The 72,089-nt window shown below is 34.9% G+C and overlaps 4 protein-coding genes and 1 long non-coding RNA gene across 11 annotated transcripts; 3 read left to right on the forward strand and 2 right to left on the reverse strand.

Moving 5' to 3' along the window:
- Positions 1-7,443: 7,443 nt before the first annotated feature.
- On the forward strand, positions 7,444-19,586 carry LOC128245376 (uncharacterized). 4 transcript variants are annotated; one of them, XM_052963518.1, is made up of 7 exons: positions 7,444-7,605; positions 8,083-8,165; positions 9,101-9,198; positions 10,346-10,453; positions 10,720-13,004; positions 14,167-15,168; positions 17,367-19,586. In XM_052963518.1, the coding sequence occupies exons 4-5, from the start codon at positions 10,429-10,431 to the stop codon at positions 12,117-12,119; spliced, it is 1,425 nt and encodes a 474-aa protein (XP_052819478.1). In that variant the 5' UTR covers positions 7,444-7,605; positions 8,083-8,165; positions 9,101-9,198; positions 10,346-10,428; the 3' UTR covers positions 12,120-13,004; positions 14,167-15,168; positions 17,367-19,586. The 4 variants fall into 4 exon arrangements, with proteins under 4 accessions (XP_052819478.1, XP_052819479.1, XP_052819477.1 ...); XM_052963519.1 differs by lacking the exon at positions 9,101-9,198; XM_052963517.1 differs by lacking the exon at positions 8,083-8,165.
- A 2,453-nt stretch (positions 19,587-22,039) lies between these two features.
- LOC128245378 (heat shock 70 kDa protein 12B-like) lies at positions 22,040-33,473 on the reverse strand. Of its 3 annotated transcripts, none has more exons than XM_052963523.1 (7): positions 33,257-33,473; positions 27,797-27,892; positions 27,457-27,549; positions 27,112-27,231; positions 26,449-26,608; positions 25,246-25,308; positions 22,040-24,258 (listed from the first exon to the last, which is right to left on the reverse strand). In XM_052963523.1, exons 1-7 carry the CDS (start codon positions 33,365-33,367, stop codon positions 23,855-23,857), a joined length of 1,047 nt encoding a protein of 348 aa, XP_052819483.1. In that variant the 5' UTR covers positions 33,368-33,473; the 3' UTR covers positions 22,040-23,854. The 3 variants fall into 3 exon arrangements, with proteins under 3 accessions (XP_052819483.1, XP_052819481.1, XP_052819482.1); XM_052963521.1 differs by having other exon boundaries at positions 27,016-27,231; XM_052963522.1 differs by lacking the exon at positions 27,457-27,549 and having other exon boundaries at positions 27,016-27,231.
- Positions 33,474-45,293: 11,820 nt separating this feature from the next.
- Positions 45,294-51,750, forward strand: LOC128245380 (heat shock 70 kDa protein 12B-like). Its single transcript, XM_052963525.1, has 4 exons — positions 45,294-45,459; positions 50,765-50,860; positions 51,108-51,197; positions 51,423-51,750. Exons 1-4 carry the CDS (start codon positions 45,349-45,351, stop codon positions 51,708-51,710), a joined length of 585 nt encoding a protein of 194 aa, XP_052819485.1. The 5' UTR covers positions 45,294-45,348; the 3' UTR covers positions 51,711-51,750.
- Positions 51,751-52,606: 856 nt separating this feature from the next.
- On the reverse strand, positions 52,607-58,026 carry LOC128245379 (heat shock 70 kDa protein 12B-like). 2 transcript variants are annotated; one of them, XR_008263131.1, is made up of 7 exons: positions 57,855-58,026; positions 56,520-56,615; positions 56,267-56,360; positions 55,819-56,009; positions 55,312-55,471; positions 53,064-53,676; positions 52,607-52,658 (listed from the first exon to the last, which is right to left on the reverse strand). XR_008263131.1 is itself a non-coding variant. In XM_052963524.1 (6 exons), the coding sequence occupies exons 4-6, from the start codon at positions 55,987-55,989 to the stop codon at positions 53,240-53,242; spliced, it is 768 nt and encodes a 255-aa protein (XP_052819484.1). In that variant the 5' UTR covers positions 55,990-56,009; positions 56,267-56,360; positions 56,520-56,615; positions 57,855-58,026; the 3' UTR covers positions 53,039-53,239. The 2 variants fall into 2 exon arrangements, 1 of the variants encoding a protein (XP_052819484.1); XM_052963524.1 differs by lacking the exon at positions 52,607-52,658 and having other exon boundaries at positions 53,039-53,676.
- Positions 58,027-66,402: 8,376 nt separating this feature from the next.
- LOC128245382 (uncharacterized) lies at positions 66,403-68,452 on the forward strand. The gene is made up of 3 exons (XR_008263132.1): positions 66,403-66,485; positions 67,310-67,535; positions 67,925-68,452. It is a non-coding gene; the product is annotated as an uncharacterized LOC128245382 (long non-coding RNA).
- Positions 68,453-72,089: the final 3,637 nt, after the last annotated feature.

Here is a 72,089-nt window from a genome sequence, read left to right on the forward strand (position 1 = left end):
ATAAGTATACGTACAAGGCGTGTAGTTACAGGTATAAGTTTACGTACAAGGAGTGTAGCTACAGGTATAAGTTCACGTACAAGGCGTGTAGCTACAGGTATAAGTTCACGTACACGGTGTGTAGCTACAGGTATAAGTTCACGTACACGACGTGTGACTAACGGTATAAGTTCACTTACACGGCGAGTAGCTACAGGTATAAGTTCACGTACATCGCGTGTAAATACAGGTATAAGTTCATGTACATGGCGTGTAGCTACAGGTATAAGTTCACGTACACGGCGTGTAGCTACAGGTATAAGTTCACGTACATGGCGTGTAGCTACAGGTATAAGTTCACGTACACGGCGTGTAGCTAAAGGTATAAGTTCACGTACACGGCGTGTGGCTACAGGTATAAGTTCACGTACTTGGCGTGTAGATACAGGTATAAGTTCACGTACACGGCGTATGACTACAGGTATAAGTTCACGTACACGGCGTGTGACTACCGGTATTAGTTCATGTGCCCGGCGTGTTGCTACAAATATAAGTTCACGTACACGGCGTGTAGCTATAGGTAATAGTTCACGTACACGGCGTGTAGCTACAGGTATAAATAAGTTCACGTACACGTCGTGTAGCTATAGGTATTAGTTCACGTACACGGCGTGTAGCTACAAGTATAAGTTAACGTACACGTCGTGTAGCTATAGGTATTAGTTCACGTACACGGCGTGTAGCTACTGGTATAAGTTCACGTACACGGTGTGTAGCTACAAGTATAAGTTAACTTACACGTCGTGTAGCTATAGGAATTAGTTAACGTACAAGGGATGTAGCTACAGGTATAAGTATACGTACACGGCGTGTAGCTACAGGTATAAGTTCACGTATACGGCGTGTAGCTACAGGTATGAGTTCAAGTACACGGCGTGTAGCTACAGGTATAAGTTCACGTATACGTCGTGTAGCTACAGGTTTCAGTTCACGTACACGGCATGTAACTACAGGTATAAGTTCACGTACACGGCGTGTAGCTACAGGTATAAGTTCACGTACACGGCGTGTAGCTACAGGTATAAGTTCACGTACTTGGCGTGTAGATACAGGTATAAGTTCACGTACACGGCGTGTGACTACAGGTATATGTTCACGTACACGGCGTGTGACTACCGGTATTAGTTCATGTACGCGGCGTGTTGCTACAAATATAAGTTCACGTACACGGCGTGTAGCTATAGGTAATAGTTCACGTACACGGCGTGTAGCTACAGGTATAAATAAGTTCACGTACACGTCGTGTAGCTATAGGTATTAGTTCACGTACACGGCGTGTAGCTACAAGTATAAGTTAACGTACACGTCGTGTAGCTATAGGCATTAGTTCACGTACACGGCGTGTAGCTACTGGTATAAGTTCACGTACACGGTGTGTAGCTACAAGTATAAGTTAACGTACACGTCGTGTAGCTATAGGAATTAGTTAACGTACAAGGGATGTAGCTACAGGTATAAGTATACGTACACGGCGTGTAGCTACAGGTATAAGTTCACGTACACGTCGTGTAGCTACAGGTATAAGTACGCGTACACGGCGTGTAGCTACAGGTATAAATACACGTACACGGCGTGTAGCTACAGGTATAAGTTCACGTACACGGCGTATAGCTACAGGTATAAGTTTACGTACACGGCGTGTAGCTGCAGGTATAAGTTCACGCATACGGCGTGTAGATACAGGTATAAGTTCACGTACGCGGCGTGTTGCTACAAGTTTAGAGTTCTCGTACATGGCGTGTAGCTACAGGTACAAATAAGTTCAAGTACACGGCGTGAAGCTACAGGTATTAGTTCACGTACACGACGTGGAGCTCCTGTTATTAGTTCACGCATACGGCGTGTAGATACAGGTATAAGTTCACGTACGAGGCGTGTTGCTACAAGTTTAGAGTTCTCGTACATGGCGTGTAGCTACAGGTACAAATAAGTTCAAGTACACGGCGTGAAGCTACAAGTATAAGTTCACGTACGCATCGTGTTGCTACAGGTATATGTTCACGTACACGTCGTGTAGCTACAGGTATAAGTTCACGGACAAGGCATGTAGCTACCGGAATAAGTTCACGTACATGGCATGCAGCTATAGGTACAATTTCATGTCAACGCCATGTAGCTACAAGTATAATTTCACGTACACTGCGTGTAGTTACAGGTACAATTTCACGTACACGGCGTGAAGCTACTGTTATTAGTTCACGTACACGGCGTGTAGCTACAAGTATAAGTTCACATACGCGGCGTGTTGCTACAGGTATATTTTCACGTACACGTCGTGTAGATACAGGTATAAGTTCATGTACACGGCTTGTAGCTACAGGTATAAGTTCACGTACACGTCGTGTGACTACCGGTATAAGTTCACGTACACGGCGTGTTACTACCGGTATAAGTTCACGTACGCGGCCGGTGACTACCGGTATAAGTTCATGTACGCGGCATGTAGCTACAGGTATAAGTACGCCTACACGGCGTGTAGCTACAGGTATAAGTACACGTACACGGCGTGTAGCTACATGTATATGTTCATGTACACGGCTTGTAGTTTCAGGTATAAGTTCACGTACATGGCGTGTAGCTACAGGTATAACATCACGTACACGGTGTGTAGCTAAAGGTATAAGTTCACGTACGCGGCGTGTTGCTACAGGTTTAGAGTTCTCGTACATGGCGTGTAGCTACAGGTATAAATAAGTTCACGTACACGGCGTGAAGCTACAGTTATTAGTTCACGTACACGGCGTGGAGATACTGTTATAAGTTCAGGTACACGGCGTGTAGCTACAAGTATAAGTTCACGTACGCGGCGTGTTGCTACATGTATAAGTTCACGCATACGGCGTGTAGATACATGTATAAGTTCACGTACATTGCGTTTAGATACAGGTATAAGTTCACGTACATGGCGTGTAGCTACAGGTATAAGTTCATGTACACGGCGTGTAGCTACGGATATAAGTTTACGTACACGGCGTGTAGCTACAGGTATAAGTTCACGTACACGACGTGTAGCTAAAGGTATATGTTCACGTACACGTCGTGTAGCTACAGGTATAGGTTCACGGACACGGCGTGTAGCTACAGGAATAAGTTCACGTACACGGCGTGTAGCTACAGGTATATGTTCACGTACACGGCGTGTAGCTTTAGGTATAAGTTCACGTACGCGGCGTGTTGCTACAGGTATATGTTCACGTACACAGCTTGTAGCTTCAGGTATAACTTCACGTACATGGCGTGTAGCTACAGGTATAACATCACGTACACGGTGTGTAGCTAAAGGTATAAGTTCACGTACGCGGCGTGTTGCTACAGGTTTAGAGTTCTCGTACATGGCGTGTAGCTACAGGTATAAATAAGTTCACGTACACGGCGTGAAGCTACAGTTATTAGTTCACGTACACGGCGTGGAGTTACTGTTATTAGTTCAGGTACACGGCGTGTAGCTACAAGTATAAGTTCACGTACGCGGCGTGTTGCTACATGTATAAGTTCACGCATACGGCGTGTAGATACTTGTATAAGTTCACGTACATGGCGTGTAGATACAGGTATAAGTTCACGTACATGGCATGTAGCTACAGGTATAAGTTCATGTACACGGCGTGTAGCTACGGATATAAGTTTACGTACACGGTGTGTAGCTACAGGTATAAGTTCACGTACACGAGGTGTAGCTAAAGGTATATGTTCACGTACACGTCGTGTAGCTACAGGTATAGGTTCACGGACACGGCGTGTAGCTACAGGAATAAGTTCACGTACACGGCGTGTAGCTACAGGTATAAGTTTACGTACACATCGTGCAGCTACAGGTATAAGTACGCGTACACCGGCGTGTAGCTACAGGTATAAATATACGTACATGGCGTGTAGCTACAGGTATAATTTACGTACACGGCGTGTAGCTACAGGTATAAGTTTCACGTACACGGCGTGTAGCTACAGGTATAGAGTTCACGTACACTCGTGCTACTACAGTTATAAGTACGCGTACACGGCGTGTAGCTACAGGAATAATACATGTACACGGCGTGTAGCTACAGGTATAAGTTTACGTACACGGCGTGTAGCTACAGGTATAAGTTCAAGCATACGCGTGTAGATACATGTATAAGTTCACGTACATGGCGTGTAGATACAGTATAAGTTCACGTACACGGCGTGTAGCTACATGTATAAGTTCACGTACATGTCGTGTAGATACAGGTATAATTTCACGTTCATGGGCGTGTAGCTACAGGTATAAGTTCACGTACATGCATGCAGCTACTGGTATAAAGTTCACGTACCGGCGTGTAGCTACAGGTATAGGTTCACGTACACGGCATGCAGTTCTCTAAATGCCTTTCGTGAATTGCGAATATTTTCCGATGAACGCAACATCCTTGGATATGCTTTGATCGCAAATCATCGTATAACAATTTTCATGAACATGGAAAATTGTTTATCTTGGTATTGTTTGTATCTTGTCAGCTTGCCCCGAAAAAAATGTATCAATATTTAAAAAGTGATATGTTAAATGCATTTCCATTCTCTAAATGCCTTTCGTGAATTGCGAATATTTTCCGATGAACGCAACATCCTTGGATATGCTTTGATCGCAAATCATCGTATAACAATTTTCATGAACATGGAAAATTGTTTATCTTGGTATTGTTTGTATCTTGTCAGCTTGCCCCGAAAAAAAATGTATCAATATTTAAAAAGTGATATGTTAAATGCATTTTTGTCTAACGTTTTTCATTTTACGTTTAAAAGAGATTTCAAGAGCTTGACCTTTTCCCGCGTTTTTGTGACGTAGTTTGATAAACTGTTTACGGATACGGTCGGGTCGTTCTTTTTACAGAATGGGCGCGAAATAATTAATTTAAGGTTTTCTTAAATGAAATTTGATTTTTTTAACTTTTTTTTCATGAGATGATGTATTATCGGTGTAAATATAAGTAATGAATTGCGGGATTGATGTCATTATCGGGGTCATTAACTGTTGGACTGGTTAAAGTACGTAAGGTGTTCTTCTGACTTGTATTAACAGTTATACTATAAACTTGAGACCGTTTAGTGAAACACTAAATAGGTTTTTAAGCCAATACAACGCCCTGTTAATCCACATTCTGCTAAAATAAAGTTTACCAAGTGTCAAACGTACCACAGGAGGGTTTCTCTACTTCTAGTTCCAAATAAAACCGAATGTAGCTATAACTAAGTCCATCTTGTGTAAAGCAAACACCAAAAGAGCACTTTATTCAAAACCACAGAAGGCTTCCAGGGTCTGACAATCAGAGTCAAACAAACGCATGTAAAACACTAATTAAATATATTTAGTGCAACATGTACCACGTTTTGGCAAACATGAAGCTCATTTACAATAAAACAAAGTATATGTATAATAAAGTTTTTTTCACTGGCAAAGGAAACACGCGTTGGTATAAGCCATAGTAGGAGCAAAAACACCATGGAGTGCATTTATTAATCCTTATCAGTGTAACATATACTACATTTTGGTAACTTTAAACAGCATTCAGCGCCATGTGCTTACCTAATTAGGCATTAAGAAGTGCCAAACACACTTTGGCAACCATCAACCCATTTCGAGCCAAACGAATTCATGTGAAGCATATAGTGACATTGAAATGAAGATTTGCAGCTGTGTCACTTGATGCTGAACTCACTTGTGACTGTTCGTTACCATGACCCTTGAGTTTTTCTATATCATATTCATATATATATATTATATTATTCAAGTGTACCAAGTTTCAAGAGATTTAACACAACGTGCACATTTTTATCAACATTTAACATATTTTTGACACAACTTTCAACCAATTATTCCCGCTGATGGACTGTGACCTAAAACCGACTTTTTGAAGCCAAATGCTATACCACCGATAAAACGTATGACAACTCGACCGACCGACCTTCCAACATTTTCAAAATACCAAAAAAGGGAATAAATAAAATAAAATAAACCTATGATGTCTATCAATACCATGGAATATAAGCACTACTTTGGAATAATTAAGACGCCTTAAACAACCCACTGGTAGAATTAAACCCTAGATAGTTTAGTATAACTTGAGCTTTCTAGTTATAATGGAGGTTAATATTAATCTATGGACCCGTATTAAATCAGGAAAAACTCGCACAGTGATATCCTACAAGAACAACTTTTACGTAAATAAAGATAGTCAATATACCTAAACAAAATATTGTCTCAAAAGCAAAGATATGGGATTTCTGTCAAGTTTGAATATTATTGAAAGACGGTGATCAATCAATAACTAATGCAAACCGAGGTGTCAAATTGCTCCAGTTGAACGAATACAAAGATGAGTACATTTATATTCAAGTGCATTGTATTGTTTTCATTGTGCTCAAAAGCATGACTTGTCCAAAAGACAAAACAGAAAAAGAAAGCATGAGACATTCCATCTGAAAAGCAAATAAGGTGAAACAAGTACTATTTTAAACAATTGACAATTCACAGCGACCACAGAAAAATAAATTCGTATAATTTGTAGTACAGAACTATTACCGACTTGCAGTGTATCGCTATTAGTCAGGTAAGGATGGTGTCACAGACCAATAAATGAATCGGTTCTGCCATAATTACGTACCTGGTAGTTGATAAACTAACTTAACGATATGCAAATGAGCGCTCTGTTATTTCCGATAACTAGGAATGCACTATAAAATCTGGTAAACAAGACACAAGTGATTACAACGTAGCATACTTTAAATCATTAATGAAGAAAAAACAATTACAGCCATTTTATACGCATCCGCGTGCATATGTCAATGACTAGAGCCACACTAAGAGAAAGTTCTTAGACTTAAGCAGATCAACAAATCCCGGTTTCCGCCAAAGGAATGGAGCTTAGAGCGAAGCGTTTCTTAAAATAGATGTCAGCACACTTCAGCTGAACTGTATCGTTATGAACTTAAAATATAAATTCGAATCGATGTAACTTTAGTGTGCTCAGTATCAAACAAACACAAACCGCCGCTTAAAAGGAGTTATACACCTTAACGAGAGGAATAGTGTAATGTATAACATGTTTTATAGTTTTGTTGCAAATGCGTTATAAGTTTGCATAATGTACTCTAAAATGCTTTCCCTAGCAAAGAAACATGTACAAAGCTTAACATGAAATAATAAACTTGATTATAATTAGACCGAAATACAAAAGAAATTGTAAATGTTTTGACCGTATGTTTTATCGATACGAGCTCTAAATCCGTAAGACTTACAATTATGATGTATGCACATAGCCTGTCAAGAGTAGTATAAAAAATCTACTTTTGAGAGATGAGAGGTATTGATATGTATTATTAACATATTGATCTGTAGATTGAAGGCTTGTTTTGCAGAAGTCTACGTGGTAGTTTTCATATTTACGGAAAGCATGACTATGTTTGGATCATAAGAGAAACTTGGAGTGCTTTTTTATCGAATGTTTTTCTGCCCATTTTGTATTCGTTGTGTTGCTATAATTCACACTTTGGGACCGTTAGTAGATACTGAGGTTAATGTTGTTCGTAAACAAAGAAGAAAACCTCTAGGTAAGTGTATAAACGATTCGTATAGAGAAAAAAGTTCCGTTTAGATTCTAGGTGCAACATCTTGAATGTTTTAATGATGTGTTGCGTTAAGGAGTTAAAGGGACTGGTTCACGTAAAATAGGATCAGAAGTACAATGTTTTATTGCGTCTGAAATGGCAAATTTAATTACCAGTAACAATTACAAAATGTTATAAAAAGTTCAATGAATATATTTTTTTTAAATCATTTTAAAATGGAACAGAAAATTATCCTGTTGAAATTTGAATGGAATTCAATTCTGTTTAAATAAGTGTCAACCAGTAGGTGATTTGTGCTTGTTCATAAAAGTAAGTAAAATAACTAAATTTTGACAAAGTTTTAATATATTGTTGCCAATTTGAATTGGTACAGCCGCCTACATATTACTTGATAAATACATATTCATTACCGTAGTCTAGCTTTATATTGACATTTTACTTCCGCCCACAACGATCCAGATAATGCAGAAGGAATCACGTGCAATATTGGAAGTATTGCAATATTAAAAGAAAGTGGTATCGACCTAGCCGCTCGCGGCAGAGTAAGTTGCATTTTAAGCTAAAATTGTTACAAATAGTGCAGACACATTATATATATTGAAAATTCAATAAATATAACGATAAAAAGGGCATTAAACGTTAGTTCTGAGGGATATGAGGACGAAAGGTTTATTTTGTACCCGAATGATATTTTTGCAGAAGGCTGTTTACGTGCAACTTTCAGTTTAGCCAAGCGATTATGTATTCAAATCGATTCAATCATGCATCCGATTAAAACCGTCGATCTACCAGAACAATGTCGTAATGACAAGTTTTTGCCGAGTGATTGAAATGAATGTACGATGAATGTAACAAATTCATACGTACATCTGTCACTGTGTAAAAGATGCATCTTCGAAATTAAACACAGTTTGGATTTCTTTTATCTACGAGATATTTTCATCTTTTTTACTAATTAAATGGAGCCATGTATTTACATTAATTAGCCTATTTTTCAGTAATTTATAATCAAAAGGTTTGGCTGAAATACACTGAATTTCAACTACAATTGCCTTAATTTTCCGGTGATATGTGCAATGTTAAACTATTTGCATTCAACAAAAACTTTAATATCATCAGACCGTTGAATTTCTAATGTATTTTGAACTGGAATAGCTGTGATAACCTTATGATTTATTCAATCTGTCTAAACAATAATGTCCGCCCAAATCTTCATGAGTTGAGAAAGTTTAAAAGGCCAAAGAATAAAAAAACAAATACAGCTAATAAAAATCTGTTTACATGTTCAATTTTGTCCCGTCACGTATACTTTAAAAGTTTGTAGAGCATGTATGGATTATTGCTGTATTGCATTGTAATAAACATGCTCTACCATTCACTCAGTTAATGGCTTTATGCAACTGAGTAGAGATATACCTGACATGGAATATTTTCAAGAGTTATAATAGTGTCCACAAGTTAAATCATTCCTTTGCAGAGATTTTCCTAGACAACTGTCGTTTTTCATTGTGAAAAAGATGCAAACTGATGACCTGTGCTTTTCATCTATTTCTGGATTTGGAATATTCCTATCGTGTATGTAAAAAACATGTATGTTTGCCCTTCAATGTGCCGGTAAACTTTTGCAATAGCCCTAATACTTTAGGGAATGAAACCAAAATGTATAATATATAAAATAAAAAATACTTTAAATAAAAAGTAATCTGTATTTATTTATATATAAAGAATACTGAAGCATAGAATTAAGAAGAACAATTGTTATTGAAATTATTAATTTCATTCAGCATATTGTTGTATTCCTCGGTTAATACTAGTTCATGAATCTTCTACACAGGTATGACATGAACACACCGGCAAAATCTAAAACGAGATATATAGCAGTGACATATAGTATAATATTAACTTGGAACTTGGAGTTTATGAGTGCTAAACATGAATTTTAACAGCTCGAAATAAGTTTGATCGGCAGTAAATTTCCACCATGTAGCCTTTTGTTTTTCCATAAACTATAATTGCACAGTACCCGCATTCAGAATTATTAATAACCAGATTAAATTTAAATAAAGTCTTTATTACCTCATGTTAAATGGAGTAAAATCAAACCAGTCGTATACATAGTATAAGACATTCTCTGAATTGAAATGCCACAAAAGGATATATTTGCTATTGATTAAAGTGCAAAATATTGTTTGACTTTTATGTTCATCGAATACAAATATCCTTATTTGGCAATCAATAATGAGCTTTTTATATTTTGAACAAATAATCTTTCAAACTTCATATAAGACACCATTGCACGCAAAGAGCACAATATTAAAAGCAATTTGAGATATAATAGACGATCTCTTTTCAATTGATAAGCAAAGTAAATACTTTAGATCATATATCGTTTTTGTTCTCTCTCTCATACCAGATGTCAATCGTCTGTGTCTTTACATTGTTAGGTGCATGATTTATTTCGTAAGATTAATTGCCGGAGTAGCTAAATGCCAATATACCAATATTTTAGTGCTTAAACACCAGGCTAAGATATCACAAAATACTTGATAGTGAGATTGAGAATTGATTTGAGTATTTTCGTGATATTAAGTTCCGGTTTTGGAAAGTTAAAAGGAAATGAAAATTCTATTCGTTTCTCCCTGCAAATATTTATCCAATCTGCTGTAAATGAATTTGTCATGGCCTACTAAGGTCTTACCTATTACTTATGTGTTTGTTACAGAACGATAAATCAAAACTTGCAATAACCTAGGTCAACAAAACACGTTTATTTAGCATTTGGGCAGCTCACACACTATTCATACAATGGATTATAAAGAAGAAAAAAATGGTATGTTAAACTTGATTACAACTAATGAATATTTTAATATATGATCGTTGAATATTTATATATATTTATATTATTAACTTCGTTATTTAACAACCAACCCAATATTTATGATACTACTCATTTAACTATAATGCCTGATAAATATAATAAACTTGATTCATATTTCAATTGGACACAATATGCATACCACCTGCTTTGTTATGCATTAATACTTGTCTATTCATTGTTTAACGTTTGGCTATATTTATATAATGATCTCATTTCAGATTTGCGTGTTCGTTTAGCCAATTCGTATATGGAATCTGAGGATTTTTCAATGGAAGACAATCCAACACACTTTGACGAGCTCTATATGTCTCCACGAATTGTTGAACATCATATTTTAAACCGCGGAAATACAAACGTACATGAAAACATCGATGAAGAAATCAATTCAGTAAAAAGCTATAAGGCAATCTTCTATAAAGGAGACAGTTTGGCTAGCACTGTTTACTTGGTCGGAAGTTCAGGAACAGGGAAGACAATTTTTTCCAGAAAATGCGTTTTGGAATGGAGTTACCATCATTTAAAGATCCATGACGATGTTCAATCAACACCAAAAATGAATGATTTGTTTACGGATAGAGATTTTTTTGGTGGAATTGACTTCTTATTCCATATACGGCTACGGGACGGAAATAATGTTTGTTCGCTCACAGATATGATCAAGGACCAATTGATTAGCAGAATATATGATAAAGAGGATATTGAAAAAGAATATAAGCTTATTTTAAAAGTTTTGGATGAGAATGCATGTCTGATTGTTGCAGAAAATCTACATGAATGGGCACATACGCCAGAGGCATCATGTGCCTGTACACACTTGGAAAAGGCTGATACTCCGTCTTTTACATATGCAAAGAAAGCATGCATTATGTTGACCACTCGGCATTGGCGCTTCCATTCTATCAGATCAGCCGAATTAAGAGCAAATACGTATTTTGAAATTGAAGGAATACTTGATCGAAAAGGTTTTGTAAAGAAAGCGATTTTGGCGAAAAACGGACACGAAACATACGTGGACACATTTTTTACACATTTTGCTGATAGGAAGTTCGCAAAAATGTTGTCCGTCCCATTTTTTTCGATGCAGCTGGTAGACCTATATTTAGAACTAGACACACCAAAAACCGCTCTTTGCGACATATGTTCAAGCATTGTCAAAATGCGTCTTAAGAAAATACCGACATATCACCAAAAGGCACCTCAAACAGACCCGGTACACAAAAGGAGAAAACTGAGTGTAAAACACGATGAGGTTGTTGAAGCTTTATCAGAACTGGCAATTCGAACGATTGTTTCGCGTGAATCGAGTTTGAACAGGGAGTTTAGTCAGGACCTTGTAGATGAAATGTTGACAGTGTCAGAAAAGACTATAGCTCTCAAATCTGGAATCTTACAGCAGCAACATTTGAATGCCAAACAGTCGGTCATGAAAGTTTCCTTTTGTCACAAGTCGATTCAAGACTTTTTAGCCGCAAAGTTTCTGGTAAATCATGATGACGCATTTGAAACACTCATCAAATCTTGCAAGGAACAAAACAATTATCTTACATGTATAAGAATAAAGCAAGTTCTTATTTTTACATTTGGTTTGAAACCGAGGCTTGGCGAAGAGAGTGGATAGACGATGTTTTCTCTCAGCACAATAACTATTTATTACCAAATGAAAGGTTCAAGTTTAAAGACAAAGCGTTATCTCTTCAATGTTTAATGATTGACGCTTATCGAGAAGCGCAAGCAAAGAAGCACATCGGTATTAAAGTTACCATTTCCAACTTCATCATTTTGGACGACGAGCAAAACAAAGACGATCTTGTTGATTTAATACGCATGAATAAAACAAGGGTCAAGTCAATTTTCATCAATAAAAGTAATGCCATTTTCAATTACACCGACCTTCAAGGGATTTTTAACGACTCTTCACAAACTCTCATGGCTGTGGAGCTAGATGAAAGAGATGGTTGTTTTGACTTAACCAAATGCAATAACATACGTTACATGTGGCTTCAAGGAACAGATTGTACCTCCGTTTTGCTTGACCCAACACATATTGTTGCACTGGAATTACGAAACACATCACATGCCATTGAACAACAAATCTTAGATGGCATTTCTACGAATTCCCCAAACCTACTCCACCTTTCATTATCTAAAATGAAAGAAGCTCAACTGTTACATCAAACCATTCCAGAGCTAACATGCCTGCAGACAGTCTATATTGGAGATACTGACTTTGGCGAACGCTGCATTTATTTTCCTCCTTCAGTGAAGGGAGTAACATTGTGTAATGTGACTATGTCTGCAAACTCGATGATTGGAATGCTTAAGAAAATAGGCACATCAAACATGTCTGCACACATCTTTCTACACAATTGCATTGTCACAGATAAGTCAAGGTTACAGAACATTAGGGCTTCGTTGGAAACATCAGAGGGTCTTTCAGTCAAATCGTTTCAGGAAAAGGTCAACCATTTGTATGCACATATCACTACCTTGCACGTACAAAGCGGTGAGAAAAGTCATTTATAAGATGTTCTTACCAATCATTCACTTAATTTCATGAAGAAAGCTGAAAATATGTAAGCTGATAAAATCATGCTTGAGTCAAACTTTTGATAGAAACACGTATTTGTGTCTATTGAATTTAAGAAACCATAAGAACATTCCCTTGCTGGGAGTCCGACCGACCACCTCTTGTTTACTCTCTCTCTTGTGGTATTCAACATCTGCCAATAGGTATGCAACATAGTTAAAATATAAGCCACCCTTCAGTGGCCACGCGAAACACGAGAGAGTAGCAGTATTTACGGTTATCGAGAGGTAGGTTTTCTTCCTATCACGGAAAATATCTGGGTTAATATTTACTCAGAAATGCATAATATTAATTGTGTTTGTAAAAATGCTTTAACTGGAGTAAAGATTGTAAGAATAGCTGTATCTGTTACAAACAATCAGTTCTGCAATCAGGCACAATCTTTTGTCAAAATTAGTTAAATTATTAATATTTTGAAACATTAACGATTTCTGAGCCTAAGTCTCAAACTTAGACTCAAGGCGATAGGGAATATGGGCGCTTTCCAACTTAAGATGAAAAGTCATACATCACAATGTCCCGTGTTGTATCAGCGAGCGTTGAAATTTGGAAAGATATATCGGACCGGTAAACGACCGCTGCAACATATGTTAACATATTTGTTTTATTTACAATCTGATTTACTTTATATCCACAAAAGAATGAGCTTATTTAAGCATAATGTAATAGTGTTATTAGTACTGCGTTTAGATTCTTGAGGCTGTTTTAGACTCGAGTGTTTTGTTGCCGATTAAAATTTCATAAGGCGTTAGTCGAGTGAGTTTAAAATAATCAAAATTTACCAGAGTAGAATACGACCCTGTAACAAAACGCAGTAGTATTAACTATTTTAGTATATACACTACTGGTTTAAATCACTTTAAAGACAACCGACTGCATGATAAATTCATTGTATTTAAGCAGTTTTTTGCTTTATGACGTCATAAAAACATTGCGTAATGATATTTGTCATGAAGTGACGTAAACACGGATGTAGTGCAAAGGAAGAACATAGATTACCGTTTTATGAGATATGTTTTGAGTATATTAGTATAATGGGTTTATAATAACATAAATGAATGTCCATTTTGAATCATAGTGGATGAAGAACCAGAAACAAGTATTATACCAGACAGGGCGAAACTGAATGTCATTTGCGCAGAAAAGGGGAGAAGATCAGACGAAGTACTTGCATTTACCGATACGATTTGCGACACAATCAGAGAAAAACTGGATTCGCATTTCACGGCACGAAACCTGAAAACAAAGGTCGTGGATATATATGCTTCGTACCCAAAAGAGGATGAAATAAGTATAATTTTTGTTATCACAAATACACATAAGGTTCAGGATGAGGTCGTTATGCAAGTTGTAGATTATGGATTTGTATTGAAATCTTTAGATTCAGCGACAACTGAAAGTAAATTGAATGAGGCAGAATTTGAAGACTTCTTGCCTCAGGCGGATATATGCAAACTAAACCAATATATCTCCATTAATTCAAAGCAACTTTTCCAATGCCATTCAAATTTAAGAATAGTTACTGGTAGTAGAGTTGATGTTAGCCGCTTTTCAGAAAGGAAAAGAGTTTGCATTCAGTTGTTTGTCCACGCTAAAGGCTTCATCCCTCTTCGAGAGGAGCCTTTTCCAAAACAATACGAAGGCTTTACAGTGATCGTTTCTGAAGGTATTTGCGTTCTTTATACAAACTTGGCTGCGACAGAAAGACACGATGAGCTTAAGATTGGATGTCAAATAATGAGGGCTGAACTATTTGATGCCAATCATTTGCCATTGAATGGAACGCTTGGTGGTTTTTTCGAACATCCTGAATATGGACTTTGCGGCATGAGTTGCGCTCATGTACTCTTGAGTAAAACAGAGCTGACACGTTGTAAAGAAAACAATGGAAAAGTGCATTACCCCGACGTGAATGCTTCCGTTTACCAACCAAGTTATGCAGAATCAAACAAAATAGGTCACTTGGTCCAGGCGATATATGATGAAGGAAATGAGCAAGAGGCCGGAGTAGAATTAGCAGTATTTAATATATCCGACAGAGAGCCATTATCTGGAGCCTTCCCAGCAATAAAATTAGACGGTAATATTTTGATTTGATATTTAATTTGATATAAATATATTTGTAAGATTGAAATGTATTCCTCAACTAATGGCGCAGTAGAATGGAACTGCTACGTTCTGCGACCACGAGTGGAAAACATTTAGATCTAACGTCAAAATTTAACATATATTTTGTTTTAGCTTCTGATAAAATGAAATATTTTGTACATGATTCGCATGCACATTTATTGTTTTCAAAACGAAACCGTTTACCTTTGCATAATCCGTCAAAGATTTTCCTTAAGAGATATAGCTTTGCGGATTTTGTTTCAATATTGGCCCAAAAAAGGCAAGCGTTATTGTATTATTGCTTTGAATCTAATGCAAGAAAACTGCATTTGGTCCGTCCAGAGACATATATTTGTACTTGATTGACAAAAAGTATATACAAAGCAGTGATTTCCCATTGCATAAATGAACAACGTTTAAATTTGTCCGTCCGGAGTAATTGATGTTCAACTAATAGCCACAAAAAATCTTAAACGCGGTGTTATTGAGTATACTAGAATATCGCAAATTACACTAGCAAAACGAGTGACTGTCAAAAAGATATATATGCATACGTGATATCTGAAATCGTGGGCAAACTAAAGAATAATGCTTTCCAAACCTGACAAAGATATGTATGTTTTAACACTTGGATACATAAAACCCGGCGCACGAAACCGTAAAATTACAATGACAACACGGCAAATGTCAGTTTCTTTGAAACTGCTTCTTGTGATAGTATCGTGCTTTTGCAACTAATAATTACCATTTACCACACATATCAAACAAACATAACAATTAATGAATACCTCACTGAAGTAATGGAGTAATGCTCTCTTTTTAAAAACTTCGGATTCCGTCCATAGTAACATTTGTTTGACAGCATATTTTCCTGCGTTTAAGCTGTTTTAATGCTGTAGGGCACGCGAGAAAACTTCATGAACAGGCTAGCGCTTTTTGGTCATTTGCTCGTTTGCCCTTCTGCGTCATCCAATAGTCCGACGTCATAAATTTTGACGTTTTCAATTTTAGCTGCGTTAAGTTCTGGGCTGGAGCATACTTAAATAACATCTGGATTCAATTACACAAGAGATTTTGCCCTTTAAATAGTGTATAAAGCTACCGGTTATCCGTCCGGAACCATAACTATGTTAGTCATCATCCGACATTTATGAAATTTGTGTGAATTATGTACAACCATAGTGCGGTAGTGCACGCGAAATATTGTTTCTATATATGGTCAGTAACAGCCCTTTAAATATTGAAGATTTGTTTTATGTTTGCCCAGAGCCATTTCTTTGTAACTGATTAACAAAGGCAATGCAACAAATATAGTGAAAGTATAACTGTAGTGCACTGGTTAACGCGCAAGATTCATCTAGATTGGGTCAGTAACACAAGTATTTTCACCCTTTATTCGTCCGTCAGCTGCTACTTTTTTCAGTGAAGACAGTAATTCATGGAACTTACATTAAATGTCTATATATTTCGTGTGAAGAAGCGTGGTCATGATTCGTATCAATAAGGTCAGTAAGAACAGAGTTTGTCATTTGAATCAATGGAAAACAGAGCTATACATCTTTATTTATTTATTTTTGCCGGATATTACAGAAATTTGCATAATGTACGTGCATCCATTGTGCTGTGTAGCATGTGCATGTTTTATCTAGAAAAAAATCAGTATCATCAGAGCAATAACCCTTCGATAACTGAACTATATTTTTTTTCTTTTGAAGAGATAACTATTGTTTTGCCTGAATACATTTTTATAAAGCAAACATCAACAGATACTTAAGGCAATTGCGAGCTCCCATCATCAAAACTAATGACGAAGCTTTTTACCAAATAACCATACATTTTAGCCTGTATAGAATGAGCAACACCATAATTATTGCAATTTGTCCTTTTTAATCGATAACAAATAGTTATTTTAACTATCATAAACATTAACCAATCGTGAGTGCACAATGGTAACTCAACAACCTCGATTAAAAGCCAGAATACTTTACCCATAAAATTTTGTTTTCTTGAACTGTTTAATTCTTCCGAAAGTGAACTCATTTTGCCGGAGATATCAATTCTTAAATTTGATTGTTGTTCCTGTTTCGGAAACGCATAGCCAATGACATAATATTCATGAAGAACAATATTTTTTCTGTTTTACATAAGATACATTTTTTATAATTTCAGATCACGCGGTGTCGCATTTTAAATCTTATAACAGCGGTACAACGCTCGGTAAAGCACTTTTGACAGGAAAACAAGTTTGGAAATTTGGAATGGCTACCCAGCTTACTGACGGTTACGTTGGGACTATTGTCTGCTCTATTAAGGTTCCTCCGCTAAAGTACGATTTACTTGGACACTCACTCGAATTATATAATCAACTTCAAGTATATTCACGAAACAAAAGCGAAACATTTGCTGACAAAGGTGATTCTGGAGCTCTTGTGTTTTATGACAGGCCAAATGGCGAATCAGTTTGCGTCGGAATGGTAGTAGGAGGTTGGATTGGGGAAGAAAACGTAGCTGCTGTCATGCCAATAGATACAATCATTCGTCAGTTAGGTGTACAACAGCTAAAACCCTTTTTTAAAAGCATTGTTAGTGAAGATATTGTTAACTTGCGATCTGAACTTAACAAAACTAATGAAAATGTCGAGCGTTTGCGCGGGGAAACGAGACAAAGTGTAGACCAGATAAACAGTAAACTTGATGAATTATTAAGGATAATTCCAAGCAATCAATAATCTAACATCTGAGACTAAAGATCCTAAAATGACGTTTAGAATATCCAAAACCGTGTTACAAAGTTTGTAAACAATTTTCATTTGGTTGACTTATTTAACTTGTATGTAAATATCATTTCTTAGCCTTAAAGGCCTAGTTTTAGCCTTCTATAAGTGACCCCCTTCCACCAACCCTGTATTGTACGTTGTGAATTGATCTAAATCTAATTGCCTAATTGTCTTCTCAGATCTCAGATCTGAATATCCTGCTGTGCAGTTTCGGAGGTTTTATTATAGAAATGGAACCTAAATGGCCCCGAGCCAATAAACAAAAATCAGGAAATTGGCCCTTACTGTGACATAAGTGCAATTAGCAGGAGAAGCACAGCAGGGATTTGTCATGCCAAACATTCCTTAAACTAGGCCTTTAACGAATAGCAATTTATGTTATATTAACTAAACATTTGTAAATATGATTGTACCATGTCTGCATGCCGCACTATAATGGGTTGAAGAACGTGGTTTGGAAGTTATTGTTTTGATATACCATAGCAATGTTGAGGCTATGCCATTAATACCGCCTGTTTGTCTAAGTCATTTGGCTAGAAAATGATAAAACTAACGTTACACCTTTAACGATTAAATACTTTTATTTTCATCAAGAGATATTCTCACATGAATCAATGTTTTCTGTTGACTGTACTTCCAACTGGTGTACATGGCATTTAAATGTGTGGCAGGTTATGCTTGATTTATAACACAAAACGTTAATAAAATTAATGATTTAATATTATATAAATATATAAAGATGTGTTTAAGAGGTTACTTGTTTGTACCTGGTTTCATTCAAATAAGTCAATAAAATTGTTTTAGAATGAAAAATGTAAAATGTGTTAATAATGAGGTAGAATTTATCGCTATTTTTCAATGTGATAAACCATTTTTTATTATATTAAATAAATAATTTAAAACGACATTGAAGATAAATGGTTTGTGATGATTTCCTTATACAGATTGAAATTAAATTATTCGTGTTAAGTAGGTGTATGTTTTCATTGTGGAATGAGGTAAAAATAATCAGTCATCACGTTAGCACAGAACGAAGCGTACAATGCCCATGATGCGACATGAGTTACCGAACACATCAGATTCAAATTCACATAACGGTGTGATGTTGCAGTATGTAACTTGTAATTATTAAAGATAAAGAGACGGTAGGAAAACAAGTTTAAACTTCTTTTGGTAAAATACAGATGCAAGAAAGTTGTTAAGAAATACTAAATTACTTAGTATGAACATGATCATAGGATTTGAATTTTGTCAATTCAACAATATCTTTTCTCAATAAAAACCAACAAAAAATCAAAATCGGACCGGCTTTTTTCAATGAACCAATACCTACTGATCATTTCAATGAAGCAATACTTACTTAGACAGGAAAAGAACTTCTTAATGTATGAATGCCTCATTTCAATCATATTGTTTGATGTATTTTATCAGACAGTAATTTTCCCATGATGTCATTTTGGTCTGATAACATTCTTTGTTAACATATCTTTATTCTGCTGCTTTTATATTTTGTGAATATTACATTGTTTGAAATATAAAAACATGCAGTGCGCATATGTTGACGTTTTAAAATATATTCTTACAAATATGTTGTGCTTTTTTACGTGTTCAAATATTTCTAGTCAACCAATATGAATAAGAATAATATCCATTCTATGTTTTATTAAATAAAACAAACGTATATGAGTTCAAATATTTGACCAATTAGCGCAGTTGTAAGCCAATTCGTTTCTCGACAAAGTGCAAGAGTTTGATCCTCGGCCTGGGCAGACGTGAGATAGATAGGTTGGTGGTCACCAAGCCGGACAAGTGGAGTTCCTCCTGGCACTCCTGTCAGACCAAAATCACGCGCAATATTGTCTAACACGAGTGACTTAGCATAAATACATGTAATATTCTCCACAATCGTTGTAAAATAAATAAAATTTAATCTAAAAGACTGTAAATAACAGACATGTACGTGAGGCATTTGTGTTTTGTGACAGGTCATCAAATGAAATAAGCTCATATAGGTTATACGTTGTACCAATAGAGGCATGTCTGTATTTTGGAGCAATTTATGAAAGTCACATGACCTTGTGTCATGTACACAATCTACATTATGTAGGTTAATTAGAACGTGGACAAGGCCTTTTGATTGGTCACTTTGGTTTTATGAGGGGATGGAACTGTCGCTCTTTGGTATAAGTACTTAAAAGGTTGCTTAAAAAATTCAAATATAACAGTTATTTTTAAATAGAAAGTATTTCAATGCTAATGCACTTCCGATTTCATTAAGAAAGTACAAGTGTTTGTGTTGTGGTATACTGTACGTTAACAATGAAAACAAAAACGCTATGAAATTTAATCAAAGAATATTTGTACACCACACGTTCTGTCGCAACATGACCACCGATTTATAACTATTTCGCCTTTATATGTGGTAGTATTAAAAAAGGTACAGGGAGGGTGTAACTAGAACTATACTATAGGGACAAGTATTACCTATTCCACGTGCCCTCCTTAAAAATTGCTCTTTCCATCATCTCTTGTTCTCGACTGGTCCTAAATGGACACTTGGGACCAGGCTTATAAATTACTTTTATTTCGCATACATTCATAGTCTTTCATACTCTGTATATCTAGGACTGAAAATGCACGAGTGATGTCATTTTTCTCCGTCAAAGAATGCGTTTAAAATGAATGGCTTCGAATGAAACTTTTGCCTCTGTCTACGATCTAAATCTTGTCGCGGGTGAGGTGTCTATTCCGTTTTCAAGGTCTTTCATTTGCTATTCCCTTTCAAAAAAGCATTGTTCTTCTGTACATTTCACGTGTGATTGTCAAAAAAGGCAACTTTTGTTTTTGTAGTATTTAGAAAACCTTTACTTATCGAGACGTTAGAAAGTTTAAATATTTCGAAATACAAACAAAAGCAAGGATAGGTAAAGTCATGACCCGGTGTCTCCACTTTCGCATAATACTTGATAAATATTTAATAAAAACATCACCATGTCTGCCTATGGTATCACAAAAAGGAGAAGGCTAGACTCATTTTATTTATTAAATGATTAATGAAACGATTATCCAGCATTGCATCAATGTAAACAAAAAACATCATACAAACCACTGTAACGAGGTAAACTATCAAACTCCAAGTCCAAGATTAATACTTTGAATAAAGTTAATTCTTAATACATGTGCTCAACAATGCATTTCAACATCTCTCTCCTTTTTTCTTCTGCTTCGGAACACTCAGTTGATATACACATAATTATTAAGTCAGCCAACATCTCAGCTGGGACGAAAGCTGTTTCAGCTTCTATCTTTGTACAAAATGACAATCAAGTTCCTTTTAATAAATCATAGTTTAGAAATCTTAAATTTAATTTACAGTTAGTAGTTACAGTTACAGTTAAGTATAATGTACTCTGCGAGTGACGAGTATTATCAATAAGTACCCAAAGTTCCAAATGAACTTATCAATTCTTCTAACTAAACACGTGGTGTTTACTTACGAAGTCACTTTGTACAATTGCATCAGAAACTTAGCATTTTAGACTTTTAGAATAAGAAGAAGAATAAGAATAAGAGCCAAATGTAAACAGTCATGTATTTGAAAAATATTATTGTCTTTTATACTTCATAAAAACCAAGCCGAGACGCTTGAGAACCATAGCATATATTAATAATCAAATAAATAAAGCTTGCATCATTAATTTAAAAAAAAATCAATTAATTAGTTAAAGAAATATAAGCCAACAAAGGCCACTATGTTACAACGTGCTTTCAATACTAAAAGACGTGTCGTTTTAGAAGAAAAATTAGATGTGTGTTTGAATCAAAAATCATTCCACTGCTTTTAGTTCAATACATATATTAAGATAATTCCAGATATTTGGCGTTTCTAGTTTGGACGAATTGAAATGTAAGGCTTTTTAAATGGACACGATTTTAAAAACACATACATTTGGAACTTTTTCGGTATCGATAGTCGAGTGGTCAAAGGAAATAATATCCGATTCAGACTGTCCGTTGTTAGCAATTCTAACATTTGATATAAAATATTAAAAGACGTGTCTTGGCATACATATTAAAAATCATACGACTTGCATAGTTGTTGACATATCATTCAAACAAGTTCAAAACGTTGATGTGTAATTTACAAGCGTCTCTTACACTGAATGGTCAAACTGTGTTCTCGACGTTAAGTGTTTAAGTCTTGTATCTCGGTACAATAGTTATGCGAAAAACTACAGAAACAAGCTCAGTAGCAAACGTTTAAATATAAACCCGGTTTATTGAAACTGGTCAAACGCCAAAGACATAAAACATAAAAACCAAAAGATCACAAACAAGAATCATGGAAGAACAGCACAAAACTACACAAACAGCACATTGCATACATACTTTATATAAAAAAAAACTAGGTATGTTTATCAAGGATTGTTTGGTACCGCCTTGGAACGGTCAGTAAAATGTAAATGTACTGGGGAGTTAAACCAGTATAAGTGCACAAACCTTACCCTTATCCCAATTATCCTAAATAAAGAAAAAAAAACGCTAAAGGTAAATCTTATCAAAGTATGAATTAACTTGAGGAAACTTAACAATAAAACAAATAATAATAAACTAACAGGTAAACCCTTAGTGCTTTTATGAGTAGAGATCCAAACTCTATTTGCAGACGGAGGAATACAATTCAAAGCACCTAATACAAAAACTTTTCAAAGATACCATGCAGTCATTGTTTGAAACTATAAGCATCACACACAGTCTGCCTTATAAAATAAAAGGTTTAAAACTGTGTGATCATAGAGTTTCGTAATAAAAAGCATCATTGAACTAAAACTGGGAACAAATAAAGAAAACATTATTAAAAATTAAAGCGACATATATTAGCTTATTTTTTCTTCCAAATGATCACCTATGTAAAATATTTGAAGAAAATGACTTCACATGCCAAAACACTCCGAGTCAACCAAAAACGGTTTTAAAGATAACATGAATTAGCAAACTTTTCATAAAATCAAGGAACTGAAAGCTTAGTTATGTAAGGATGCTATATTCAACACTATAATTTGTTTTAGGAATTCATCTTCAAAAACTAGAAGGCAAGTACTCTTCAAAATGTTGCCTTTATATCCAGGGTTTAAATAAAATCCAAGTAATTCATTGAGTCTACCTCAATAACAAGTTTGTTTCAGTAGAGAATTTAGCAATATGCTAAACAATGTAAATTATACAATGTATGTAACAATCTTATGCCCAAAACCCCAAATCAAAACAGTAAAAATATATAATGTATACATCAAGGAGAAAATGTATATTATAAATATCATTATATATGTGTCTTCTAACACAATCACAAGATGTTTAAGTGTTGAAAAAGTAGAGTAGTTACATCTGTATGATGATTGGTATTAATTGTATAATTGTTGTTTTTTGTTTGCAGTAGATGATATTTGGAGTACGGCGTTAAGAGTCCGAAAACGACCAGGATTCCTTCCTGTTTTAGCCGGCCGTACACAAGGTGGATAGTGTCGCAGGCCTCTTACCAAAATACCAGTTTGCAATGATTGCTGCGCGAGAACTTTCAACTGACAGTTTAAACTATTCAAATGTTTTCCTTCAATTTAAAAAGTACAATCCTGTAGTAAATCTATTAGGCATACTGTTTATAAACTTGATGCCAATTATCTTTTTTTATAGTTGAACAAGAGCATACCATCAGTTGAGCACTGGAACTTTTTGTAGTTTTCACACAATGTTTGGTAACACAGAATCTTCGTATCCAAGCTTCATACAACGATTTGAATCATATACAATGACTACAATATTACAATCAAATTATCACACTAATTATACTACGCTATCTTATCCACTGAAAGGAAATGTGTATTATAGCCAATCAAAAAAGGCTTCCACTGATTTACTTCCATTCGGCCCATTTACGACTGCGGAAACGGTCATCTGTGTACCTCCAAACTTCATGTCTACTCTGACAGTCGTTACATCAAAGTCACTATCGGGAACAGTAAAACACACAAGCCCGACTTTCTGACATTCTGTAACAAACTTTGGTGGTTCGTCTTCCTCTGACTTATAAACTTCAATAGTTTGATTCTCTCTAGTAAGCGGAGAGGGGTTGAACTCGTGAGTAGCCGTTGTTTGTCCAGGGATCACTTCCTCACCTTTCTTAACAAAGACCTTGAATATGTCTTCACATTGGTTGGACCCATCTCTTTGCACCCTATGTGACAACGGATGAAGTTCTTCAACAAACGGAGCCGATGTACTAATTCCTGAAATAAAACAAAAAGTATTTTATTTACTGTATATAGTTACTGCCAAGAATGATACCTGTTTAAAGCGGAAAATATTGTGATATGTTATCTTATAAACAAATTATGATATGCGTTTGCTATTTGTACTCCATTATCTCGAAGTATGCTCTTCTTTCTCTTTTTATTTTAAAAATAACTTAAAATCTTAAGTTCTCATCAAATAATTAACATCATTTGAATTCCTTCACATGTTTTTAATACAGTAAAACTGCCGACGTTCGAGAACCTGCGTTCCCTCGAGGTTGGAGCTTGCTCTCTAATATTTTTCCTTCTATTTTCATATAAAATATACCAACGCTGCATCGAAACCGAATTATGTCGAAGAGTCGTGCAATATGCTCGGTCCCAAGTACACAACTCAAGCACAAAACCTTATGGCTACCTCGAGGTCATAATTTCACACTTTTCCCGAACACAAACAATTGTTAACGCATGACCGATATTAGTTGACATGGGCATTTTAGAAGATAATTATGAGAGGTAAATGACGAGAAGTCAATTGTGAGAAATGTAAAGGAGTAATAAAAATATGAATAAACCTTTCCATATCGATCCAGCATCGGAATCTCTAAAAAGAATGTCTTTTTGTCACTTTGCTTTTCATAATGACCATTTTGTAAAAATAAAATCGATTAATTGATATAATTATATTTCTTTTACATTTCTATACTTAGTCTACATATAGTATACGACAGCCTTTGAACACATGGGCGTTTTCCACAATGCAACACATAATCGGTGTCTTAGTTTACAGACTACTTCTTACTTCATACTTGAAATACACATAAATATATTTCATTACAGACTGGAGAAAATTGAAATCGGGTCGTTCGAAACATCGGTTCCCTCGAGGAGTAGGCTCGGTTCCCGGCAACCTCGAGCGATCGCAATTTTACTGTAATTAACACAAGGATTTTTCAATATGACGTGATAACCTAAACCTACCATAAGAGTATTTTGATTTCCGGGTTGATATGACTGATGGGTTGAATCCATATAAGACAGCTCCTGAAAGAACACAACCAAAGATATGGAGCTATTGATACGCAACAAAAAAGCAACATCGCATTAATTAATAAATTGATAGTTTGATGTATATTTTGAAGTAACAGTTGTTCGGGCATGATGGGGATTTAATACAGTGATTGATTCATGGGAAGCGGAGTAATATCAGGAAAGGCGAAAGCCGAGACCAGAACAAAAACGCATGCTTGAGCACATGGCATCGGATCTGCTATGTCATTATATTGCATAATTACCGTGAACAATAGCTGAAGCGCTGTTCTCTGGTATTATCAAGTCTACATTCGGGTAATTCTCTAGAACGTCTTTGATTGCTTCCTGAACTACTTTCGAGTCTGAAAATCCACCTACCATAACAACAGCATCCAATCGTTCCAACTCGGTCTTTCCCAGCAGAAAGTTAAGATGTTCTACGATTTTCGAAACTGAATTTTCGAAGGCCGATAACAAAATTGAATTGTCAATCTGGAGTTTACCTTGTATGAGTTCATATATTCCGCTTTCTAAAGCACTTTCAAACTGAGCAGACTTTGTTCCTTCAAGCAATGCGAATGGTAATTTAATCGAAATAACGTTATTAGCCTTGGCATTACTTTTACCAACAATTGTTCTCTTCTTCATTTCAATTTCGGCATCAAGCTCGCGTTTAGATTCGGCTTGTTCAATGTCGCTTTTTAGGCCAGTCATGAAATCAGCTCCAAAGAGACCTTCAAATATTTCTAAAAAACCGTCATCGACAAGAGTCCCTCCCCATTTTCCACCTGAAGGCTCTCTAAGTGCTTTTAGAGAGCCGTCGTCTTGCACTTGATGTGCGGAAATGTCGACAGTTCCCCCTAACAAGACAGAAAACTGAAACATCAAACCCCTATTGATGTTTAAACTTAAGTAATAAAATGATAATAAATTACAAGCAGCGCATACGATTTTGCCTTTTCGAGTATGTGTATGTCTTGCCTAAGATATCCCAACACTGACGACAAGGGCAACATATGTCAAAATATAGTGCCAATCATTATTTAAATACAAATAGCCAAAATACATGACTGATAAGTATGTGTGACATTCTTAAATTCGGTCATAAAATACACTGCAATGTCAAATTAAATGTATTCAAGCTAGACTCACCTCCAAGATCAAGAACAAGAAACTTTAGTCCCGTAGGAAACGCTTGAATTGTTGCATCTTTTCCTGGCTCTCTAAGCTTTGCAAGTCTCATATGTTTGCAGTAGATAGCCGCAGCTTCTGGTTCGTATGCAAGTGATAATTTATCTTCTTTTATTCCAGCCTTAGAAAAGCAAATATTTGTATTTGTATCTGACACTTCAATGTTTTTCAATACTTATATTCAAACATTATGTCACACAGACCCAACTTAATGATACTGAAGGAGGCCCATATTTTCTATCAAAACCATATTTTCATAATCAAATGCATTAACGATAGTATTATGATACAGTCCAAATGAAAACAAATGCCGTGTTGTCACAGCAGGATGTCAAATTTTCGGTGTGACGTTCATGTTCTTAATGCCAAAATAAGGCTGAAATTAAAAAAAAAACAAAAAACATTTTACTTGGAATTTTAATTATGACCTTAGGCGTATATGCAAGTTATGATGGTTTAAATAACCATGAAAAAGCCTCGTATCGACGAATTATATGGTTGCATTTTAAACGAAGTATGACGACAAACCATTTCTGCCGCCACAACCATGAATTCTTTGGCATCATCACTCCAGATAGCAGGGACGGTGATCACCCAACGAACTTCATTCTCCTGGATTTTTACCCTCAGCTTAGCCTGCTCCATAAAATGATTCTTCAAATGTCTAATGGCAGCGGCAAAAACTTCCACCGCAGGCATATTTCTCCCTTGTGCATCTTTTATAGTCATTTTCCGTGTGAGTTTCTAAAAAGTGGTTAATTAGACATCAAAGAAAATTATTTTTACGTTTCAAACAGATAATTGTTTAGAAAATAGACAGTTAAATAGTTATGTAAGTTTTAAAAGTGGTACTACATGGATGTTATGCTTATATCAACTATAAAAGTACACAAGTAAAAAACCACTTACTGTAACTAAATAACGGTATGCATTATTCAATTTTCAAAACACATATAAGTAACAACATACTTTCTCTCTGTGAAGATCCATTTTGAACCTTTGAAAATATCGCCAGTCTTTATGTTCTTTTCTTTTTATTAGTCCATCGTATTTCTCTTCCGCCTTTAAGTGAATACATATCAGCAATGTACGACATATTTCGATGTAGATCACTGTCCGAAAGCTAATATACTTATCGGCCTACGTTGGTGAAAGATTCCAACACCTGGACTGTCAAACTATTATTCTTTTAACTGTTGCTATATGACTAGTCCCCGACCATTGTTAATATCCTCTTTGGTTGCCAATAAAATTAAAAGTAAAGATAACAATAGTAATCCGGAATACAATCAATATTTTTCGAACAAACCTCAAATCCGAAGTAAGATTCCGTCTTTTCACTGTTGAACAGTAGCACAGTAGGGGCTTGCGGAAGAATCTGGCCATCCCAGCGATTTGAATATATCTGTATGTAGATAACGTAGGTCCATTTTCTATTTGCACAGCGTATGTGATAATACGACTTGTAATACTACAATTATTAGTTTAATTTAAACCCATTCATTCTGATTCAACTGAAAACGGCTAAAAGTAGCTCGCTCATTTTTCTTACCAAAAGTTTGTCCGGTTATGCATCTGAAAACACTTATTCTAGTATCATTATTTTACTCTTTCATACGAAAATTGCAGAAGAAAACACAAAGTTTAAAAAACGGTCGTAGTAGGGTGCGAACCCGCACCAGTTAGGTAGAAATATGAAAAAAAAAACAAGTCTGCTACCTGTAGGCCACAAGGTCTTATACCAAAGAAATGGGAATTTCGACCTTTTTAGAAAACAGTGATAACATTACGTGATAATGTCAAACAACCAATTATGCTACAACGAATCGCTGAATCCCGTAAGAAACTGAATGCAAAAATCTGGTCTTCAGGAGAAAATATCACCATTTTCTGAAGAGTTCCAGCTGCCAGTAACTTAGTTTGAATACTTATATGATTTGCAACCATTACCTTTTGTGTTTGTACAAAGTGCATTTTAGAAACCATGATCCAGTCCCTTTAAAGACATGTCCGACTTGTAAAGTCATGATATTGATATTATGTCTATTTCCCTGTGGGTAGTGGCAGGGTGCCAAATAATCAGCGAATTGATAATGTTATCAGTGCAAACTTTATAGGTTAGCCTATTGATTAAAAATACATTGAACAGCGAATAAATACCTCTTGGCACACAGGTATTAAATCAATACTTGATCAAACAGGTTATATTCATATGTTAGGCTTAACCAAACTATAATGAATACGCGGAACATTTCTTCAATTGTAAAATCCACTCTTGTGGACGAATTCTATTAAACCTGATTCGAACAGATCAATAGCTCATCTAAAATATATTCGTTAATTATATATGATAAAGAAATTGAAGAGTATTTCAATATATTGCAAAACTGTCGAAGCTTAAATCTTATACATTTTCGTACAAGTAATCACAACTTCCATATCATAATTGGTAGATGGGGACAACAAACTGTACCTAAATCTAAAATAAAGTTTTCTCTTTGCCCTTTAAACGATGTTTTCGACGGAACGGATTACTTTTACACTGTCATTTTTTACATTTCATTGAATGAAATATTTTAAAATTCATTAAATATATTTGACCAAAAGCGTTGACCTTAAGAGACTTTTTAAATGTTTGGGACCTGATATTCTTAGAAATACTACAATTACATGCTTACAAGTTTATCAATTTAAACGAAATTGGCAAAAACAATGTTTTCAAATATGTTATTATATCTGTTGTTTCAGTTTATCAAATGTGTTATGCCATGTTTAATCCCATATTATAAGTTACTAGCCACATTCCACAAATAAGTATATGTGAATATTACCAAACGTCTTAACTGAAATAGACGGCATGTACCCACAACCCTAACTTAAATGTCTATGTTAAACTTTGTATTTTGTTTGCAAGTTAATGTGCTTAACTGTAAACTGATGCAAATAACAAATATTTACATATTTGAGTTAATTACCTAATTAACAATTAAGACAGGGATCAAAGAAAAGGGGATGCAGAGTAAACTGCCGATTAATCAATGCACATTTACATAACAACAAAATACGACCAATAAAAAAACTGCAATTATCAAAATATGAATTAGGAGATTACTAAAAGGCTTAAATAGCCCTTTTACCATTGTAAAGATAAGTTATTATGTTTATTTTAAGGAACCATGTATCCACGACATTTTAGATGCGGAATGAAACCTATATACAATAACTATACTTTAATAACGCTTTTCAAGAAATATTTGATTGAGATTACACACATCTTAACGGAATAAAAAGGCTCGAAGTAAATTAAAATTACTAAAAATATGATACTTAGAAATACAAAAGCATTGTAATATGTCATCAAGTACAACGGTTAATTGGCACAAAAATACTATGAGTCCTGTATGTAATGCAAGTAACATACTTGTTGCATTTCATGGTGGTATTGTTTCAACAGATAAATAGTAACGTAAAATAGACAACTTCTAAACTAGAAATTGGATATAAGTTTGATTAAAGAAGTTAAAAAGCAGTTTTGACAAAAATAGATAATGCCGCAGGTGATCTACAGATATTTAAAAAACGACATGATTAAGTATTGCAGCTGTAAAAGTAGTAGTTTGTAATTTAGGCTTTACGCCATAAATTACTTTTCCTCGTTTTTAAGCAATTCAGTAACAATATAAAATGCATTGCTTCCCAGCGGCCTAAACGACATTCGTTATTATTGAAGGCTTATAAAAATATTCATAGAAAGATGATTTGTTGAAAGTTTCATTGAGCTGACACAACTGATTAGTTTTTAAGAGCATTTGTATCCATTTAATCGAAAGGAGGAAAATTCAACAACGAAGTTATTTAATTGAACTTTGAACTACACCATTTGGAACTCCTCAGTCATTTTTATCAAAAAGAACCTGATGTATTTGGACAGGCTTTTATTTTTAATAATGTTTTCCTTATTTGTTCCCAGTTTTAGTATAATGATGATTTTTATTATGAAACTTTATGAACACACAGTTTTAAATCTTTTATTTTATAAGGCAGACTGTGTGGGATGTTTATAGTTTCTAACGATGACCGCATCGTATCTTTGAAAAGTTTTTGCATTAGGTGCTCTGAATTGTTTCCCTCCGTCTGCAGACAGAGTTGGGATCTCTAATCATAGAAGTACTTGGGGTTTACCTATACGTTTATTATTATTTGTTTTATTGATAAGTTTCCTCAAGTTAATGCATACTTTGATAAGATTTACCTTTTGCGTTTTATCTTTATTAATGATTGTTGGGATAAGAGTGAGGTTTGTGCACATTAACTGGTTTAACCGCCCCCCCCCCCAGTAAATTTACATTTTACGGACCTTCCAAGGCGGTACCTAACAATTTTTGATAAATATACCTATCTTTTTATATATAGTATGTATGCACTTGCTGTTTCCTGAGTTTTGTACTGTTCTTCTATGTTTTTTGTTTGTGATTGTGTGTTTTATGTCTCTGGCGTTTACCCAGTGCCACTAAACCGGGTTTATGTTCAAACATTTTGCTACTGAGCTTGTTTCTCCACCTTTTTGCATAAATATTTACATACTCAGAAATCGGTATGTTTAAAGGGGCAACATTCGCTGCCTCGGCAGCGAGTAAATGGGGAGTGACTTATTGTAAATTCCCTCAGCTATGTACCTGTCTGTTAAACTCAGTGTTCTATCTTTAGTACACACAAGAGGAATGTAAACAAACAGGGCTGATCAGAGCAGACGATGTATTTCTCCACACTACAATCTTCTATATGAAATAAAGATGACCAAGCCAACTTTTCCAGATGTTTTCTTTGAAATGATTGCTTTCCTGTTCCTAACTGGCATTTTGTAAGCTCGACTAGATCTTTTTTCTATATGGGACATCCCTCTCAAGTGTTTAGAATCAACATTCTCATTCCAGTCCAAAGTAGCAAGGTTTATTCTCAGTCTGGAATCCAAAACTAATTATTACGTCAACAAACAATAATAATGCTTTATTGAATGCATCCACAACCCTAGTACATATTAACCTTATTGTAAACGAGTTCAGGAAGGAAACAATTCAGATAGTGTTGACACCTTTAATTGGTAATTAAATGTCACTGGCTGGAATCTGGTTTGTGTATTGATAACTGGAAATCAAACGCACATTTTGAGTCAAAAAGGAGAGAACTCAAACACAGTTATACATGAACATTTGCATGACATGGAACTAGGTACTGCCTTCCATTAAAATAATAACTTTGGGCAGAATAAGAAGACTCAAAATATGGAACAAAATAATCAGGACAAAGATATACATGACTGAAGAACAATAGGAGATATTCACTTTACCTGGCTAGGATATAAACATTTGTAATGATGACAAAGCTTTTGATAGAAAAGCGAAGGAGCAACTAACATTTAAGCAACGAGGCTCATAAATATTATTTTTTTAAAACGACAAATATGAAAACAAAGTTACATATTTCAACCTGGGGATGATTCACCAGACTTGTTAATTACGTAACGCTTCAAAAGAAAAAGTGTTAATATCATAGAAAACAATTAGACTAAAATGAAGCATATGAAGCTGATGATATTTATCAATAATTTTTGGAAAATCAGGTGGAATAAAAACTTTTCAAGGTTTGTTCACTTTTGTTACTACAGTATTTGATAGTAAGGCATGCCGTCTGCTACAAGCAAGCTGCTAGGGATATAAACACCAGCACGTGGTAATGTTTACAACAGAGATTTCATAACCCCCAGAACACCAAAAAGCAACTCCCCCGGAAAATTCAAATTTTGAATCTGACAGTTGGATTTTTTTCTCAAAGTCATGTTTCTAGTAATGTTTTAAAATCAAATTAAGGATTTTTAATTTGTTTAACCTTCATGCTACATGCCTGCAAAGTTTCATGTCTCAACTTTTTGTAAGCATTGTATAAATTTGGAATAAGGGTCCCTGATGTAAAACGTGCATAAAATTATACAAAAGCTTGCCCCAGCGCCACCTGGAGGTTTATATAGTCCTGTTGCCCCTTTAAGTCCGATGCAAGTAGATCGCGTAGTAATTTAATTTGCAGTTAAAGTTAATGACTTATCTCTTGGGAATCTTAATTATGTGTGCAATAAAACACTTCACTGGCAATCAATTTAAACTTAGATCAACAAATATAAGCCAAACTATTTCATATAATTAATGATATAATTCGATATTTTACGAACTGTTTCTACTGATGTACAGGCATACATCCGAGGTTGTTTTAGATAACAATGGCCGAGGAGTTCTGAATGTGAACTGCACCCGTCGTTCAAAATGTTACCTAGTTTTGGAGAAACGAAATGGTATACTTTTGGTATTTGAGTGCAGAAAACATTGCACATTTCAGAGGAAATAATAATTAAAATAAACAAAAAATGTGTTTTTTGGTACAGTAGAAATAATAACTAAAAAAATAGGTTTGTTATAAAAAGGCATGTCATCTCCTTCATTATGTTCAAACGATTTCCTATATATAGAATCATTTTAAATAGAAAAGGAGATATCTTTACCTCTTGCTGTTAAAGTTCATTCATTACAGCCCTACCGTAATTAGGTAGTGAAAACCCGTTTTTATCCAATTTAACCATTAAGAGTGATGATTAGGAGTATTTCAATATAATGGATTCTAAAAACAGACTCAAGTATTTCGAAAAAAATATTTAGAGCATGCTTTATATATAAGCTTCGCACAAATAGTATATATGCATATGGAAAGCGAAAGTACGAACCTGAAGTGGATCTCGTAAGTACTCCTCCCTATAAGAGTAGGCGTAACCAGAAAATGTCGTTCCAAAATCTATCGCCGCAACAATTATTTCATTTATTCTCGTTTCACTCATCTTTTTTCCGTTTAATTGTGTATTGAATACACACTTTTTCTTTGCTCAAAATCAAACTCAGTGCAATATCCTTCATTTTCTTATACGGGTAGGTGTGTAATATTCATCCTCTCGATATCTATGAAATTTAAATGTAAATTTACATTGTGAAGCGTTTATCTATTGGGTACTGTTAAACATGATATCTTGAAAGGCTATTGCGAGCTCTTAAAAGATATCAAATGTCTTAAAGTGTTTCGTTCACGGAGTGAGTGTTAGCAAACATCTTTATTTTAAACTTGAGAGGTACTATTTACCTTAATACGCGAAACCGAAAAAAACAACTGACGGATACTCATTTTTGTCAAACCAGTCATAACAAGAAATAATTTTCAACTGATTTATTAAAGCTTTTCGGCAAAACAGTAAATTTTCTGACCAAATTCTAAATAATCATTGACTCTCCTCTGAACATTAAATAATGCTTTATTATTGAGAACGGCGTTTTGATCACGCTTCAAACGAAACTATTATTTAAGAGGTCTAATCTTAAAGATCTAGAACGAGTCCCTTTCACCAGTATATAAATGAATATTTAATACATTTTACTTACAAATGTTTTGCATGTGTATCATCGTTCAAGCTTATATATTCATTATGCTTAAACTGCTGACTTATGTCAAGACTAATCTAAGGTAATATAAATTATTTGAACCAAACACTGATGTCCACATTTCGCTGAGCGTTCAAAGGCGGTAATACAGATCCATATTAACAGAACAATGTATATGTTGATATCTCTGTTGTATGTCTGGAGTTTTGTCACGAACAAAGCGAATTATTGGATTATTCATATAATATGATGCTATAGAATGTTTAAAAATTTGGTACAATTTACATTATGATAATTTCACAAAAACATTGTGGGCGTTATGGCTGAGAAACTCGAAGCAGAAGATACAAAGTTGAAGTTTAGCTGACAAAAATGCAGCATTTTATAAATGGACAAGTTCAACAGAAAGAGAAATATCTTGAGCGACAAACAAGGAAGTATATTTCGAAGTGCATATTATCAAAACTAGATCTGAAATACTCTTATGCTGATAAATTGAAATGGAGTGAACTTTGGACTCTTTTGAGTGTTCTATTCATTACAATGCAAGCTCACCAGATATCTATAATATTCAATTATCTGCAAACAAAACTTGTCAGTGATACCACGCGATCAATAAGGGACAATCGCTTTCAAATGAAAAGTAAAGTGCATAAATTTATTTTCTTGAAGAACGTTTTGATGAAACAAGAAATTTAATTGACAGTATAATACAATAAATCATTGAAAACAAATTGCAATTGAAGGAATAACTTCAATGACATCAACTAACAAATCTGCAATCCTAGACGCCCATGGACGAATATCATTTTTCATTTTATACTGTAAGGCGCCTTTATGGAGTAGCACATAATTAAGTAATATGGTATATTATAATTAGCCATTGACGCCTAATGCATTTTCTTTTTCGGGGGATTGAGTGACATACTTGATAAATTATTAAAATTATTATTGTCTGGTTCATGATTTAAAACAGATCTGAATTCTTTACCTATTGAATAAATTCATTTCTCTTAAAGAAATAATGATAGTTAAACATTTGACGACTTATAAACTTGTATTGTAAAATATAAAAGATTTGAAATCAATTGAGTAGTTTTTCATTTCATATTTGCTCTTAGTGGGAAGCAAATCATAAGCTTAATTGTATTTAATTGTCCGAATAAAGTCTATCGTAGAACGCAATCTGTGCCTTGTAAAACAAACTGTTTACCTTTTTATCATGTCAACGTTTTCTTCCTAATTTACATATCGCGTTACCTGTGCAAGTTTAAAGGTGGACTCTTATTCCCATATAAGATTAACCACAATTAATAATTTTGTTTGATATTCCAAAAAGTTGAATACATGTCAAAAACAACAGTTCATATGAAGGATACCGAGTTTAATTTGAAAGAAATGAGCATAAAACTCGGTACCTCTATCGCATGAGACTAAAGAAGACCACAGTTAATCTTTTAGCATTCACCAACCATTTAATAAGTGTGTGTGTTCTGCTATTTAATACACGTATACAATTTTGTTATCAATAATTAATATTTTTTCATAAATGCATATTGAGTGAGCAATTAAAGGTTTATCAGTCAAAACTGATGTTTGTTATCAATGTTTATGTATTGATTTTGAATAAGAGTGTCACTTTAAATTTAGGCTTACTGTTTTCAGGTAATAAAGTAATTTTCAGGATTTAGTTGCGTTTTGTGACGCAATTTAATTCAAGAGTTTCAAGAATTTATTGGCGAATCTTGACTTATCTTACATATTTTGTGGTGTTTGTATTTGTTTATGCAGTATTATTAGTTTTCGGTGTTTATATCAGTGTATGAGTTGTTAATATGTTTGTGTCTATGGTTCATAGTCGTTCGGACCCTTGCCTTGAGCTCCTTATTTTTTTAATTTTCTCCTGGGCTTGTTCCTGATTTTTTTCATTGTATTATTACGCGCCAGTGTTTAAACAAACAGCTCAGTTATTTTAAGATTTTATAGATTTAAACTTGAAACATTCTCTAGCTGTATTTTATCATCGTCGGCAACCACTGCACTTTCTCCCGTTACACGTCATACATGGCGTGGGACAATTTGCTGACAAAATCTCGTTTTACTGAATATGCATGAGACAGGAGATACAACTTTTCTTCAAATGAATTCGCATTTTACACTCAAATAATTTTCAATATTTTAACAGTGACAGAATCCTCCGTGACACTCCATCTTGACTACTGCATTATATTACTGTACTGCGAAGACGGTCCCGGTTCCTTTCCGGCAATCGGTAGAATATTTTTTTTTTAATCGTAAAGCATCTGGTACTTCGAGGAACCAATGAAACTGCCTCATTAATTTTCATTGTGGATCGGGGGTATTCGCCGATGGTTATTTATATGAGGTTAAACAGCCAGAGCTAAAGTTGTATATATATATATATATATATATATATATATATATATATATATATATATATATATATATATATAGGATGTGCCTGTCATCAAAAAACGAATTTTGAAAAAAAAATTGGTTATACATTTCAACTTAACCTATTGTTGGTTTTTGTATGCTTCAAATATTAACACTGTTAATCGGTAATCATTCGTAGTTTTGTTGAATTAAATAAAACAAATACAATAAAAAGCCGTTATCTCATTGTACACATATCTGCAAAAACCAAAGATATTGCATGACGCATTCATTTAGGTTTAGGGCCGTCAACAGTGCAAAAGTCGTTTGAAGAACCAAAACTAAAACTGATTAAAAAAGATGTAACGTGCCGGCTGTATGTTCAATCGGCGCCGTAGAGCTTATATGGATCGCTTTTATATAAATTTTCCTCAGGCTACTTTGCCTTATGATTGAAACAAATGATTCGGAAATGATTGGTAAGTTAAAACATAATCAACCAAATAATAAGGGTTCAACGATTATGCATTGGTTTATATAAAGTTCAATCACTTTAGTGATGAATGGATTTCTCTTACGGGAGCTTGTTTATTGGCGATGCTAAATACCTGAACCTTTGTCTGCGCACAGATCGCAATGCCCTGTGGCCAACGCAGATGCCAGGTATGAGGCTTACTAGAGATTCTAGCCACCAGTTCCGTTAACTAGACTAGATTGCAATGCTCTATGTATCTTGCTACTTGAACTGGAACGCCAGATTATTCTATAGATGTCAAGGTTCTGGTGTCTTTTTATCCCACTGATTGCAATGCTCTGTGTTCAATACTAAACAGCCTGAAGGTCAGGATTCTAATTATTTGCCTTCAAAAGACGATTTCCGTTTAGTGCTTGATGTTACCTCGACGGCGGTCAAACACATAATGAAACTTTCAGCTGGACGACGCGCTTATATACTCCCCGGGCGGACGAGTTCATTATTCAATTATGTGTAAAACGGGTTCATTCCTCTTTGCGAAAACTTGAAGGGCTCTTTTTTTCCTAATACTCTTTATGAAAACAACTCCCGGTTAATAAATAATGTTTAACATGATTCATAATTATTATTGTCGCTAATAAAATATCTGTATGGAATAAGTAAGTCTGAAATATAAAATTAACCTTTGAAAAACACCGCCAGACAAAGGGCCAATTTATAACAAAGAGCGGTAATCGTGCGATATGCGGTTACGCTACAATAATATTGTTTTGAGGTTCAATATTTAGCAAGCATCACACAAATATTCGTTGCAACATTTGTATCTTTAAGTACAAGTTGAGCGATTTAATACGAAAAAGACTACAAACGTCCAACACGAAAGGTGACAGCTGCTATGCTCTTTTTGTTGTTGATCGCCATCCGTAGACATTGTTCTTTTAAATGGTTGAATTGGGCCGTGCATGTCAAATAAATTGCTTAAGTAAATGGACAGTGTAGCTATAAGTTACACCACAAAAGTCAGTTTCGAGTTATACGCAACATATACGTTTATTTATAATTAACAATTATTTTACTTTAAGGATTACAATAAACTTTATAAGAATCAGATACCATAACCAATTATAAATCTTACTTTCACAGAACTTACATTGAACGAACCAATAAACTACCTTTGGAAAAAAAAATATAACTAGACACAAGTTTTATGGTCACAAGTCTATCAAGACAAAATGATATTGAAAATATCTAAAGTACCTTCTTCTAGATTATCATATGTTTTAACATAACGCAAAATACTAATCGTAGATTGTTGTCGGTATTTGGTTAGGAATCTCTACACATTCATATTTTGTGTATTGTAATCCAAGTTCACAGGTGGACTGATCTTCGTTTAGATAGGTTATCCTCTTCTTCTAGTAAAGATTTCTTCTTCTTCGGGTCTTCGAATTAATTGATATCCTTGTTATTTTTTGTTTAGTTGTTTAGGTTGCCAAAATATTAAAAGTTTTGTAAAGTTGTATGTTGATTTGACTCTGACAGTTAAAGAGATGAGGTCAGGTGGAAATTCATTAGCAGACTGCTACTTACAGAGATACAGGGCATTATGTACAGAGAAACTCATATTCAAGTTGTGAATAAAGTAACTGGACTGATTGACTTAGAATAAGTATAATTAACGCAACACATATTTGCCATACTATATACATCTTAAGTAATGATATTTTCAGGAATACATGCCAGAGAAATGTCATTAAAGAAATCTGTTTCTTACGAAATCTGGTAAATGATAATCACATAAAAGAATATTTTTACAGGTATAGGAGTGAAAATTCATTATCTCTTTAATTATTCAAACACAAACAACTAAATTATATCATCTCTGTTGCAAACATAGTGAACAGTTCGTATCGAGGTCACCATGCTGTTATCAACCCTCGTAATGCGATGACCTTCCAAATGTTTCGTATCAACGCCTTTTGTCACGTTGTAGGAAGGTATAAATAGTGAAGCTGACAAACCCTAGGCTCTTAGTATTATACAGGGTGGCTGTAAGGTGACTGTGTGACTTCTATTTTAGTAGTTCGTTCTCGTCATTAGGATAAAAGCAATATTAACAGATATATTTACACAAGCCCGAGGGTCTCATTCAACTATCAACTGCAAAATGTCGCAGTCCTCAGCTACCATCGACTCCAGTGCCCGCAGCGTTTTGTTGTCCCTATGGCTTTGCTTCTAGAAGAGGATCACTCATGAAACTTGTTGACGGATGCACTAGCTACCTGTGCCTTAATGGCGAGCAAATCGTGATACCACATAGATAAACACTTGCTCTTACGGCACTAGGAGTTTTTTGTCCACAAATACCGCAATGTGGTGGGACGTATTGGAGAAAAAATATTATGCTTAGTGAAAACGTGTCGGATATGCGACTTGAGGCATGCGAGTTTCACACGATGTATTTTGGAATAACCGAACATGGTAAGAGCATGTTTATGCTTAGAAATATGCTCTGATACATTGTAACATGTCTATAAGCATACAAACATGTTCTTATTATGTTTGTTTATGCCAAAACATATCATCTATGTATTTGTCTGTGTGACCACAGTCCTAGGCTAATTTCTGCATAATATTAAGACCCGAAGAAGAAGAAATCTTTACTAGAAGAAGAGGATAACCTATCTAAACGAAGATCAGTCCACCTGTGAACTTGGATTACAATACACAAAATATGAATGTGTAGAGATTCCTAACCAAATACCGACAACAATCTACGATTAGTATTTTGCGTTATGTTAAAACATATGATAATCTAGAAGAAGGTACTTTAGATATTTTCAATATCATTTTGTCTTGATAGACTTGTGACCATAAAACTTGTGTCTAGTTATATTTTTTTTTCCAAAGGTAGTTTATTGGTTCGTTCAATGTAAGTTCTGTGAAAGTAAGATTTATAATTGGTTATGGTATCTGATTCTTATAAAGTTTATTGTAATCCTTAAAGTAAAATAATTGTTTATTATAAATAAACGTATATGTTGCGTATAACTCGAAACTGACTTTTGTGGTGTAACTTATAGCTACACTGTCCATTTACTTAAGCAATTTATTTGACATGCACGGCCCAATTCAACCATTTAAAATAGGGATGGCAACGAGTAGTAAAATTAATACTCGAGTACTCGGACAATCGTTCGATCGAGTACTCGGGTACTCGATTACTCGGAAAAATTGATTATGTGTTCGCAAAGGCAATATTGTGTATACATGTATCGTTAATGACGTATATTGTGCGTTGGTCGTATTATTGGTCATTTTCACCTTTTAAGTTTACTTTCATTTTGTATTTTAACAAAAAAATATTTAAAAAGAAAACAAATGTTTCAGGCTTTTAATTTGTCTTATTCGTTTCATTTTATACAAGTTTGCACTGCAGAAATGAACAACAATCAGAATTACAATGAACGAAAATTAATAGCATACATAAAAAGAGTGAATGAAATTCAATACGAAGTTCAGTAGTTCAGTTGTTTACTCTACAACTTATTTTTTTTAAAATGATAGTTTTTCGTACTGTGTAATTGTTTACCTCATTAATATTCATAATTCTTGATTTAAAATATCAACCAATCAATTGTGATAATCATTGCAAAAATAGTTAAAATACGCCCATAAAGAAATCAATTCTCGATACTCTTTCGCTCGTTAGCGCCCATTGTTTGGTGAAAGGTCTCTAATTGGTATACAATAGAGTTGTGTAGGTGAAAGTACCCCTATCAAAACTTCGCCATTTGACATCATGCTAAATTGAAATAGGGGTCCTTTGTTGACAGTTTCCAACTACCACAACAACTGTCAACAAATTGATTGAGGTCAATTGTGTATACAGCGGGGATTAGAGGGACCGTAAATTGTCCTCTCGGCAACTAACCAGATCTGATATTTTGTCTGTAAATCGTGTATTTGGTGATTTTTATAGATTATTTTTTTCGAGTACTCGAGTAGTTATTTGGTACTCGAGTACTCGGACGTTCAATCGAGTACTCGAGTACTCGGGTACTCGTTGCCATCCCTAATTTAAAAGAACAATGTCTACGGATGGCGATCAACAACAAAAAGAGCATAGCAGCTGTCACCGTTCGTGTTGGACGTTTGTAGTCTTTTTCGTATTAAATCGCTCAACTTGTACTTAAAGATACAAATGTTGCAACGAATATTTGTGTGATGCTTGCTAAATATTGAACCTCAAAACAATATTATTGTAGCGTAACCGCATATCGCACGATTACCACTCTTTGTTATAAATTGGCCCTTTGTCTGGCGGTGTTTTTCAAAGGTTAATTTTATATTTCAGACTTACTTATTCCATACAGATATTTTATTAGCGACAATAATAATTATGAATCATGTTAAACATTATTTATTAACCGGGAGTTGTTTTCATAAAGAGTATTAGGAAAAAAAGAGCCCTTCAAAATTTCGCAAAGAGGAATGAACCCGTTTTACACATAATTGAATAATGAACTCGTCCGCCCGGGGAGTATATAAGCGCGTCGTCCAGCTGAAAGTTTCATTATGTGTTTGACCGCCGTCGAGGTAACATCAAGCACTAAACGGAAATCGTCTTTTGAAGGCAAATAATTAGAATCCTGACCTTCAGGCTGTTTAGTATTGAACACAGAGCATTGCAATCAGTGGGATAAAAAGACACCAGAACCTTGACATCTATAGAATAATCTGGCGTTCCAGTTCAAGTAGCAAGATACATAGAGCATTGCAATCTAGTCTAGTTAACGGAACTGGTGGCTAGAATCTCTAGTAAGCCTCATACCTGGCATCTGCGTTGGCCACAGGGCATTGCGATCTGTGCGCAGACAAAGGTTCAGGTATTTAGCATCGCCAATAAACAAGCTCCCGTAAGAGAAATCCATTCATCACTAAAGTGATTGAACTTTATATAAACCAATGCATAATCGTTGAACCCTTATTATTTGGTTGATTATGTTTTAACTTACCAATCATTTCCGAATCATTTGTTTCAATCATAAGGCAAAGTAGCCTAAGGAAAATTTATATAAAAGCGATCCATATAAGCTCTACGGCGCCGATTGAACATACAGCCGGCACGTTACATCTTTTTTAATCAGTTTTAGTTTTGGTTCTTCAAACGACTTTTGCACTGTTGACGGCCCTAAACCTAAATGAATGCGTCATGCAATATCTTTGGTTTTTGCAGATATGTGTACAATGAGATAACGGCTTTTTTATTGTATTTGTTTTATTTAATTCAACAAAACTACGAATGATTACCGATTAACAGTGTTAATATTTGAAGCATACAAAAACCAACAATAGGTTAAGTTGAAATGTATAACCAATTTTTTTTTCAAAATTCGTTTTTTGATGACAGGCACATCCTATATATATATATATATATATATATATATATATATATATATATATATATATATATATATATATATATATATATATAAATATATATATATATATACAACTTTAGCTCTGGCTGTTTAACCTCATATAAATAACCATCGGCGAATACCCCCGATCCACAATGAAAATTAATGAGGCAGTTTCATTGGTTCCTCGAAGTACCAGATGCTTTACGATTAAAAAAAAAATATTCTACCGATTGCCGGAAAGGAACCGGGACCGTCTTCGCAGTACAGTAATATAATGCAGTAGTCAAGATGGAGTGTCACGGAGGATTCTGTCACTGTTAAAATATTGAAAATTATTTGAGTGTAAAATGCGAATTCATTTGAAGAAAAGTTGTATCTCCTGTCTCATGCATATTCAGTAAAACGAGATTTTGTCAGCAAATTGTCCCACGCCATGTATGACGTGTAACGGGAGAAAGTGCAGTGGTTGCCGACGATGATAAAATACAGCTAGAGAATGTTTCAAGTTTAAATCTATAAAATCTTAAAATAACTGAGCTGTTTGTTTAAACACTGGCGCGTAATAATACAATGAAAAAAATCAGGAACAAGCCCAGGAGAAAATTAAAAAAATAAGGAGCTCAAGGCAAGGGTCCGAACGACTATGAACCATAGACACAAACATATTAACAACTCATACACTGATATAAACACCGAAAACTAATAATACTGCATAAACAAATACAAACACCACAAAATATGTAAGATAAGTCAAGATTCGCCAATAAATTCTTGAAACTCTTGAATTAAATTGCGTCACAAAACGCAACTAAATCCTGAAAATTACTTTATTACCTGAAAACAGTAAGCCTAAATTTAAAGTGACACTCTTATTCAAAATCAATACATAAACATTGATAACAAACATCAGTTTTGACTGATAAACCTTTAATTGCTCACTCAATATGCATTTATGAAAAAATATTAATTATTGATAACAAAATTGTATACGTGTATTAAATAGCAGAACACACACACTTATTAAATGGTTGGTGAATGCTAAAAGATTAACTGTGGTCTTCTTTAGTCTCATGCGATAGAGGTACCGAGTTTTATGCTCATTTCTTTCAAATTAAACTCGGTATCCTTCATATGAACTGTTGTTTTTGACATGTATTCAACTTTTTGGAATATCAAACAAAATTATTAATTGTGGTTAATCTTATATGGGAATAAGAGTCCACCTTTAAACTTGCACAGGTAACGCGATATGTAAATTAGGAAGAAAACGTTGACATGATAAAAAGGTAAACAGTTTGTTTTACAAGGCACAGATTGCGTTCTACGATAGACTTTATTCGGACAATTAAATACAATTAAGCTTATGATTTGTTTCCCACTAAGAGCAAATATGAAATGAAAAACTACTCAATTGATTTCAAATCTTTTATATTTTACAATACAAGTTTATAAGTCGTCAAATGTTTAACTATCATTATTTCTTTAAGAGAAATGAATTTATTCAATAGGTAAAGAATTCAGATCTGTTTTAAATCATGAACCAGACAATAATAATTTTAATAATTTATCAAGTATGTCACTCAATCCCCCGAAAAAGAAAATGCATTAGGCGTCAATGGCTAATTATAATATACCATATTACTTAATTATGTGCTACTCCATAAAGGCGCCTTACAGTATAAAATGAAAAATGATATTCGTCCATGGGCGTCTAGGATTGCAGATTTGTTAGTTGATGTCATTGAAGTTATTCCTTCAATTGCAATTTGTTTTCAATGATTTATTGTATTATACTGTCAATTAAATTTCTTGTTTCATCAAAACGTTCTTCAAGAAAATAAATTTATGCACTTTACTTTTCATTTGAAAGCGATTGTCCCTTATTGATCGCGTGGTATCACTGACAAGTTTTGTTTGCAGAAAATTGAATATTATAGATATCTGGTGAGCTTGCATTGTAATGAATAGAACACTCAAAAGAGTCCAAAGTTCACTCCATTTCAATTTATCAGCATAAGAGTATTTCAGATCTAGTTTTGATAATATGCACTTCGAAATATACTTCCTTGTTTGTCGCTCAAGATATTTCTCTTTCTGTTGAACTTGTCCATTTATAAAATGCTGCATTTTTGTCAGCTAAACTTCAACTTTGTATCTTCCGCTTCGAGTTTCTCAGCCATAACGCCCACAATGTTTTTGTGAAATCATCATAATGTAAATTGTACCAAATTTTTAAACATTCTATAGCATCATTTTATATGAATAATCCAATAATTCGCTTTGTTCGTGACAAAACTCCAGACATACAACAGAGATATCAACATATACATTGTTCTGTTAATATGGATCTGTATTACCGCCTTTGAACGCTCAGCGAAATGTGGACATCAGTGTTTGGTTCAAATAATTTATATTACCTTAGATTAGTCTTGACATAAGTCAGCAGTTTAAGCATAATGAATATATAAGCTTGAACGATGATACACATGCAAAACATTTGTAAGTAAAATGTATTAAATATTCATTTATATACTGGTGAAAGGGACTCGTTCTAGATCTTTAAGATTAGACCTCTTAAATAATAGTTTCGTTTGAAGCGTGATCAAAACGCCGGTCTCAATAATAAAGCATTATTTAATGTTCAGAGGAGAGTCAATGATTATTTAGAATTTGGTCAGAAAATTTACTGTTTTGCCGAAAAGCTTTAATAAATCAGTTGAAAATTATTTCTTGTTATGACTGGTTTGACAAAAATGAGTATCCGTCAGTTGTTTTTTTCGGTTTCGCGTATTAAGGTAAATAGTACCTCTCAAGTTTAAAATAAAGATGTTTGCTAACACTCACTCCGTGAACGAAACACTTTAAGACATTTGATATCTTTTAAGAGCTCGCAATAGCCTTTCAAGATATCATGTTTAACAGTACCCAATAGATAAACGCTTCACAATGTAAATTTACATTTAAATTTCATAGATATCGAGAGGATGAATATTACACACCTACCCGTATAAGAAAATGAAGGATATTGCACTGAGTTTGATTTTGAGCAAAGAAAAAGGGTGTATTCAATACACAATTAAACGGAAAAAAGATGAGTGAAACGAGAATAAATGAAATAATTGTTGCGGCGATAGATTTTGGAACGACATTTTCTGGTTACGCCTACTCTTATAGGAAGGAGTACTTACGAGATCCACTTCAGGTTCGTACTTTCGCTTTCCATATGCATATATACTATTTGTGCGAAGCTTATATATAAAGCATGCTCTAAATATTTTTTTCGAAATACTTGAGTCTGTTTTTAGAATCCATTATATTGAAATACTCCTAATCATCACTCTTAATGGTTAAATTGGATAAAAACGGGTTTTCACTACCTAATTACGGTAGGGCTGTAATGAATGAACTTTAACAGCAAGAGGTAAAGATATCTCCTTTTCTATTTAAAATGATTCTATATATAGGAAATCGTTTGAACATAATGAAGGAGATGACATGCCTTTTTATAACAAACCTATTTTTTTAGTTATTATTTCTACTGTACCAAAAAACACATTTTTTGTTTATTTTAATTATTATTTCCTCTGAAATGTGCAATGTTTTCTGCACTCAAATACCAAAAGTATACCATTTCGTTTCTCCAAAACTAGGTAACATTTTGAACGACGGGTGCAGTTCACATTCAGAACTCCTCGGCCATTGTTATCTAAAACAACCTCGGATGTATGCCTGTACATCAGTAGAAACAGTTCGTAAAATATCGAATTATATCATTAATTATATGAAATAGTTTGGCTTATATTTGTTGATCTAAGTTTAAATTGATTGCCAGTGAAGTGTTTTATTGCACACATAATTAAGATTCCCAAGAGATAAGTCAATAACTTTAACTGCAAATTAAATTACTACGCGATCTACTTGCATCGGACTTAAAGGGGCAACAGGACTATATAAACCTCCAGGTGGCGCTGGGGCAAGCTTTTGTATAATTTTATGCACGTTTTACATCAGGGACCCTTATTCCAAATTTATGCAATGCTTACAAAAAGTTGAGACATGAAACTTTGCAGGCATGTAGCATGAAGGTTAAACAAATTAAAAATCCTTAATTTGATTTTAAAACATTACTAGAAACATGACTTTGAGAAAAAAATCCAACTGTCAGATTGAAAATTTGAATTTTCCGGGGGAGTTGCTTTTTGGTGTTCTGGGGGTTATGAAATCTCTGTTGTAAACATTACCACGTGCTGGTGTTTATATCCCTAGCAGCTTGCTTGTAGCAGACGGCATGCCTTACTATCAAATACTGTAGTAACAAAAGTGAACAAACCTTGAAAAGTTTTTATTCCACCTGATTTTCCAAAAATTATTGATAAATATCATCAGCTTCATATGCTTCATTTTAGTCTAATTGTTTTCTATGATATTAACACTTTTTCTTTTGAAGCGTTACGTAATTAACAAGTCTGGTGAATCATCCCCAGGTTGAAATATGTAACTTTGTTTTCATATTTGTCGTTTTAAAAAAATAATATTTATGAGCCTCGTTGCTTAAATGTTAGTTGCTCCTTCGCTTTTCTATCAAAAGCTTTGTCATCATTACAAATGTTTATATCCTAGCCAGGTAAAGTGAATATCTCCTATTGTTCTTCAGTCATTCATCATTACAAATGTTTATATCCTAGCCAGGTAAAGTGAATATCTCCTATTGTTCTTCAGTCATGTATATCTTTGTCCTGATTATTTTGTTCCATATTTTGAGTCTTCTTATTCTGCCCAAAGTTATTATTTTAATGGAAGGCAGTACCTAGTTCCATGTCATGCAAATGTTCATGTATAACTGTGTTTGAGTTCTCTCCTTTTTGACTCAAAATGTGCGTTTGATTTCCAGTTATCAATACACAAACCAGATTCCAGCCAGTGACATTTAATTACCAATTAAAGGTGTCAACACTATCTGAATTGTTTCCTTCCTGAACTCGTTTACAATAAGGTTAATATGTACTAGGGTTGTGGATGCATTCAATAAAGCATTATTATTGTTTGTTGACGTAATAATTAGTTTTGGATTCCAGACTGAGAATAAACCTTGCTACTTTGGACTGGAATGAGAATGTTGATTCTAAACACTTGAGAGGGATGTCCCATATAGAAAAAAGATCTAGTCGAGCTTACAAAATGCCAGTTAGGAACAGGAAAGCAATCATTTCAAAGAAAACATCTGGAAAAGTTGGCTTGGTCATCTTTATTTCATATAGAAGATTGTAGTGTGGAGAAATACATCGTCTGCTCTGATCAGCCCTGTTTGTTTACATTCCTCTTGTGTATACTAAAGATAGAACACTGAGTTTAACAGACAGGTACATAGCTGAGGGAATTTACAATAAGTCACTCCCCATTTACTCGCTGCCGAGGCAGCGAATGTTGCCCCTTTAAACATACCGATTTCTGAGTATGTAAATATTTATGCAAAAAGGTGGAGAAACAAGCTCAGTAGCAAAATGTTTGAACATAAACCCGGTTTAGTGGCACTGGGTAAACGCCAGAGACATAAAACACACAATCACAAACAAAAAACATAGAAGAACAGTACAAAACTCAGGAAACAGCAAGTGCATACATACTATATATAAAAAGATAGGTATATTTATCAAAAATTGTTAGGTACCGCCTTGGAAGGTCCGTAAAATGTAAATTTACTGGGGGGGGGGGGCGGTTAAACCAGTTAATGTGCACAAACCTCACTCTTATCCCAACAATCATTAATAAAGATAAAACGCAAAAGGTAAATCTTATCAAAGTATGCATTAACTTGAGGAAACTTATCAATAAAACAAATAATAATAAACGTATAGGTAAACCCCAAGTACTTCTATGATTAGAGATCCCAACTCTGTCTGCAGACGGAGGGAAACAATTCAGAGCACCTAATGCAAAAACTTTTCAAAGATACGATGCGGTCATCGTTAGAAACTATAAACATCCCACACAGTCTGCCTTATAAAATAAAAGATTTAAAACTGTGTGTTCATAAAGTTTCATAATAAAAATCATCATTATACTAAAACTGGGAACAAATAAGGAAAACATTATTAAAAATAAAAGCCTGTCCAAATACATCAGGTTCTTTTTGATAAAAATGACTGAGGAGTTCCAAATGGTGTAGTTCAAAGTTCAATTAAATAACTTCGTTGTTGAATTTTCCTCCTTTCGATTAAATGGATACAAATGCTCTTAAAAACTAATCAGTTGTGTCAGCTCAATGAAACTTTCAACAAATCATCTTTCTATGAATATTTTTATAAGCCTTCAATAATAACGAATGTCGTTTAGGCCGCTGGGAAGCAATGCATTTTATATTGTTACTGAATTGCTTAAAAACGAGGAAAAGTGATTTATGGCGTAAAGCCTAAATTACAAACTACTACTTTTACAGCTGCAATACTTAATCATGTCGTTTTTTAAATATCTGTAGATCACCTGCGGCATTATCTATTTTTGTCAAAACTGCTTTTTAACTTCTTTAATCAAACTTATATCCAATTTCTAGTTTAGAAGTTGTCTATTTTACGTTACTATTTATCTGTTGAAACAATACAACCATGAAATGCAACAAGTATGTTACTTGCATTACATACAGGACTCATAGTATTTTTGTGCCAATTAACCGTTGTACTTGATGACATATTACAATGCTTTTGTATTTCTAAGTATCATATTTTTAGTAATTTTAATTTACTTCGAGCCTTTTTATTCCGTTAAGATGTGTGTAATCTCAATCAAATATTTCTTGAAAAGCGTTATTAAAGTATAGTTATTGTATATAGGTTTCATTCCGCATCTAAAATGTCGTGGATACATGGTTCCTTAAAATAAACATAATAACTTATCTTTACAATGGTAAAAGGGCTATTTAAGCCTTTTAGTAATCTCCTAATTCATATTTTGATAATTGCAGTTTTTTTATTGGTCGTATTTTGTTGTTATGTAAATGTGCATTGATTAATCGGCAGTTTACTCTGCATCCCCTTTTCTTTGATCCCTGTCTTAATTGTTAATTAGGTAATTAACTCAAATATGTAAATATTCACATATACTTATTTGTGGAATGTGGCTAGTAACTTATAATATGGGATTAAACATGGCATAACACATTTGATAAACTGAAACAACAGATATAATAACATATTTGAAAACTTTGTTTTTGCCAATTTCGATAAATTGATAAACTTGTAAGCATGTAATTGTAGTATTTCTAAGAATATCAGGTCCCAAACATTTAAAAAGTCTCTTAAGGTCAACGCTTTTGGTCAAATATATTTAATGAATTTTAAAATATTTCATTCAAGGAAATGTAAAAAATGACAGTGTAAAAGTAATCCGTTCCGTCGAAAACATCGTTTAAAGGGCAAAGAGAAAACTTTATTTTAGATTTAGGTACAGTTTGTTGTCCCCATCTACCAATTATGATATGGAAGTTGTGATTACTTGTACGAAAATGTATAAGATTTAAGCTTCGACAGTTTTGCAATATATTGAAATACTCTTCAATTTCTTTATCATATATAATTAACGAATATATTTTAGATGAGCTATTGATCTGTTCGAATCAGGTTTAATAGAATTCGTCCACAAGAGTGGATTTTACAATTGAAGAAATGTTCCGCGTATTCATTATAGTTTGGTTAAGCCTAACATATGAATATAACCTGTTTGATCAAGTATTGATTTAATACCTGTGTGCCAAGAGGTATTTATTCGCTGTTCAATGTATTTTTAATCAATAGGCTAACCTATAAAGTTTGCACTGATAACATTATCAATTCGCTGATTATTTGGCACCCTGCCACTACCCACAGGGAAATAGACATAATATCAATATCATGACTTTACAAGTCGGACATGTCTTTAAAGGGACTGGATCATGGTTTCTAAAATGCACTTTGTACAAACACAAAAGGTAATGGTTGCAAATCATATAAGTATTCAAACTAAGTTACTGGCAGCTGGAACTCTTCAGAAAATGGTGATATTTTCTCCTGAAGACCAGATTTTTGCATTCAGTTTCTTACGGGATTCAGAGATTCGTTGTAGCATAATTGGTTGTTTGGCATTATCACGTAATGTTATCACTGTTTTCTAAAAAAGGTCGAAATTCCCATTTCTTTGGTATAAGACCTTGTGGCCTACAGGTAGCAGACTTGTTTTTTTTTTTCATATTTCTACCTAACTGGTGCGGGTTCGCACCCTTCTACGACCGTTTTTTAAACTTTGTGTTTTCTTCTGCAATTTTCGTATGAAAGAGTAAAATAATGATACTAGAATAAGTGTTTTCAGATGCATAACCGGACAAACTTTTGGTAAGAAAAATGAGCGAGCTACTTTTAGCCGTTTTCAGTTGAATCAGAATGAATGGGTTTAAATTAAACTAATAATTGTAGTATTACAAGTCGTATTATCACATACGCTGTGCAAATAGAAAATGGACCTACGTTATCTACATACAGATATATTCAAATCGCTGGGATGGCCAGATTCTTCCGCAAGCCCCTACTGTGCTACTGTTCAACAGTGAAAAGACGGAATCTTACTTCGGATTTGAGGTTTGTTCGAAAAATATTGATTGTATTCCGGATTACTATTGTTATCTTTACTTTTAATTTTATTGGCAACCAAAGAGGATATTAACAATGGTCGGGGACTAGTCATATAGCAACAGTTAAAAGAATAATAGTTTGACAGTCCAGGTGTTGGAATCTTTCACCAACGTAGGCCGATAAGTATATTAGCTTTCGGACAGTGATCTACATCGAAATATGTCGTACATTGCTGATATGTATTCACTTAAAGGCGGAAGAGAAATACGATGGACTAATAAAAAGAAAAGAACATAAAGACTGGCGATATTTTCGGTTCAAAATGGATCTTCACAGAGAGAAAGTATGTTGTTACTTATATGTGTTTTGAAAATTGAATAATGCATACCGTTATTTAGTTACAGTAAGTGGTTTTTTACTTGTGTACTTTTATAGTTGGTATAAGCATAACATCCATGTAGTACCACTTTTAAAACTTACATAACTATTTAACTGTCTATTTTCTAAACAATTATCTGTTTGAAACGTAAAAATAATTTTCTTTGATGTCTAATTAACCACTTTTTAGAAACTCACACGGAAAATGACTATAAAAGATGCACAAGGGAGAAATATGCCTGCGGTGGAAGTTTTTGCCGCTGCCATTAGACATTTGAAGAATCATTTTATGGAGCAGGCTAAGCTGAGGGTAAAAATCCAGGAGAATGAAGTTCGTTGGGTGATCACCGTCCCTGCTATCTGGAGTGATGATGCCAAAGAATTCATGGTTGTGGCGGCAGAAATGGTTTGTCGTCATACTTCGTTTAAAATGCAACCATATAATTCGTCGATACGAGGCTTTTTCATGGTTATTTAAACCATCATAACTTGCATATACGCCTAAGGTCATAATTAAAATTCCAAGTAAAATGTTTTTTTTTTTTTTTTTTTTAATTTCAGCCTTATTTTGGCATTAAGAACATGAACGTCACACCGAAAATTTGACATCCTGCTGTGACAACACGGCATTTGTTTTCATTTGGACTGTATCATAATACTATCGTTAATGCATTTGATTATGAAAATATGGTTTTGATAGAAAATATGGGCCTCCTTCAGTATCATTAAGTTGGGTCTGTGTGACATAATGTTTGAATATAAGTATTGAAAAACATTGAAGTGTCAGATACAAATACAAATATTTGCTTTTCTAAAGCTGGAATAAAAGAAGATAAATTATCACTTGCAAGGGGTTAAATTCAAAGCTAGTTGTGGTTTGTCCAGGGATAACGTCCTCACCCTGCTTCACAAACACCTTGAAAATGTCTTCACATATGTAGGATCCGTCTCTTCTTTGCATACGATGTACAACCGGATGTAATTTGCTGTCAAAATCTACCGCTGTACTTATTCCTAAAATGAGACAAACGCTATGTACTGGTTCTTACTGTCGACGGTGATTTGTATCGGAAATCTCAAATATTCGAGGTCAAAGATCTATGATTATGATACAGAAAATGGAATGAATAAAATACTTCATATACATGCATATTCGAAACTACTTTCTCATATATGGAGTATGGTGATGTATTAAAGCAATTGCAATTATTTCAATAATACTTTAAATCTCTTACTGTACTGACTTTGTTTAAGTTAGGATTTTGTTAAAAACATGATATGTGTCTTTATGCATTTTTCATAGATAATACAAATGTGTTTTTAAATAATAGTCTAATCTGGATCAAATAAAAAGTTAACTTGCCATAAGCGTATCTTGGTTTCCGGGTTGATATGATTTTGGGGTTAAATCCATATGATACAGCTCCTGGAAAAAAAAACAGAAATAGGGGATATAAAAAGATATTTATTGATATCTTAACACAACTATTTCATACTTCAATTATCGTAGTTGTTTAAGAGAGAGAGAGAGAGAGAGAGAGAGAGAGAGAGAGAGAGAGAGGGGGGGAAAGAGAGAAAGAGAGAGAGAGAGCGCTCGCTCGCGCGCTCGCTCGCGAGAGAGAGAGAGAGAGAGGAGTTGGAGAGAGAGTAAGAGGGGGTGGAGAGAGAGAGGGGGTGGAGAGAGAGAGAGAGAGAGAGAGGGGGGGGGGAGAGAGAGCGAGAGAGCGAGCGAGAGAGAGAGAGAGTTTCAAATAATAAGGATCTTACAAAGATAGCAGGGATTTAAACACATCGGATCTTTTAAGAAATGCACATTTGAATTGCTTGTTACCTTGCACAATAACTAAACCTTCATGCTCAGGAACAATCAGCTTTATTTCGGGGTGTTTTTAAGACTTTCCATGACTTCTTCCTTTACTACTTTCGACTCTGAAAATCCACCCGCCATTACCACAGCATTCAAACTTGCCAACTCGGTTTTTCTCAGCAGAATTCGAAGATGTGCTACTATTTTTGAAACTGAATTTTCAAAGGCAGACAACAAGAAGGAATTGTGAATCCGAATTTTATCCTCTTTAAGCTCAGCTTTCCCATGAAATGTTCGCTAGCCAGAGCGCTTTTCAACTGAGCAGACTTTTTTGCTTTCTTCATTGCATGTGGTAGTCTAAATGTAATAACGCCTTCAGCCTTGAAGTTCTTATGCCTTTTTCCAACAATTGTTTTCTTTTTTATTTCAATTTCGGCATCCAGTTCACGTTTGGAGTCAGCGATTTTAATATTTGTCTTTAGGTCTGTCATAAAATCCGTCCCAAAGAGGCCTTCGAATATACGTAAAAAACCATCATCGACAAGGGTGCCTCCCCATTCACCGCCTGAAGGTTCAATCAGTGCCTGCAGAGTGCCGTCTCTTTGCACTTCATGTGCGGTAATGTCAACAGTTCCACCTAGCGATACAATTTTTAAATTTGACTTTGCAAAGTCGTCAATTGGTGATTTAAAGTTATAAAACGATACTAATTAGTGGCATTATAAAGGCTTTTTTCGATTCTCTACATGTTTCTGTACAACGTTCGTGACTTGCCTCATATGTACCGCTAACGACGACCCTGACAAAACAAGAGATTTTTGTCCCCACCCCCGACCGCAATATTGGCAAGCATATTTGGATAATTTAATGAAATTTGCATGGACCAACATGACAGATGACTAGCATTAACATTTGATGCCTTTGTCGCAGTTTTAAGATTATGACTATTCAAAGGGTGAGGATGGACGTTACAGTTTTTTTTATCATGTTCAGATGATAACTGATATTTGCAGATAAACATGTATCCTCTTAGAAGAAGGAAATAAGTAAATATGACGTAATTTTTATGACCAACATGAGTTGCGACCTTGACCTTTGACTCTATGACCTCAAAATCGAGTCACCCAGGCCTAAATGACAAGTTTGAGGACCATAGGCACAGGCATTGTCGAGTTATCACACATACAAGTTTTTTGCTTTCAATGTCACATTGACCTTGACATTCGACAATATGACCCATGAAATCAATATGGGTCATCTTTGGTCAAGCCCAACCTGCAATTCAAGTTTGAGCGACATGGGTGCAGGCCTTGTCAAGTTATCACTTGGACAACCTTTTCGCATTCAAGGTTACTATGACCTTGACCTTTGACCCGATAACCCCTTAAATCAAAAGAGGTCATCTACTCGTCAGGTCCAGCCTCCATAAAATATTTGATGACCATAGGTCCAGGCTTTGTTGAGTTATCACTCGGATAAAATTTGTCAACCTTTTTGCTTTAAAGGTCACTGTGACCTTGATCTTTGAACAAATGACCCCAAAAATAAAATAAATAGGGGATATCAACTGACTAGGGCAAACTTTCGTGGACACTGTGACCTTGACCTGATGACCCCTGAAAACAATAGAGGTCATTGATTGATCTGGTCCAACATTCAAGTCAATGTTTAGGGCAAAGGCATTGTCTTGTATCACTCGAAAAACCTTTTAGCATCCAATGTCACTGTGACCTTGACCTTTGACCAAATAACACCTTTAATCAATAGGGGTGATCTACTGGTCAGGTCCAGCTTCAATATCCAGTTTGATGAGAATAAGTACAGGAATTGTTGAGTTTTCACTCGGACAAGCTTTGACAACCCTTTCAGGTTAAATGTCACCGTGATATTTACCTTTTTCTCGATGACCCCTAATATCATAAAGGGTTATCTACTGGTCAGACCCTACATTCATGTTGAGATTGATGACAAAGTTCAGGAATTAAGGAGTTATCACTCGTACAAGCTTTGGTCTACTGACGGACAGACAGACGGACCGACTGACGGACCGACCGACCGACCGACTGACCGATTGACTGACCGACCGACTGACTAACATGTACACAGCAATATAACCCCTCTTTTTCGAAGGGAGCATTAGGCATCCGACAAAACCGGTACGTTAAGTATTTGTAAAACAGACGGCGTAAATACACTAGTGTTACGTATTTTTGACTTTGTTAAAAACTTTTTTCATAAATCAAAATACAATGTAATTCAATGCGAAACTCACCTCCAAGATCGAGAACGAGAAACTTAAATCCCGGCGGAAATGGTTGAATTGTTGCATCTTTGCCCTGTTCTCTAAGGTTTGCAAGTCTTATTTGTTTGCAGTAAATAGCCGCAGCTTCCGGCTCGTATGCAAGTGTTAATTTATCTTTTCTTGTTCCAGCCTTATTAAGACAAATGTATAAATATAATATGTATGTGTCTAACTCGTAAACTATTATACGTACATTTTAAAATAGATATTTACATATTTGTATTCATATATATATTAAGTGCCAAATTATCATATTTGCAATACATATGTGTATAACGGACCCCAGATTTTAATTCAGATTAGGACCAACAAGCAATCATGTCATTTTGTCCAATACATGAGATTCGGAGAAGGGGACTCATACACGAGTTTAATTAGGGCCCTACGCGTTATAGAAAAAAAAAACGATAAAGTTATGAGAAGTTCGTGTATCTACGATTTATATTATGGCATTTCATAGTATTTATGATCACATACCAATTTAGCCGCTTCTATCATGACTTGTTTAGCAGCATCGTTCCAGATTGCAGGGACGGTAATCACCCATCGAACTTCATGCTTCTCGAGCTCAACCCTTTCTTGAGCCTGTTCCATAAAATGGTTTTTCAAATGTCTCATGGCAGCGGCAAAAACTGTGTTCGCAGGCATCGTTTTACCTTGTGCATCTGCTATAACCATTGTTCGAGTGAGTTTCGAAAAACGTATATAGTTAGACGCAAAATAAAATTATGTCTGGTTATTAAACGATAAATGTGTATCAAGAACGCAAATGGTGAATATGGTACAAAAGGAATGTTCATATTATATTTACAATAAAATAATGAATCTTAAATGTATTACAATATAAATAAATAACAATTAAATGTCACCAAAAATAACGTCATGCAAACATTAATGTCTAAAACACATATACAAGTCGACATACCTTCTTTCTATGAAGATCCATTTTGAACCTTCGGAAATAATGCCAATTTTTTATGCTCGTCTTCTTCTATAAGTTCAGCGTATTTATTTTCTGCCTTTAAATGAATAAATATATGCAATGTAACAACACCTTGCCTCTCCAACTAGATTATATCATAGTGACGGTAAATAACAATCATCTTTGATCGTATTTTTAAAAAAAAAAAAATACAACATCAGAAGGCAAGAATGCGCTCTAAATTATTCGAACAAACCTCAAATCCAAAGTAAGATTCCGTCTCATCACTGTTAAACAATACTACGGTTGGTGCCTGCAGAAGTGTCTCGCCTTCCCAACGATTTGCGTAGATCTGTTTGCACAATTAAGTATTCTATATTTGACAGCTATAAATAATGTACTGGTATAAACCACGGGTAATATGTTTTATGATTGTAGTATATACTTATTATTTTTTATTCGACTGCATAAAACTTAAGAGGCCTGGTTGAAGAAATGTCTTTCTTAATAATCCATGATATTGTTCTCCGGTTTATAGGCCTTGATTCACATCCGGGTGCCATATTTTCTACGTACTGTTAATTGGCTATTTGCCAGTTAGGACTGAATTCAAAGGAAAAGGGGCTGAACAAGTGTTAAATATCTTTATGAAGAATTTACTAAGTTCGCTAAATGTATCATGATTAGAAATTGATATTGAAGACGGTACATGTTCGTCAGTTTTCATGTATACAGACGATGTATTTCTTCTTGCAAAGTTAAAACATTATATACAAACTATGCTTAAATGTTTATGTAAATAGTATATATGTTGATAAATATGACCGAAAAATAGGCTATACATTTTGATACAAGATTCATGTCAAGATCTTAAGGTGTTTATTAATGTAATGACCAAGTTTTGGAGTATTCTAAAAAACATAATTATTTTGGTGTGTTAATAAATGAATCTATTAATTATAATGCAATAGTAGAGCATAATGTTTTGGGTCTTCTAATTGCGAAATCTAAAAATAAAAACAAGATTCCAAGCAATGTGTAGATAAACCTTGTAAAACGCTTTAAGTTACACAAAGTGTACCGCAGTTCAAGCAATGCAATTGCAATACGAAATGCATCCCGTCCAAACGCTTGTAACGTTATGTCAGAATAATTGAAGATTAATAACACAATTAATTGAAAGACGATTTGTGGAAAAAAGCTGATAACAATGTTGAAAAGTTTTGTTTTCTCCTACAACATTATATAAAATGGTTTAATTATTTGATAGATTCAAGATCATAGAGCATACAGGTCATAAAATACATGCATAAAAAAACCTAAAACATGAAAATAAAATAGTACACATACTTCAACTGCATGTCCTCTTAAATAAGGTTCATTGATAACAGCGATCAATAAAAGTAATTAAAACTTTTTTTCTGCAACCGGTTACACCCTTAACATAGTGAACTTCAGGAATGTTTAAGTAAATTTGAATTCAAAATCTGACTTATTGAAAAAAGCTGTTTAAAATACGGGAAGCGAATCTACGAACAATCTTGGATTTGTTCACATACAGATTATGCCTACGGAAAGCAAAACTACGAACCTTCAGTGGATCTTGTAAGTACTCCTCCCTCCAAGAGTAAGCGTAACCGGAAAACGTCGTTCCAAAATCTATCGCCGCAACAACTATTTCTTTTATATTCGTATCACTCATCTTTTTTCAGTTAATTTTATATTGAATTTATACGTAATCTTTGCAAAATCAGTGCAATAACCTTCCGTTTCGCATGCAGGTAGTTTATATTATACTTCCTCCTCTACTTCATAGAATTAAATTGTAAATTTATAAATATTTGCCTGTACCTATAGGTACTATTATGGCTTATCACTATTTAATTGTATATTGAACGGTTATTGCGTGCTGTATAAAGATATACACTATCTGAATCATATTTTTAAGAGATTAAATACCGGCAACATTTTTTTCAACTTGTTAAGATTGAACTATTTTACTTACTTTAATATACAATCATAAACTGACAGATACGATTACAATTACGAATATTAATAAGAAATAAAAAACACCCGGTCTAAAACATATATTCATTGTTATGATACTACTAAAACAACTTCTTCATCCATTATAGTTTTAAGGACATAGTATAAGAACAATACACAGTAAAAAACAAAGTAAGCATTTTAAATAAAAAGTATTGTACAGAAAATTCAATACTGCCATGACATATATATAAACCACGGCAATAACTCACTATATGTTCAGGTCTGTACGAAAGTATTTGATTTACACAGACAACAATTTGCCAGATAAAACAATATTGCCAAAGGCAGATCCTTGAAAGAGTAAAGAAAGATCGCCATCACAAAGATATATATGTTTATGTATATATAAATTTATTGTCAATTGCCCATTGCTATATTTCACGCAGTCTTAATAATCCTCATTAATAAATATCATATCCATAATGATACCATTAAGTTCAGATAATAAAGATAATACACATTACTAAAACGAATAATTCAGTAATATGATATCAATCTATAAATTAGATCTCTGCAGTCATTAAACAAGTGTATTTGCTATCAGGATTATCTGTTAATGAATTGTTAATGAAATGGGAAACAATTCCATTTACAAAATGTGTATGTAGTAAACCAGTTATCTTATTGTGGGTATCGTCGCAGTGCTAAATATGCAGCTGTTGTAGTTGTTGCTGTTTTTGAAAGTGTTTCTGATGTTTGTCTAGATGATATGGTCGACACATCATTATCAGTGTATACGTTTTCCGTTTCCATGTCCATCTTCGGAACGTCCATGCGTACGATTTGATAAACTTGACGACGTATCCAGTTTCCACTTTCAATCGTATTAACATCGTTAATTTAGGGTCCTTTGCGATTTTGAATGGTCGAATGTGTCCATTTGTTTTCATTTCGAAAATCCCAAACTATTTTATTCACCCCTAGCTCAAACGCTTGTGTCTTTCTGGTGTTTTGGACTGTTTATTTTCAACCGTATTTTAACGAGGTCTAGACGAGAAAGCTTGCGTTTGTTTTAGTGCTTTGCTGTGTATTTCTATATGCCTACAGAAAAGAAGCAAGCTTCCGGTGAAACGAAGCAGTTTAACGGGCTGCTGATTTCAAAGCACTACAAAGTTTTAAACTTTAAACAAAACATTCAGCTTGGCCATTTCTACTCAGATACGCAGACGTTTCATGTGTTGTTTTTTACAAAGAAGATGGAAATATTTACTCTTGAGTTGAGGGACCGTTGTTGCTGTCAATCTGACACAATACGCGATAACGTCCACATAAGGTACGTAACACATCAAGATTCAATGTTGAATACAGCTATTTCGCCCTTTCTCAACTATGAGCTGATTTCCAGAGCCTTGAGAAATTTAGAAACCACTAAAATCTGCAGAGCTGAAGGAAGTTCGTGAGTCAATCAATATAATAAACGATGATTTGAATTCGCCTTTGAGTATTAGCGAGCTGCTCATGCTTATGGTAATGTTATAATATAGTTTCTTTAAATTGGTAAACAACTAGTTTTCTATCAAACCTATAAAATTCAAAATAATTAAAGTGGTCTCTGCTTCGTGCTTATCCTCATGTCTTTGTTAATACTATGTTCCTGGATATTAACATGCTACTGGTGGCGTGAGTGAAATTGTGGATCTTGGGTTCTGGCTCGATGATGTTGAATGTACAGGTCTTAAGTCAAATCTAAGTGGTGAGTGCAATCAATTCGTCTGGGTTATTGATGATTGCGAAACCATAAAGTACGTCGCAGTTTCATTCGGCAATCCATTCGCCGATGTGTATTTTTTTCATTTTTCAAGAACTGGATAATGTATAGAATTGCTAATTGAAGTACAACACGCAGGATGTTTTCGACCTTATCATGGCTTAAAATTGTCAGTTGATGCAATTATCAGTAATCTATTTTACTTTGATTGGAATGGTGTATGACGTTAACATGCGAAAACATTTTACTCGCAGTTACACAAAAAAGACTGATAATTCCAGCTATTGGATTTTTTAATGAAACCAATAACTGATTCTCACAGCGAAGTAGATTAGGTTTTTTGAAGAAATGAAATACGAGTGCACGCTTGTTTGCATCCTAGCAAGTCGTTTGAAAATGGACAAATAGGATTTAAACTGTTGTGGATTGAGTTTTATTTGTTAAATTTCTACGTTCTTTGTAAAATAAAATTAACTTTTTTCTTGGTAAAACTAACTTTTGTTTGTTTAAAATACGATATAACATCCTTGTGGTGTCCGTTACGCAAAGCTATTACCACGCATGATACAATTTAACCGGATGACAAATACATAATTTAAAATAGACACTCGATATGTTTTACAACCATAAATAAACAACCCAACTTCATTGATGTGAGAGCAAAGCGTTGTATATTAATCAACTATCACCAGCTCAATTTTGAGACTCAATTTTTGAGTACTGTAAGAATAATATAAATATTGTTTTTTGATGGTTGACTGTTCTATGGCTTATACTTATAGTTAGTGATACATTATAAACTTCAGGGACAAGCCATGTAACCAAACATATAACATCAACTCTGTTTAAAGACACAAGACTCAGGCTAAAAAAACACTGAACTTAATGCATACAGCGTATAAAAACACTTAAATAAAAACCATATATTAGAGCTAAGTCGATGCACGTAATTGTCTAATAATGACAAAGCGGATAATTGTTTATTTCAGAGCAAGATAGCAATATATTTGACCAAGTGAGCACCTAAAGCTATATTTCACGGTCGGCCAATATTAATGTTTTTGATTAATAAACAATAAAAATAAATCAATATATAATTTCAGAATCGTGCAAAACTAAAGATTTTATGATTTTTAATATATTTTTTTTAGAAAATTTAAACAGGCGCTGAGGTAAATAACAGTATTGACAATCTGCAGAACATACGTTACAGCTGACAAAAGATGGACATTTTCAGTATTATTTCATTTCGGTGGCGCCCTAGGCTGGCTCATTCGAAACAAATGCATTGTATTAAAGGTTATGTTAACCTGGAGATTATAGAGGTAGAATAGTATAACAGTGGTAAAACTAGGAGTTACACTGGTAGGGCGGGTCACGATTTGTACGCATATCTAAATCAGAGCGTTCCGAGTTGTACGCATATCTGGATCAGAGTGCCCCGAAATTTGTACGCAGAAATGGATTAGAGTGTACCACCTTGTACGCAGATCTAGATCAGAGTGTCCCGAGTTGTACGCCAATCTAGATCAGAGTGTCCCGAGTTGTACGCCGATTTAGAACAGAGTGTCCCGATTTGTAAGCCGATCTCGATCAGAGTGTCCCGAGTTATACGTTGAACTAAATCATAGTGTACCGAGTTGTAAGCAGATCTTGATCAGAGTGTAACAAGTTGTACGCCGATCTCGATCAGAGTGTCACGAGTTGTACGCAGATCTAGAACAGAGTTTCCCGAGTTGTACGCAGATCTAGATCAGAGTTTCCCGAGTCATACGCAGATCAAGATCAGAGTGTCCCGAGTTGTAAACAAATCTTGATCAGAGTGTCCCGAGTTGTACGCCGATCTCGATCAGAGTGTGCAGAGTTGTACGCAGATCTAGATCAGAGATTCCCGAGTTTTACGCAGATCTTGATTAGAGTGCCCCGAATTGTACGCAGATCTAGATTAGAGTGTCACGAGTTGTACGCAGATCTCAATCAGAGTGTCCCGAGTTGTACGCAGATCTAGATCAGAGTGTCCCGAGTTGTACACAGATCTAGATCAGAGTATCCCGAGTTGTGCGCAGATCTGGATACGAGTGTCCCGAGTAGTACGCAGATCTAGATGAGAGTGTCACGAGTTGTACGCAGATCTAGATTAGAGTGTCTCGAGTTGTACGCCGATCTCAATCAGAGTGTCCCGAGTGGTACGCAGATCTTTATCAGAGTGTCCCGAGTTGTACGCATATCTAAATCAGAGTGTCCCGACTTGTACGGAGATCTTGATCAGAGTGCCCCGAATTTTGTACGCAGAAATGGATTAGAGTGTACCACGTTGTACGCAGATCTAGATCAGAATGTCCCGAGTTGTACGCCAATCTAGATCAGAGTGCCCCGATTTGAACGCCGATCTCGATCAGAGTGTCCCGAGTTATACGTTGAACTAAATCATAGTGTACCGAGTTGTAAGCAGATCTTGATCAGAGTGTACCAAGTTGTACTCCGATCTCGATCAAAGTGTCCCGAGTTGTACGCAGATCTAAATCAGAGTGTCCCGAGTTGTAAGAGTGCCCCGAATTGTACGTAGATCTAGATCAGTGTGTCCCGAGTTGTACGCCGATCTCAATCAGAGTGTCCCGAGTTGTACGCAGATCTCGATCAGAGTGTCCCGAGTTGTACGCCGATCTCAATCAGAGTGTCCCGAGTTGTACGCTGATCTTTATCAGAATGTCCCGAGTTGTACGCACATCTGGATACGAGTGTCCCGAGAAGTACGCAGATCTAGATGAGAGTGTCACAAGTTGTACGCAGATCTAGATTAGAGTGTCTCGAGTTGTACGCCGATCTCAATCAGAGTGTCCCGAGTTGTACACAGATCTTTATCAGAGTGTCCCGAGTTGTACGCAGATCTAGGTTAGAGTGTCCCGAATGGTACGCAGATCTAGATCAGAGTGTCCCGAGTTGTACGCAGATCTTTATCAGAGTTTCCCGAGTTGTACGCAGATCTAGATTAGAGTGTCCCGAGTTGTACGCAGATCTAGATCAGAGTGTCCCGAGTTGTACGCAGATCTGGATACGAGTGTCCCGAGTAGTACGCAGATCTAGATGAGATCGTCACGAGTTGTACGCAGATCTAGATTAAAGTGTCTCGAGTTGTACACCGATCTCAATCAGAGTGTCCCGAGTTGTACACAGATCTTTATCAGAGTGTCCCGAGTTGTACGCAGATCTAGATTAGAGTGTCCCGAATGGTACGCAGATCTAGATCAGAGTGTCCCGAGTTGTACGCAGATCTGGATACGAGTGTCCCGAGTTGTACGCAGATCTAGATGAAAGTGCCCCGAGTTGTAAGCAGATCTAGACCAGAGTGTCCCGAGTTGTACGCAGATCTGGATACGAGTGTCCCGAGTAGTATGCAGATCTAGATGAAAGTGCCCCGAGTTGTAAGCAGATCTAAATCAGAGTGTCCCGAGTTGTACGCAGATCTGGATACGAGTGTCCCGAGTAGTACGCAGATCTTGATGAGAGTGTCACTAGTTGTACGCCGATCTCAATCAGAGTTTCCCGAGTTGTATGCAGATCTTTATCAGAGGGTCCCGAGTTGTACGCAGATTTAGATTAGAGTGTCCCGAATTGTACGCAGATCTAGATCAGAGTGTCCCGAGTTGTACGCAGATCTAGATAAAAGTGCCCTGAGTTGTACGCAGATATAGATCAGAGGGCCCCGAGTTGTACGCAGATTTAGAAAAGAGTTTCCCGATATGTATTTAGATCCTGAGCAGAGTGTCCCGAATTTTACCCAGATCCTGATTTGAAAGCCCCGAGTTGTATTTAGATCCTGATCAGAGTGTTCCGAGTGGTACGCATATCTGTGTCAGAGTTCCCCGTGTTATACGCAGATGCTGATCAGAGTGTCCCGAGTTGTACGCAGATCCTTATCAGATTGTCCCGAGTTGTATTTTGATCCTGATCGGAGTGTCCCGTGTTATACACAGATGCTGATCAGAGTGTTCCGAGTGGTACGCATATCTGGGTCAGAGTGCCCCGTGTTATACACAGATGCCGATAAGAGTGTTCCGAGTGGAACGCAGATCTAGCCTAGATTGTTCCGCGTTGTACGCAGAACTTGGTCATAGTGTCCCAAATTGTACGCATATCTTAATAATAGTGTCCCGAGTTGTACGCAGTTCTGATTTAGAGTGTCTTGAGTTGTATGCATATCTTGATCAGAGTATTCAGAGTTGTACGCCTATCTGAATTCGAGTGTTTCGAGCCAAATCATTTATCACAGCTTCTTTGTTAATCATCTGGTAATCGCACAGATAAAATAAAGGGTCCTTTAACGGTGTTTATTGCTCTTTAAAATAATTCAAATTTATTTCCCTTATGTCGTGAAATAAATATTTTATATATCTGAATATCGACTTAAGAAATAAATAGACAATCTGTTTACACTTTACTAAATAGCGCTTATATGTCAAAATAAAAACAAATACTTTTGCAAAGTATTAAACGATGTTTTTTTAAACAAAAAATGTAACAAATATCGCAAAATTCTACACTTGTATTGAACAGTTGTCCTATTAGAGACTTATTTTGGACATTTAAAATTTAGTCCTTTTGTTCGTGTTTTATCTGTGGTCCATTTAACAAATTCGTTGTAAGCTTTTGGCCAACTGAAGTTGCAAATGCTTAAGTTCAACAAGTTAAAATGTAGATATTGGATTCAGTGTGCGGTCGAATTAAAGAAGCCCGGTTTATATCCCAATAAATCTTCTCTCTGTCTTCACTGAACGCCAAAAATGCCTAATGTTAGTTTTCTCGATGTCGTCCTGTTATAAGGCTTCGTGAGTTTTATCGAATAATTGGTAATCTCGAAGCACTGTCCTTGGTTAGAACAGTTCTTGAAAGATAAAAACTCGCATTGTACAAATAGTTGATTTTCAGTAGGAAATGGATGATGCACATATTCACTGCGAGGATGTTTATAACCACTAAAAAGAGGCTTCCACAGGTTTATAATCATTTGACCCTTTGATGCCTGCGGTGACCTTCATCTGTTAACCCCGAACTGCATGTTTACTGTGACAACTATTGCTGTAATATCACCATTGGGTAAGGTTAAACGCAAGAACCCGACCTTCTGACAATCTGTAACAAACATTGGCGGATCATTTTCTTTATATACCTCAATCGTTTGGATGAATCCTGCTGATTGGGAGGGGTAAAATTCGTAACCAGTTGTGGTTTGTCCAGATATAATGTTCTCAACCTTCTTCACAAACACCTTGAATATGTCTTCACATATGCAGGATTCGTCTCTTGTTTTCTTCTGTGCATCCGGATGAGATCTGCACTGATTCCTACCCAAACATATTGGAACAAATAACCCAAGTCACAAGCATATATGAATAAAGTATGAAAGGCAAAGGCATATAGTAAGAATATAGCTAAGACACAAGCATAGAGGAACAAAGTACACAAGTCACAATCATATATGAACAAAGAACCAAGGGCACTGGCATATAGAAACACAGAACACAATGAACTAATACATAGTAACAAAGTACTCAATAAACTAGCACATTGAGAACAATAGAGGCAAATTACCAAGGCCTTTGTAGAGGCAAAGTATATAAGGCACAAACTCATATAAAAAAAGAACAAAACGCACAGGCATATACGAACACATCAGGACGAAGTAAACAATGCCCAAGCACAGTCAAACATTTACAATGCATAACTATTTAATCACATACGGCCATAGTACACAAATAATCATAACACAGAAACAACGAAGCAACTGTACAAACAAATATGGATAAAGTTCACAAGCCATAAATACATGGAGACAAAGTACACACACGGCAATAGCACATAGGGCAAAGTTTAGAGGGCACAGGCATTTAAATATACAAAGTACCCAAAACACGAACACCAGGCAAAAGCATGTAGGGGTAAAATACACAATGCATATGTCGATAGAGACATTGTGCACATGACACACGCACATGCATATAAAATGCTTAAGCAAACACATATGTGTGAAATAAAGGAACAAGGACAATCTTCGCAAGACATAATAAAATTGGTACTAAATACAATCCAATCCAATATCACTATTTCATCATACGGAGTACAACCCCTTTAAGTATTTGAATTCTATAATTCAATTTATGAGATTTAACTCTGTTTTCATAAAATATTCATTGTGGAGGCTAGCGATTTTGATTAAATATAGTTATTAGCCAATAAGGGTATTCATTGAATTGATACACTTTTGTCTATAAATAGTGTGCCGACAAGAAGATACGGTCATAGACAATGGCTCCGTTGAAGCTGGTACAGCTCCTTTCGTTGAAGTCTCAACTATACTCTTCAAATGTAACGTAGGGTTTATCACAGCAACGTTATGCAATGGTACGAACTCGTTAGTTTGTCAGGAAGACGGATCGTGGAAAGGAAACTCAGGGTGCAAGCCTCAACGTACGTGACATAGTTATATGACTGCTTTGTCAACACGTAGTTATTTAAACATTTAAGTCAAAGATTATCCCACAATGACAACTTCGATGAGTATTTTAAACATAAGAACACGCGTCATCGAAGTATAGCAGAATAATAAAATACATTCTAGGTGAATACATTTAGGCCGTTGCTAAGGGACATAAAGAGCATTGTTTAGTGTCTGGCAAGTGGAATTGTGCGTTATAATTAAATGAAAAAGTAATTGCAGAGATATTGCCGTTTATATAATAAATCAACCTTTAAGTGTTATAAGCCAGAATTTTTATATGGTCAGTTTTCTGTACGTCCGTCTGTGCATTTAGATCGCACTTCCGACCCCCCACCCTCAGTTAACAGAAACAAACTCCTAACGTTTGTATATTTTGCCTCGTCTCTACAACAACCAATGCAAAAAAAGAAAGAATCAGAAACAAACACTCTATATCATACCGATATCGAGAGTGGTCGAGTGGTAAAGGTGTCTGCCTCTCGACCAAGAGATTGTTGGTTCAATTCCAACAAGGTTTATCTTCTCTTAGCCTCGCAAAATGACACAAGTTTTGGGTTTTTTAACCAGGAAACGGACTCGATAGAGATTCACATCAGCTTTCAGCTGTCTGATCTTGCTTTAATTAATAAATATAAACTATACGCTTGTTTCCTTTTCACCGTTTAATTCACTGTTAAAGCTAATACCAACCCTTCAAAGGGATGCCATTATGACTCGAAAATTAATCGTTCTTGATTGGTTTCTATATTAAAAAGACCAGTTTATTTAAGATCACTTTTATTAATCCTTGCAGTACCTCTAACGTGTAGCGGTAAGGATCCATGTACAAACGCTGTAGCTAGTGGAGGTAGCCAATAGAGACTGTGTTACGGAGCGGACGACTATGGGTGTCATCCCACTAAAGGCCGTCTGGAAGTACTGCGAGATGAGGAGTGGCGAGGTGTTTGTGATGACCAATGGAATGATGACTACAATTTCCATAGAAATCTACTAGTCGCATGCAGATCTTTGGGCTTCCAGTAAGTTATTGGCTTAAAGTCTGGCAATTAGCTGTTCATAGAAATAATTTTCAAGTCGAAAGCAAAAATATGATTTTAAAGTAGAGTCTGGCAATAAATTTTATGGGCTAAATAATAACAGTTCCTATTTATATTTTACTTTTATTTCAATAGAACATTGCCCTCAACATTTGTGTTTTGGCGTAGTAATGCGAAAGTATTTTTGTTCATGCGCAATGCGCTTCTGTAAGATATGTATTAGTAAAACACATTGTGCAATATGGAAACTATATCCGGCTTTTCATATCTTACGGTTGAATTCATGCTAACTTTAAAATTTGAACAAAATAAATCAGAAATGAAGGAATAAGAGTACATTAAAGAAAATAATACTTAATTATATGTTACAGGTACGGTGTTGAATGGATAAAGATTTCAGCGAACAACATCATTGAGGACATTGATTTCTGGCTCGATGAAGTGATATGTTCAGGTTTTGAGTCAAATCTCAATGAGTGCAAACAAAACCCATGGGGAGTTAATGATTGCAATCCTACCAAGTACATCGGGATCTCATGCGGCAATCCATGCTCCGAGGCGTCCACGTTTCCTCCACCAAGAAGTGGATAATTTAAACAAATGATACATGAAGTGCAACATGCAGATATAGATCTTTATTTATAGCTGAAACCATGTGTAATACATCTTTATTTCTTTGAGAGAACTTGAAATTTAACATCGAATAGAGTAAAACTTTAACATGTCAAAATATTACACGCAGTCACACAAACTATGTCTGATTTCAGCAAATTGATAGTGAAAGAAGTACTTTTACTTGTTCAGTTGATTAGGATTTTGGAAAATAAAAGACACACATGTATAAATACTGGCAATCCTTTGAAAGGGAAGAATATGTTAAAACAGTTCTTGGTAGAGGTTATTTGTTTTATTTCCACGCTTTTGATATATTCCTGGTTAAAAAAAACCTACTTTGATGTAAATTACGCACTGCAATTACCATACATGGTGCAAATAATTCCTAAGGATTAGAATAAATGTCTTACAACGACTTTCGTTAGGTTTTATGACCATAGAAAACAAAATATTTTCATTGATGTGAGACAAAAGCTTTGAATATTATGCAACTATTGCCAGCTCAATAAGCTTACTCGTTGAGAGTGAAGGTTTCTTAGCTTATTTTAAAAAGGGAATCTACAAGGACAAGTCCACTAGCAAACATTTATCAAAGACCCAAGTAAAAGGCACAAGGCTAAGCCCGAACAGACAATAAATGAGAGAAAAACATTTAAAAACACAGAGAGATTAAAATTTCATCAGAGCTGAGTTATTGTACTTATATGAGGACAAATGATACAGAGGATAATTGTTTCTTCAGTGTGAGATATATATTTCACCGAATGAGAACCAAAAGCTATTGTAAACGAGTGAACTTTTACTTTTGGTGTTCACGTGGTGAAGTATATTGCAATCTGAAACTGAAGTAAAATATATATTATTTTTTATACTTATTTACTTACAATGATCGTCAATCTAATTAAATTGCAAAATCTCTTCAATTTTAAGCAACTTATGTCATACCAGAAATGACGTCATTGATTTTTCTTCCAAGCATTAAGTGCGTTTACGTTGTCTTTTTACTTGCTTAAGTAACAGAAGCTTTGAACTCATGTTTCGAAAAACTTCGGATTCAAACGGTAATTTTTTTTAACAAACAAACGCAAAGCAAAAAAAAAAAAAAAAAAAAAAATTCCGCCTATTCATCTTCAATAAAGCGTTTGCTCGCTTACAACACTTTTTATCCCGTGGTCTTGGAGTTTCTATAGATTGTACATTGTTGTTACGTGTGTAGAGTTAGCAGTATGTGAACCATGGACTAATTACGTTTTAATGATGTCCGTCCGTCCTTCCGTCCGTCAGTCCGTCCTTCAACGATTGCTTAAGAAAATCTCCTCTGAAACTACCTGGCCAAATTCACAGGAAGCTTCATTTGGTGTCCCTTTATAAATGTACAACAAGGGGTCACGATTGATCGACAACAACAACAACAACAAAATGGCCGACTTCCTGTTTTGCTTTAAAAACCATTTTCCCTGAAACTACTGGTCCAAATTCAATGAAACTTTACAGGCAGCTTCCTTGGGTGACCCTCTACAAAAGAACAAAAAGGGTCACGATTGATCAACAACATCAACAGCAAAAACATCAAAATAGCTGACTTCCTGTTTTGCTTTAAAAGAGCATCTCCTCCGAAACTACCAGTCCAAATTCAATGAAACTTTACAGGGAGCTTCTTTGGGTGACCCTCTACAAAGATACAACAAGGGGGTCACGATTGATCAACAACAATAACATCAAAATGACCAACTTCCTGTGTTGCATATAAAAAAAAACTTCTCTAAAACTAGCATTTCAAATTAAATGAAACTTCACAGAAAGTTTCCTTGGGAAACCTTCTACAAAAATACAACAAGGGGGTCGCGGTTGATCAACAACAACAACAACAATCAGGCCAACTTCCTGTTTTGCTTTAAAAACCATCTCCTCTGAAACTACCAGGCAAAATTCTCTGAAACTTTACAGGAAGCTTTATTGCATGACCCTCTACAAAATTACAACAAGGCATGGAGATTGATCAACAAATAACAATAACAAAATGGCCGACTTACTGTTTTGCTTTATAAAAATCTCTGAAACTACCAGGCCAAATTCAATGAATCTTTACAGGTAGCTTCATGGCATGACCCTTTACAAATCTAAAACAAGGCTTCATCATCTGTAAAGATATGTTTCAATTGCAACATTTTAATTAATGCTTTATCACAGAGTTGTGGTTCTATTGTCGCAAATAGAATCTCAAAGTTGACATAGATAAAATTAAGGTTATGGTTTTCATGAATGGTTGAAGATTGTGGAATAATGATCAATCGTTTAATAATAACAAGGAAGTGGAAGTTGTTAGTTCTTTCAATTGTCTAAGGGTTGTTTTACTAGTGGTGGTTAATGTATGAAAGCTACACAAACTTTAGCTTGAAAGGGGTTGATATCTCACCATCTTTGATGGCGCTAGGTCGTTATATCAACGTTCCTATAAATATAATGTTTAATCATTTTGACGCATGCGTTTTATCAGTTCTTAACTATGGTTCTGAAATTTTGGGGATATATGAATTTAGACGTTGTAGAAATAGTCCACAAGAAGTGTAAACGGGTGTTGAATGTTACCGCATTGTTAGCAAATACTTGACTTTGTCTGGAGAGTTGGATACGTTCCCTTTGTATAATATTGAAATACGTGTTAAGTATTTCTTAAAACTTAACTTAGCAAGATAATTGTATTTTAAATGTTATTGAATATGATCAAGTTTTGAAAATAATTCTTTTACAAACTAGGTACAAAAGTTCTTAAGATTCTCAAATCACCTGTTTTTATAAGGTATGGTATACCCTGGGTCTGGAAGAATTGAAGGGTTTGTTCCCGTACTAAAAAGTAGAGTCAGATATATTTATATCAGCAATTGGAGGTCTCGGATAGACTTGTGTTCTTCTCCAGATGTATTCAAAAATAATTAAGACCAGTTTTGAACAATCCTCAAATCTTTATATCAGCAATTGGAGGTCTCGGATAGACTAGTGTTCTTCTCCAGATGTATTAAAAAAAGAGACCAGTTTTGAACAATCCTCAAATCTTTATATCAGCAATTGGAGGTCTCGGATAGACTAGTGTTCTTCTCCAGATGTATTAAAAAAAAATAAGACCAGTTTTGAACAATTCTCAAATCTCAGTCTTTTAGAAAATACAAAGTGTACAAATATTTTATCTAAATTACACTTAGCATCGAAAAAACTAAACATAGAGTTAGGTCGACACAATAATATTCCTAGGAATAAAAGAAAATATACAATCTGTAATTAATCTGTATTTAAATGATATTGAGGCCGAGTCACTATATTCCGAATTTGATGAAATATATTGTTTTATTGCAAAGTAATAACCAAACTATCTTAATGAAGTTAGCGCTTTACTGTGATAAGTCCTTCAAATTACGTGAGTCTTTAACAAAGTACAACAATAATTATGTTTTTTTTTTCCTCTAACTTTTCAGTTCGCTTGTAGATATGACTATTATACTATTATACATGTTGCTTTATTGATTTCATAATAACCTGCAGTGATCACACTTGAATGTGTAGATTTATTGATATAATATGTATATTTTATGACCAATATTAATCTTATAAAGTTAGCCACATAATTGTATCTTATACTCATCATGAACCTTGTTTGTATTTATTAACCGCGAATCAGTATATATATATATATATATATATATATAAAAGGCATATCTATATATTACAAAAATCATTAACTTTGTATATTATACCATATATTGGCAACACTCTTGATATTTGTATGTGTATACACATTCTCACAATATTTATGTAAAAAAATATATAATCTGTTAATATAACTTATGTTATAATTGTCACATGCAATATTTTTGTTTCTATACATATTGTTGTGACGTTGAGCTTTTTATGCTTTAGTCGAATAAA

This window comes from Mya arenaria, chromosome 9 (genome assembly GCF_026914265.1).
Source record: "Mya arenaria isolate MELC-2E11 chromosome 9, ASM2691426v1".
NCBI lineage: Eukaryota > Metazoa > Mollusca > Bivalvia > Myida > Myidae > Mya > Mya arenaria.

Excerpts from the sequence above, each read along its gene's own strand:
- LOC128245378 (XM_052963521.1), bottom strand. The coding sequence starts at position 33,367 with ATGAGTGAAACGAGAATAAATGAAATAATTGTTGCGGCGATAGATTTT. Across the intron at positions 27,232-27,456 it reads TGGATCTTCACAGAGAGAAA|AAACTCACACGGAAAATGAC; the intron begins GTATGTTGTTAC and ends ACCACTTTTTAG. Across the intron at positions 24,259-25,245 it reads GAAATCAAAATACTCTTATG|GAATTAGTACATCGGCTCCG; the intron begins GTAGGTTTAGGT and ends GTTTTATTTCAG.
- LOC128245380 (XM_052963525.1), top strand. The coding sequence starts at position 45,349 with ATGAGTGAAACGAGAATAAATGAAATAATTGTTGCGGCGATAGATTTT. Across the intron at positions 45,460-50,764 it reads ACTTACGAGATCCACTTCAG|ATATATTCAAATCGCTGGGA; the intron begins GTTCGTACTTTC and ends ATCTACATACAG. Across the intron at positions 50,861-51,107 it reads AATCTTACTTCGGATTTGAG|GCGGAAGAGAAATACGATGG; the intron begins GTTTGTTCGAAA and ends ATTCACTTAAAG.
- LOC128245376 (XM_052963517.1), top strand. The coding sequence starts at position 12,047 with ATGTATAAGAATAAAGCAAGTTCTTATTTTTACATTTGGTTTGAAACC. Across the intron at positions 13,005-14,166 it reads TACCTTGCACGTACAAAGCG|TGGATGAAGAACCAGAAACA; the intron begins GTGAGAAAAGTC and ends TTTGAATCATAG. Across the intron at positions 15,169-17,366 it reads CCCAGCAATAAAATTAGACG|ATCACGCGGTGTCGCATTTT; the intron begins GTAATATTTTGA and ends TTATAATTTCAG.
- LOC128245379 (XM_052963524.1), bottom strand. The coding sequence starts at position 55,989 with ATGCCTGCGAACACAGTTTTTGCCGCTGCCATGAGACATTTGAAAAAC. Across the intron at positions 55,472-55,818 it reads TGATAGAAGCGGCTAAATTG|GCTGGAACAAGAAAAGATAA; the intron begins GTATGTGATCAT and ends TGTCTTAATAAG. Across the intron at positions 53,677-55,311 it reads TCTCGTTCTCGATCTTGGAG|GTGGAACTGTTGACATTACC; the intron begins GTGAGTTTCGCA and ends TTGTATCGCTAG.